The sequence below is a fragment of the Triticum urartu genome, chromosome 6A, assembly GCF_056163025.1.
Source record: "Triticum urartu cultivar PI428250 chromosome 6A, HENAU_Tu73, whole genome shotgun sequence".
In the NCBI taxonomy this organism is placed as follows: Eukaryota; Viridiplantae; Streptophyta; class Magnoliopsida; order Poales; family Poaceae; genus Triticum; species Triticum urartu.
The window spans coordinates 536,232,765-536,304,853 of NC_141878.1; the positions used below are offsets into that span (position 1 = coordinate 536,232,765).

At 46.3% G+C, this 72,089-nt stretch overlaps 2 long non-coding RNA genes across 9 annotated transcripts; both read left to right on the top strand.

Annotated features, from left to right (window-relative positions):
* Positions 1-29,098: 29,098 nt before the first annotated feature.
* Positions 29,099-29,934, top strand: LOC147966125 (uncharacterized). The gene is made up of 2 exons (XR_015607664.1): positions 29,099-29,365; positions 29,461-29,934. It is a non-coding gene; the product is annotated as an uncharacterized LOC147966125 (long non-coding RNA).
* A 172-nt stretch (positions 29,935-30,106) lies between these two features.
* Positions 30,107-36,043, top strand: LOC125529508 (uncharacterized). 8 transcript variants are annotated; one of them, XR_015608751.1, is made up of 8 exons: positions 31,379-31,900; positions 32,323-32,989; positions 33,227-33,281; positions 33,404-33,575; positions 33,970-34,292; positions 34,702-34,798; positions 34,907-35,692; positions 35,768-36,043. It is a non-coding gene; the product is annotated as an uncharacterized LOC125529508 (long non-coding RNA). The 8 variants fall into 8 exon arrangements; XR_015608755.1 differs by having other exon boundaries at positions 31,392-31,900; positions 32,323-32,476; positions 32,817-32,989; positions 34,907-36,043; XR_015608756.1 differs by having other exon boundaries at positions 31,393-31,900; positions 32,323-32,476; positions 32,846-32,989; positions 34,907-36,043.
* Positions 36,044-72,089: the final 36,046 nt, after the last annotated feature.

Here is a 72,089-nt window from a genome sequence, read left to right on the forward strand (position 1 = left end):
CCCGACGAATCCCTCTACGGCCTGTTCGATCTGTCGACTGGCTCCGCAGAGACCGCATCTGAGTGCGACAGCAGTGATCCGGCGGCGGAGGTTCTGATGGTCGATGGACCGCCCAGTCCTCCCGGTTTTCCCCGCACCGACGGAGGCGCAGGTGGAGGCGACCCGTTACGTCCCCATGAGGAATATCTCCCCGAGCCTCTCACGTTGCTGCAGAGAGAAGAACTTCATCGCCGGAACATGGATGCACTACACACTCCTATCGTCAGAGAAACCCCCGAGGCTCGTGCCTTGGAGGACGCGCGCCTGGCAAACTTGGCCGAGCGCACTCGACTGGAGAACCTCCAGCGAGCACTCGACGAGCGTGCGCAACAACGGGTTCCAGAATCCAGTCAACGTCAGCTCTTTCCGCCCCCGCAGGTATATCGAACTCCGATTCAGAATTTAGCAGTTGCAGCCCGTATAGCAGAGTCGATTCAGCCTTCCTAGTTTGAGGCTGGCAGAGGCTTGCTGCAGATCAGAGCGTTACTCCGGGTAGCAGGAGACCAGAATTCCGCTGTTTCTCAGTCGCGGAACAGGATTCATAGCAGATCCGTTGCTGCAGACACAGTCCAGTCGGCTCATAGCCCAAGATCGCCCCCGAGGTGTGAGAGACATGGGGACCGGCGTAATCAGTACAGGAACCGTGAACAATATGATCACCAATTCGATCGTAACGATCGACGTCGAGTGCCCACCCCTCCTCCGAGGAGCGGGTCGTATGTGCCTCGACAGCAGGATGACAGGCGCCCTCATAGTGTTGGGCGAAGGATTCAAGTCAACCCCAGGGAGCCAGGCTTTGATGCGAGATCCATTCTCGTTCAAGGTTTGGTCGACAGGAACAGAGCTCACCGAGAAGGTTACGACAGAGATGCACCTACCAGCAACAGAGTACATGTTTTGGGGCCAGAGTGCTTTAGTAGAGCCATCAGGGCCGCTGTGATTCCTCCCAACTTCAGGTTGGCGACTGGAGTCAGTAAGTTCACTGGTGAGTCCAAGCCCGATACTTGGCTTGAAGACTACCGAGTGGTCGTCCAGATTGGCGGCGGCAATGATGAAGTGGCCATGAAGCACCTGCCTCTCATGTTGGAGGGCTCGGCCAGAGCGTGGCTGAACCAGTTAGCACCCAACAGCATTTACACTTGGGAAGATCTCGCCCGAGTGTTTGTCACCACATTTGAAGGAACATGCAAGCGACCGGCAGGGCTGACAGAACTGCGGTCTTGCGTGCAGAAGCCGAATGAAACTTTGAGGGATTACATCCAGAGATGGATCACGTTACATCACACGGTAGAGAATGTGCCTGACCACCAAGCAGTCTGTGCCTTCAAAGAAGGCGTCAAGTACAAAGAACTGAATCTGAAATTCGGTCGAACCGGAGATATGTCTCTGAATCGGATGATGGAGATTGCCACCAAGTACGCTAATGGTGAAGATGAGGATCGACTCAGGAGTGGCAAGCTCAAGTCAGTCGCTCAAGAAACCGGAGGAAATTCCAACCGGAAACAGAAGCGGAAAGCCAAGCCAGCTGCTCCTGGGGAAGCCTTGGCTGTAACTCAAGGAAAGTTTAAGGGGAAACCCAAAGGACCTTGGAACCCCAAGAAGGTTAAAGACCGGGACAGAAATGATGTGTTGGATTTACCAGGTCACATCCACACCAAGAAAGATGAAGAGGGTAATTTCATTTACCCGAAACATACCACTCGACAGTGTCGACTCTTGATCCAGCAGTTCCAGGGCAAGCAGCCCAAAGATAAGGAAAAGGAGTCGGACAAAGTTGAGCGCAAGGAAGATAGTGACGATGGATACCCCCAGGTCAATTCCACCCTGATGATTTTTGCTGATGTTGAAAGCAAAAGTCGACTGCAAGTTATCAACCGAGAGGTGAATATGGTTGCTCCGGCGACACCCAGTTATCTGAAGTGGTCTCAGACTGCCATCACATTCGACCAGTCCGATCATCCAACGCACATTGCCACCCCTGGGAGGCAAGCTTTGGTGGTCGACCCAGTTGTTGAAGGCACTCGACTGACCAAAGTCTTGATGGATGGTGGCAGTGGTTTGAACATACTATATGCTGAGACGTTGAAAGGGATGGGCATTCCGATGTCCAGACTCAGTACCAGCAACATGAGTTTCCACGGAGTCATTCCTGGAAAGAAGGCTGAGTCACTCGGCCAGATTGCTCTTGATGTGGTTTTCGGTGATTCCAAGAATTACCGCAAAGAAAAGTTGACGTTCGAAGTTGTAGATTTCCAGAGTGCGTATCACGCTATTTTGGGCAGGCCGGCTTATGCACGCTTCATGGCTCGACCATGTTATGTGTATCTCAAATTGAAGATGCCTGGTCCCAAAGGTGTGATCACTATTACGGGCAATCAGAAGAAAGCAGAAGAGTGTTTTCAGAAAGGTTCAAAGATTGCTAATGCTCAGATGGCAGTGGTAGAGCTGCAAGAATACCAGAAGACTGCAGACCCGAGTGATTTGTTGCGAGCCAAGAAGCCCGCTACAGAATCAGCTTTTCAGTCGTCTGGCGAAACGAAGACAGCTCACATCCACCCGACCGATCCCAGCGCTGCTCCAACTCATATCTCAACAACACTCGACTCCAAATAGGAAGAAGCGCTCATCCAGTTCCTCCGTGAGAACTGGGACATTTTCGCATGGAAGCCTTCTGACATGCCAGGTGTTCCCAGGGAGCTGGCTAAGCATCGCCTACGAGTCGACTCAAAAATAAAACCTGTCAAAGAACATCTCCGACGGTCCGCTGTCCAGAAGAGAAAGGCTATTGGCGAGGAGGTGGCTCGGCTCTTAGCAGCGGAGTTCATCCGAGAGATCTACCACTCCGAGTGGCTCGCCAACGTTGTCATTGTCCCCAAGAAGGACAAGTCACTTCGCATGTGCATTGACTTTAAACATATCAATTGGGCCTGCCCGAAAGATCATTTTCCTCTCCCCCCGCATCGACCAGATAGTCGACTCGACTGCGGGATGTGAGCGACTATCTTTTTTAGACGCCTATTCTGGGTACCATCAGATCCGTCTGTATGGACCTGACGAGATGAAAACAGCTTTCATCACTCCATTCAGGTGCTTCTGTTATGTTACCATGCCGTTCGGCCTCAAGAATGTCGAAGCCACATTCATGAGGATGATTTAGAAGTGTTTGCTTACTCAAATCAGTCGGAATGTGGAAGCATATATGGATGATATTATGGTCAAGTCACGGAAGGGGTTCCGACCTGCTGACCGACCTTGCTGAAACCTTTGCCAACCTCAGGAGGTATGATATCAAGCTTAATCCATCAAAGTGCACATTCGGAGTTCCTGGCGGAAAATTACTCGGTTTTCTCATTTCCGAACGTGGAATCGACGCCAATCTAGAAAAAGTCGGTACTATACTCCAAATGAGAAGTCTTGTGCGAGTGCACGATGTCCAGAAGCTTACTAGTTGCTTGGCCGCTTTAAGTCGATTCATATCTCATCTCGGTGAAAAGGCATTCCTCTTTACCGATTGATGAAGAAGTCCGACAAGTTCGAGTGGACTCCCGAAGCTGATGCAGCATTTATAGAGCTCAAAGCTCTACTCTCCACCCAGCCGGTGCTTGCTGCCCCAATCAGCAAGGAGCCTTTGCTGCTTTACATCGCAGCCACGGGACAAGTCGTCAGTACGGTACTTACGGTCGAGCGGGAAGAAGAAGGAAAAGCCTTCAAAGTTCAGCGCCCAGTATATTATATTTCTGAAGTTTTGACCCCGTTGAAGCAAAGATATCCTCATTATCAGAAGCTTGTATATGGGATTTATATGACCACAAAGAAAGTTGCTCACTACTTCTCTGATCATTCCATTACAGTCGACAACGATGCTCCATTGTCAGAGATCCTGCATAACAGAGATGCAACTGGTCGAGTGGCAAAATGGGCGATTGAACTCCTTCCCCTAGATATCAAGTTTGAGGCAAAGAAAGCCATCAAGTCCTAGGCAATAGCAGATTTTGTCGTCGAGTGGATTGAACAGCAACTGCCGACTCAGGTTCACTCGGAGCATTGGACCATGTTCTTCGATGGTTCCAAAATGCTGAATGGTTCCGGTGCCAGGGTGGTGTTGGTCTCCCCCCGAGGAGATAAGCTCAGATATATTCTTCAAATCCACTTTGATTCCTCCAATAACGAGGCAGAATATGAAGCACTTTTATATGGGTTGCGCATGGCCATTTCACTCGGCGTCCGTCGCCTCATGGTCTATGGCGACTCAGATTTGGTGGTTAATCAGGTGATGAAGGAATGGGACGTCAGAAGTCCAGCCATGACTGGTTATTGCAATGCAGTGAGAAAGCTGGAGAAGAAATTCGAGGGGTTAGAGCTTCATCACATACCCCGACTGAAAAATCAAGCAGATGATGATTTGGCAAAAATAGGTTCCAAAAGAGAAGCCATTCCCAGCAATGTGTTTTTGGAACACATCCACACACCATCAGTACAGGGGGATCCCTTCACTGAAGAGGCACCGCAGCCAAAAAGTGCCACGGATCCGACTGAAGTTGAAGTTCCAGTTGTGGTCGACCTGATCATGGAAGTCTTGGTCATCACTCCCGACTGGACAATACCGTACATCGCATACATCCTAAGGAAAGAACTCCCAGAGGACGAAGAAGAGGCTCAACAGATCGTCCGTCGATCCAAGGCCTTTACAGTCATAAAGGGACAGTTGTATAGAGAAAGCGTGACTGGAGTCAGTCAGAAGTGTATAACACCAGAAGAAGGTCGGATCATCCTTGATGATATCCACTCGGCGACCTGTGGTCATCATGCGTCCTCTCGGACCATTGTGGCTAAAGCATACCGAGCGGGATTCTACTGGCCAAGGGCCAATGAAATGGCAAAAGAGATAGTCGACAAATGTGAAGGATGTCAGTATTACTCCAATATGTCGCACAAGCCCGCGTCAGCTCTGAAAACCATTCCACTCGTCTGGCCCTTCGCTGTTTGGGGGCTGGACATGGTTGGACCACTGAGAACGGGCAGGAGCGGCTTCACTCATGTGCTAGTAGCAGTCGACAAGTTCACCAAATGGATTGAAGCTAAGCCTATCAAGAATCTTGATGCTTGCACTGCTATCAGTTTCATCAGAGAGTTGATATTCAGATGTGGAGTTCCGCACAGCATCATCACTGACAATGGGTCAAACTTCGATTCTGACAAATTCAGGGCCTTTTGCGCCTCTCAGGGCACACGAGTCGACTATGCTTCGGTCGCTCACCCCCAGTCGAATGGACAAGCTTAAAAAGCAAATGGCCTAATTCTCAAAGGACTGAAACCTCGATTGATGCGCGATCTCAAGCACGCAGCAGGTGCATGGGTCGACGAGCTTCCATTAGTTCTTTGGGGATTGAGGACAACCCCGAACCGATCGACCGGAAGAACCCCATTCTTTATGGTCTACGGAGCCGAAGCAGTCTTGCCGAGTGACATGCTTCACAACGTCCCCCGAGTCGAGCTCTACTCTGAAGATGAAGTAGAACAAGCCCGGCAGGACACAGTCGACCTCCTGGAAGAAGAAAGAGAAATGGCCATGATCCGATCAACCATCTATCAGCAAGACTTGTGTCGATTCTATGCCAGAAATGTGAAGAGTCGAGCCTTCCAAGAAGGAGACTTAGTCCTCCGAGTGGATCAGCAGAAACCACACAAACTCGCTCCTACTTGGGAAGGCCCCTTCATAGTCACCAGAGTCCTCCACAATGGAGCGTACCACCTCTATAATGTTGATCGCCAGATTGATGAGCCACGAGCCTGGAATGCGGAGCTACTCCGCCCCTTTTATACTTGAATTCTCACTCGGATGAGATGTAATAAGAAAAACTCCTGTAGTTTATTTATCAAAGACAAGAGCGTTATAATTTTCCCAGTGATTGTATTGTTTTTTTTTGCATGAGAAATCCCCTAGTGGGTGGCTTAGCTGCGAATCCGTTTCGCCTAAGTTTGTAAAAATAATTTCCTACCGAGTGGTGAGCCAGCCTCCTACTCGGGGGCTTAGCTGCGAACCCGTTTCGCCTAAGTATTTGAAAATCCTACCGAGTGGTGAGCCAGTCTCCCGCTCGGGGGCTTAGCTGCAGTCCAGTACTCGCCTAAGTATGTGAAAATCCTACCGAGTGGTGAGCCAGCCTCCCACTCGGGGGCTTAGCTACAGTCCAGTACTTGCCTAAGTATTTGAAAATCCTACCGAGTGGTGAGCGACCCTCCCGCTCGGGGGCTTAGCTGCAGTCCAGTACTCGCCTAAGTATTTGAAAATTCTACCGAGTGGTGAGCCAGCCTCCCGCTCGGGGGCTTAGCTGCAGTCCAGTACTCGCCTAAGTATTTGAAAATCCTACCAAGTGGTGAGCGACCCTCCCGCTCGGGGGCTTAGCTGCAGTCCAGTACTCGCCTAAGTATTTGAAAATCCTACCGAGTGGTGAGCCAGCCTCCCGCTCGGGGGGCTTAGCTGCAGTCCAGTACTCGCCTAAGTATTTGAAAATCCTACCGAGTGGTGAGCGACCCTCCCGCTCGGGGGCTTAGCTGCAGTCCAGTACTCGCCTAAGTATTTGAAAATCCTACCGAGTGGTTAGTGACCCTCCCGCTCGGGGGCTTAGCTGCAGTCCAGTACTCGCCTAAGTATTTGAAAATCCTACCGAGTGGTGAGCCAGCCTCCCGCTCGGGGGCTTAGCTGCAGTCCAGTACTCGCCTAAGTATTTGAAAATCCTATCGAGTGGTGAGCGACCCTCACGCTCGGGGGCTTAGCTGCAGTCCAGTACTTGCCTAAGTATTTGAAAATCCTACCGAGTGGTGAGCCAGCCTCCCGCTCGGGGGCTTAGCTATAGTCCAGTACTCGCCTAAGTATTTGAAAATCCTACCGAGTGGTGAGCGACCCTCCCGCTCGGGAGCTTAGCTACAGTCAGTACTCGCCTAAGTACGAAACACATCTCAATCCTCAAGGACGACGAGGTGCAGGTCGACTGCCACCTTCTCCTTGGGAGCTTCGCCACAAATACAACGTGCGCTCCATCCCGCTCTGCAGTAACGAGGTGCAGGTCGAATGCCGCCTTCTCCTTGAGAGCTTCGCCACAAATACAACGTGCGCTCCATCCCACTCCGCAAGGACGACGAGGTGCACGACTACTGCCACCTTCTCCTGAGGAGCTTCGCCACAAATACAATGCGCGCTCCATCGCCGACCCACAAGGACAACGAGGTGCAGGTCGACTGCTTCCTTCTCCTTCGGAGCTGCGCCACAAATACAAAAGTTGTCTCGAATGAAGAACGAGTTCACTCGACGGGGGATTCATGAAGATATTCAACGATAAACCAAGTTCAGATAAATCCTAAAGGTTCCGGACCACAGATCGAAGTGCTCGGGCATTCAGCCCGAAAGAGTTTAACGATTACAAAAACCACTCGGCATTCCGAGGCAAATTTAAGGTGAGGCATAAAAGTTTGTTCACTCCGCGGGAGGAGGACTAGCAGGCTCGACGAACTCGTCTAGGTCGACGCCGTCGGTGATCCGAGTGGCTGCAGCGATGAAAGTCTCCATAAAAGATCGGAAGTCATGCTTCTCGGTGTTTGCGACCTTGATTGCTGCCAACTTATCTTGTTGCACCTCCTTGCAATGGACACGAACCAAAGACAGAGCCACATCAGCACCACACCGGGTAGAAGATTTCTTCCACTCCTGCACTCGGTCAGGGATCTCGTTAAGTCGAGTCATCAGGGACTCAAGATCATTCTGGAGCATGGCCTCTGGCCAAAGTGCCGGGTCGATCCGTGACGTGGCGACCTTCAGTCGAGCCAAGTAGTCCATGACACCATCGATGCAGGATTCCAGTCGGAGCAGATTCATGGCAGTTTCATCTTTCACGGGAGAATTGATTGGGTCCAAACCTGGCTCAATCTGCCCAGTCTCCTCCTCGAAGTTCTGGAAAAACTCTACATTCACGATCCAAGGATAAGTCAATTTTCGTACGCTGAGTCGACACAAAAAAAAAATCAGTCGGAACAAAATGTGCACCTTCAAGCTTGATGAACAACTTCTTGGCAAGGCTCCTCAGATAGCTCTCCAGATCGTCCCTCCTGTGAGCGATGCCTTCCATCTTCTCGCACAGGTTGAGATTGTCCTTCTTCCAGCGCGTGCACTCCTTGTTGGCTTCGTTCAGAGCAGATTTCATCTTGGTATTCTCTTCTTCCAACTGGCCGACCGAAGCCAGTTTCTGTTCAGCCAGAGCGGTTCTGTCATCAGCTTCCTTTCGAGCAGCAGCCAAATCCTGACCCTTCTTCGCCAGAGCTTCTCTCAGTTTTTCTGCAAAGAAATGATGCTTGATTCAGAAAGAGCAGAAGGGTACTCAAGCCTAAGACAAACCAGTCGACAAACTCGTCTTACCATTGGCGCCGTCCTTGGCCTTTTGCAGCTCTGTCTTGGCCAACTCCAAGTCAAGGTTCAGTTGGATCTGCTGTTTCTCCAAGTTAGCAAAGCGAGCTCCAAGATCACAAGATTTCTGAAATCAAAGAGGAGAAGTTATTTTACAGTGAAAAACGACAAAGACAATAAGTACTAAGACTACGGTCGACTGCCCGCAGTCCACCATAGTCTCGGGGACTACACCCAGTGGGTGCACTTTGCGTGCCCCCACCGGTTCTAATCCCACTCGACCGGCCCACCGGAGTCGAGTGCAGGGAGTAAAAAAAAGAGGAGAGAAAGTAGAACTCAGACCACAGTCGACTGCCAGCAGTCGACCACGGTCTCGGGGACTACACCCAGTGGGTGCACTTGGCGTGCCCCCACCGGTTCTGATCCCACTCGACCAGACTGAGTGGAAGAGACAAACTACCAGTTCGGTTTACACTCGACAAAATACAAAGACTACAGTCGACTGCTAGCAGTCCACCGTAGTCTCGGGGACTACACCCAGTGGGTGCACTCAGCGTGCCCCCACTAGTTCAAAAATTCAATCGACGCACCTAGTGGGTGTACAGATGCAAAGATTTTCAGAAAGAGTCTTCAGATAGCATATCCTAACAGAACAAGCGGTGACCAACTAACCTGAACGTTGCTTTGGAGAGCCGAGCTGGCGTCGTAGGCGGCCTGACTGGCGTCCCGCACCGTCTTCATCTTCTCCATCATGATGCCCCCCTGGCATATGGCTTCCTTGGCAGCATTCACTTCGTCCTCTGGGACATGATGGGTCGCAAAAACTGAAGGTGGGTTGACAGGGGCCTGAGCAGTCGACGAAGAAGGAAAGGCACTCGACAGTGGCACGACGAAGGTAACAGAACCCCGATTGGCGTCGCGAGTGTCCTGAACGACTGGTTCCGCCCTCGGCGTCGACTGTGACACCTTGCTCGCAGGAGCTTGCCTATTCTTCCTCGTCAAAGGCCTCCCGGGCTCTTCATCATCATCGGGGAGGTCGATAATGTTGGGAGTTGTGTAAAGTTCAATCGCCAAAATCACATCACCCAATGGTGCACATTGCAGTTGAGTCGACCAAATAAAGACAAAATGGCAGAAATCATACCCAGATTGGAAGTGACCACATCCTCCATTACCTCATCCTCGTCCCTGTAAGCTCAGGTCCCGGAAGTAGCAGCGTTGCCAGTTCCAAAGTTCGTTTGGTTAAAACAAGAAAAACAAACAGCACGGGGAGTCGAGTGAATACAAAGGGAGACACTCACGCAGAAGCGACAGGGATGTCAATCTTAATCTTTGGCTCTGCAACTTTGGGATGCTTTGGCGCTTTTTCGGTCGGGGTCGGTGAAGAGATCCGAGGATGCTTTGAAGACTGGACAGCCTGAGCAGTCGCCTTTTCGCGGGCGCTCGGTCGTTCTTGGTCAAGCTTGGATCGCCTCTCCCTGCGAGGAGGCGACTCGACTTCTTCTTCGTCACTTGGGTCGTCGCTTTCTCCGTCCCCTTCACCGTCAGAAGTCCATTCGCCACTGTCGCCGCCGCTCGCCTCTCCTTCCAGATCTTGCTCTTGCTCTCCGTTGGGCATTGAATACATTTCGATAAGGGCCTGAAAGAAAGCAGGAAGAATAAAGTCAGTCGATGCGGTATAGACAGCTGCACGAGTGAATTCAGATTACAATCAAAAGCTCGGAATCGGACCTTCTCTTGTACATGGGACTGGTCGAATGGAGGAACTCTCCTGGCTCCCCTGGGGTTGTCCTTGTTTCCGGTCACGCCCGACAGCCACTTCTCCAGTGTGTCGTCATCGACCTCCTCCGGGTGAATCCGAGTGGAGTCGTCAAGACCCGAATACATCCACATCGGATGGTCTCGGGCTTGAAGAGGCTGGATGCGCCGCTGGAGGAAGACCTCCAAGAGATCCATACCGGTGACCCTGTCACGGATAAGCTGGACCACTCGCTCGACCAGCACCCTCACCAGCGCCTTCTCCTCCGGGAGCACCTTCAAAGAGGAGGGTTTCCTCACTCGGTCCATGGTAAAAGGAGGGAGGCCAGTCGACTGCCCTGGCGTCGGCTGGTCTTTGCAGTAGAACCAGGTCGACTGCCATCCGCGAACCGAGTCGGGAAGAATCATGGCCGGAAAGGAACTTTTCCCTCTCATCTGAACACCAAGACCCCCACACATCTGAATCACTTGAGTTCTCTCGTCACTTGGATTGGCCTTTTTCACCGTTTGAGAGCGACAAGTGAAAATGTGCTTGAAAAGACCCAGTGAGGCCGACAACCCAGGAAATTCTCACACAAAGAAACGAAAGCGGCGAGATAAACGATTGTGTTGGGAGTGAAGTGGTGGAGTTGTGCCCCAAAGAAGTTCAGAAATCCCCGAAAGAAAGGGTGAGGAGGCAAGGAAAACCCACGGTCGACGTGGGTGGCAAGGAGAACGCGCTCACCCTCCCGAGGTTGCGGCTCGGATTCCTTCCCCGGAAGCCGCGCCGATTCATGGGGGATCAGCCCTCCTTCGGCTAGGTTGTCGAGGTCCTCTTGGGTGATCGTCGAGCGGATCCAGTCGCCCTGGATCCATCCCTTTGGCAGGCCGGTTCGCGAGGAAGATCCACCCTGACTGGTCACCTTCCCCTTAGCCTTTGCCGTCGCCTTCTTCGCCCGCTCCAGGGCCGCCGTCTTCTCCTTCCCCATCGTCGCCGGCGAGACGCGTACGGAGCGGTGGCGCTGGGGCGAGAGCGAGCGCGGTGAAGAAGCCTGAAGAGGAGAAGAGATAATGGAGACGCACTGTTCGAGAGACCCCGGTCCGACGCCTTATATGAGGCCGCTTCCGAGTGGCTGACTGGTAGGCCCGGGCGGTCCTGTCAAATCCCGTAACAATCGCGTGCGCGATACGTGGCGAAAAAGGTGGCGCAGGGATCGAGGCGGCTCCGCCCTATCCCATCCGATTACTGCGGCCCCCGTCCCGCGTGCTTCCCAAAATTCGGATCCCGCGAAATCTGCGGGCAGCAGAACAACTTGTCAGACCGAAGATCTCCTCCACACCGTCACTCGGAGCCTTTCAAGTAAAGAAACTCACTCGACAAAAAACTAAGAATGGATCAAGGCGACTGAAAAGGAAGTTGTTGTCATCACTCAGGTTCATTGATCCGAAACAAGATATGTTCATGACATGAAAAATGAGTCGGAGAAGTGCTCAACCCCTTCCCCACTCAAACCTCGATCCATTCGAGGGCTAATGATGAAGCTATGTACCTAGGGTAGGGTCATGGACCTGTCCAAACTGACCTACCCAAGGACATCTCTAGAAGAAATCACCTTTCAATCGACTTGGAGGTGTTCCACTCGACAGACTCGAAGACACTCGACCAAGACCAAACCACTCGACGGCCAGGAGATCTAAAGGCACTCCGCACGCTAACGGTCGGTTATTAAGTAGCTTTTATGGTCATCATAGCACTTTATTAGGGGCGTTACCAGTAACGCCCGGCCTTAATGTATTTAAAAACCCTGCACAACTGAGGGTCGGAGGGGTCCGGCGAACTCTATATAAGCCACCCCCCCTCCTTAGTGTAAAGGGTTCGCACCCCTGTAAACCATACACGCATAATCCAGTCGACCGCCTCTGGGCTCCGAGACGTAGGGCTATTACTTCCTCCGAGAAGGGCCTGAACTCGTAAACCTCGTGTGCTTACAACTTCTCCATAGCTAAGATCTTGCCTCTCCATACCTACCCCCCTACATTACTGTCAGACTTAGAACCACGACAGTATGCTCCTATAATACCACGGTTGAAACGTTTGTTCCAAAACAAAGAGCATGCCAAGGCGATGCGATGGCACAGAGAATACCGTAAGAGAAAGTTGAGAGCACCTGCTGACGGGTCGCAGTGGAGAAAAATCGAGAGAAAGTGCAGGAAGGAGTTTGCAGGTGACGCAATGAACATATGGTTTGGTCTAAGCGCAGATGGCATTAATCCTTTCGGGGAGCAGAGCAGCAACCATAGCACCTGGTCTGTGACTCTATGTTTGTATAACCTTCCTCCTTGGTTGTGCATGAAGCGGAAGTTCATTATGATGCCAATGCTCATCCAAGGCCCTAAGCAACCCGGCAACGACATTGATGTGTACCTAAGGCCATTAGTTGAACAACTCTTACAGCTGTGGAATGGAACAGATGTACGTGCGTGGGATGAGCATGGACATGAAGAATTTGACCTAAAGGCGTTGCTGTTCATGACCATCAATGATTGGCCTGCTCTCAGTAACCTTTCATGACAGACAAACAAGGGATAGCGCGCATGCACGCACTGTTTGGATGATACCGACAATATATATTTGGACAATTGTAGGAAGAATGTGTACCTGGGACATCGTCGATTTCTTCCGAGCAGGCATCCCGTAAGAAAGAAAGGCAAGCATTTCAAAGGTGAGGCGGATCACCGGACGAAGCCTCACCACCGTACTGGTGCTGATGTACATGATATGGTCAAGGATTTGAAGGTAGTCTTTGGAAAGGGTCCTGGCAGACAACCTATTCCGAATGACGCTGACGGACACGCACCCATGTGGAAGAAGAAATCTATATTCTGGGACCTGCCCTACTGGAAAGACCTAGAGGTCCACTCCGCAATCGACGTGATGCACGTGACGAAGAATCTTTGCGTGACCCTGCTTGGCTTCTTGGGCGTGTATGGGAAGACAAAAGATACACCTGAGGCACGGGAGGACCAGCAACATATGCACGTAAAAGATGGCATACATCAGGGTCATGCCAGCTACGCTCTTACCAAAGAAGAGAAGGAAATCTTCTTTGAATGCCTGCTCAGTATTAAGGTACCGTCTAGCTTCTCGTCAAATATAAAGGGAATAATAAACATGGCAGAGAAAAAGTTCCAGAACCTGAAGTCTCATGACTGCCACGTGATTACGACGTAACTACTTCCGGTTGCATTGAGGGGGCTTCTACAGGATAACGTTCGATTAGCCATTGTGAAGCTATGTGCATTCCTCAATGCAATCTCTCAGAAGGTAATTGATCCAGAAATCATACCAAGGTTAGAGAATGATTTGGTGCAATGTCTTGTCAGTTTCGAGTTGGTGTTCCCACCATCCTTCTTCAACATCATGACGCACGTCCTAGTTCACCTATGCGAAGAGATTAACGTTTTGGGTCCTGTATTTCTACACAATATGTTCCCCTTTGAGAGGTTCATGGGAGTCTTAAAGAAATATGTTAATAACTGTGCTAGGCTAGAAGGAAGCATCTTCAAGGGCCATGAAAATGAGGAGGTCATTGAGTTTTGTATTGACTTTATTCCTGACCTTAAACCGGTTGGTGTTCCTGAATCGCGGCATAAGGGAAGACTGGATGGAAAAGGCACGCTAGGAGGGAATCAAATAATATGTATGGACGGAAATTCTCTCACTGAAGCACACTACACAGTTCTATAGAATTCTTCCTTGGTGGCTCCGTATATGGACGAACACAAGAATTTTCTACGCTCCAAACACCCGGAGTGGTCTGATGACTGGATTACACATGAACAAACCAGGAGTTTCGCCGGCTGGTTGCAGACACGTACCATGCATGACGCCTCTATTGAAGACGACATGTACTCGCTATCCCAGTTACCATCTTTGAATATAATGACTTTCAAAGGGTACGAGATAAATGGTAATACATTTTACACGATCGCCCAAGATAAGAAGAGCACCATCCAAAATTGTGGTGTCCGCTTTGATGCAACAACCAAGACGGGAAAGGAAACATATTATGGTTACATAGAAGACATATGGGAACTTGACTATGGACGTGGTTTGAAGGTCTCATTGTTTTGGTGCAAATGGGTCAATATGACACGAGGCGGGGTAACGGAAGACCCGCAGTACGGAATGACAACAGTGGATCTCAACAATCTTGCGTATGCAGACGAACCATTCGTCCTAGCCAATGATGTGGCACAGGTTTTCTATGTGAAGGACATGTCTACCAAGCCGAGAAAAAGAAAAGATAAAGAAGCGAATGCATCATACGATGAGCCAAAGCGCCACACAGTTCTTTCTGGGAAGAGAAACATCGTGGGAGTGGATGACAAGACAGACATGTCAGAAGATTATGAAAATTTTGATGAAATTGCTCCATTCACAGTGAATATTGACCCGAGCATCCCGTTAAATGATGAAGATTTTCCATGGCTACGACGCAAAGGGACACACGCGAAGAAAAATTTTCACACCCAAAGATCTGGGATGTGATCGGCTTCACTATCATCAATTTCTTCTGTGTTTCACACCCAGGAGGGAATCTCTGTAATAGTTAGGGTAGTTATGTGTTTTGGCATTTGAAAAGCGAAGAAATTTTATGTGCAAACAAATTCTTTCATGCATTTACTAATTTTTTCAGCTAAATGGCCCTGAAATTGAAAATCACTTCAAATGAACTCAGAAAAGGTTGAAAGTTGGCATGGCATCATAATTTCACCCACATAGCATGCGCAAAAAAGTAGAGAGGGTTACCGCAAAAACTGGATGCACTTCGTGTACAAAATGGACAATCTCTTTCGAAGTATCAGAGTTTTGGACGAAAACTCATGTGTTACAAAGGCATTTCATTTTTTAAATAACCTAAGCACTATCAAATTGAATATAATGATAAAACACACTAATATTAAACATAAAAAAAGAATCACTGAAAAAACTATTTTCAAAGTTAAGTTATTCACAAACTAGTGAGTCACACAAATTTCAAATAATTCAAAATTTAAACTATTCAAATTTGAAAACTACTGGCACTAACAGAAAGTTTGTAATTTTTTGTACCTAAAGCAGAAAGAATCACAAAGAAACTCTAAATACAGCAAAAAAACTCAAAATAAATAAAACAAAAATAAAAAAAGCAAAAAATAAGAAAATAAAAAGCCCGCCTACTGGGCCAGAGCGGCCTACATACGACTAGAAACCCAACGTGTTATTGGGCCAGGATGCAGGCACGCAAAGGCCCAGTAGGCCCACAAGGCAACACACAACAAGTAGGCCTAGTAGGCCTACTTTGGAGAGGAGCTTGAGAGAGCTGCCGCACTGGGGCTTATAAACAAGTGCGGACGTCCCTCGGCTAGCGAGGTGGGAATAAACTTTCCGCACTGCACCTGCGCCAGCGCACACCCTTTAGTACCGGGTCGTAGCTCCAACCGGTACTAAAGGGGGGGTCTTTAGTACCGGTTGGTGCCACCACCCGGTACTAAAGGGGGTGCGCTTCCCGCCGCTTCGCCTGGCCAAAACAGACCTTTAGTACCGGTTGGTGGCTCCAACCGGTACTAAAGGGGTGTTCTATATAAGAAAACCCTTCAAAAAAATTCATCAATTCGTTCTCCCTCTGCTTCTTCTCCTCTGCCCCGTCGCCGCCGCCCCTCGTCGCCGCCCCCGTCGCCGCTGCTGCTGTCCCCTCTGCCTCGTCGTCCCGTCGCCCGCGCTGTGAGCCCCTCTCCTCCCTCCAATCGAAGCCGCTGCACCGCCGGCGCCATAGGTGCACACGGGCACGCACGCGCATGCACACACGCACACACACAAGATTTTGTTTTCTGTTTTTCTTTTTTTATACAAATGTTTTTGATGAATTAATTAATTAGATTAGATTAATGTCAAATAGTATATAGAAATGTTAGAAATGTTAGAAATTTTAGAAATGTTAGTTTTAGCTAGATGAATTAGATTAATTTCAAATTGTTATAGAAATGTTAGAAATGTTAGTTTTTAGTTTCTTATAATTTTAGTTATAGAAATTTAGAATTTCCATATAAGTCACAATCCAATAATTTAAATAATGTTACTTTTGCGGCGTATAGTATTTTTTATTGACGATGACCGGCCCGCATCCTCGCCGTCGACCCGTTTGTGATGACATCCTGCTTCACAGGACCCATGTCCGGGACTGGGCTCCGCCGGGCTGGCACTGAGAGGTGCTACCTTCAGGGGCTCGCCGCTTGGTGAGGAACCCAGGTCCCGTCGTCGACCTTGATCTCCTTTGGTGGCGTTCACGTGGGCCACATTCGGTGCAGAGGGAGCCAGCCCCGCCGGAGGTGGTGCGTCGTCGTGTCAGGGAGGAGGACGAGCACGTCCATCGCTACATGGCTGCTATGGACGTCAGGTTCTCCAATACCTAGCAGGTTCTTTGGGCAGATGACCGGAGATATGATCCTGTGATGGTTCCTTCTCTTTGGGTGTCCACCGCCCGCGCCCCAGGAACCGCGAGTGGCCTAGATTCTTCTGTAGTATTTGATCATTATTAGCTACCTAGCCAGTGATTATTTGAGACGATGTATTCGAGATTATATATTATTCGAGACGATGTATTCGAGATTATATATTATTCGAGACGATGCATATTATGTACTATATGGTTCAGTTTTTCCTTATTGATTGCATCAATGCATTGTAATTTGAATACTAAATTGTTTTATATTTCTTCTGGATTAGTTAAATAAAAGCTATGGTGGACAATACCGACAGAGAGGGAGAAGAGGCCCTGTTCGAGATCATACACAGCCCTCGCAGGCCAGATGATCTGAATGAAGCAGATGATGGCTCCCAATATCTGAACAATGCCGGGGAGGGTGATGATAAGATATTCGATCTCGACGACCGAGCTGATGAAGTCATGAACTATGATTATGATTATGATGACGCAGACAATGTTGATCTTGAAATAACAAAGACTACCAGCGAGGTATATTTATATAAGAAGGCATCTGGTGATCATCACATGTTTTTTTGATTTGAAGATATATTAACGAATCGATCTTTCTTCTTTCAGCCCTCCGGATCGAGCAAATCTGCTTCTACAGACAGCAGGACAAAGCGAGGCCCAGGCAAAAAGTTGAAGGAGGGTGTAAAGTACAACATCGATTCCATCAAAGCTAGTGGCGAACCCCTCACACCTAAGAACATTGCGAACAAGTTCGTTCGTCAGTGTGGAGTTCTTGTGCACGACCAACTCCCGATCTCCATTCAAGAATGGAAAGAGCCAAAAACTAAATGTCCAGATGTTACTTGGGTCGACGACAGAGCAAAAGAAAAGCTTTGGGAATCTCTAATGGAACATTTCACCCTACCAGATTATTTCACTGATGCAGATGTGCAAAAAGTCAAGGACGCCGCTCTTAAGAAGATGGCAATTGCATTCAACACCCACAAGAAAACTGTATGGGCCAACTACGTCGCTGTAGAAAGGAAGACTCCGGAATTCAAGGGAACACTGGAGAAGCAAAGAGAACACTGGCCCGCTTTCGTGAAATTCAAGGTATCAGAATTATCTAAGGAACGGTCGAGAAAAAACAAGGCCAATGCCGCAAAAGATGAAGTTCCATAGGCTGGGGCCAGGTGGCTACGCGGTGGCAATGCCTAAGTGGGATAAGTCTGAGCAAGAGATGGAGGATGCAGGGGTCACTCCGGTTACTAGGAGCTAGCCCCCCGGGTGCAGAACTTGGTTCTATGCGCATGGGGGGGCGTTGGACCCGAAGACAGGCCTGGTTTCGACGAAGGCAAGTCTAAAAGGAGCCGAACAAAAGTTACTTGACACAGTATAAGATGCTCGAAAGGGGGTGTTCACGCCCAACAGAGAGAACGACGAACTTACGCGCACCCTGGGAAATCCTGAACACCCGGGAAGAACACGAGGCAAGGGCGTTATTCCCTGGTGTGAGGGCTTTTCGGAATGGAACGACGACTACAGGTGTCGTGCAAGAAAGAAGATGGAAGAGGAGAAGAAGAGGAAGCTAGAGGAGGAGCACAGGAAGCAGGAAGCAGAACGCCTTCAAGGCCTAGAAGCCAGGCACACAGACTTGGCACTCAAATTTCAGTGGCAGCAGCAGATCGACTCACTTAGCCAGGAAAGGGGGTCTCAGCAGCGACAGCAGCAAGCGGATGATCCAGCATTGGATAGCACCATCCCATCCATGCCGAGAAGCAGCGTTGGTTCCGCCCCGGGCGATGCATTGCTGGATACATACCCTGTGGATGACATCATAGAGAACACTAACTGTGAGCTACACTTCAAAATGAAGAACATATCCATGAAGGTGGCAGACGTCGTTGCTTTTACAAATACCCCCGAAGCAACCTTCCATTGCACCCCGATTCCAGCGGGCTATACTCGTGTCTTGGTTGATGAGGTGGTGGACCAATATTCGGGGCTAGAGCTTGACATTCCTAGAGGTGACGACGAGCACACACTGGGAGAGGTCATACATCATATCATCCTATGGAGAAAGGATTGCATCATCTTTCGAAGGCCACCGACACCACGTCAGCCGAATCCTCCTCGAAGTCCGCCACCAAGTCAGCAGACTCCCGCTCCTCCAAGTCCACGAATGCGTGAGCTGACTCCTCCTCGAAGTCCTCCACCATGTCAGCAGACTCCCGCTCCTCCAAGTCCACGAACGCGTGAGCTGACTACTCCTCGAAGTCCGCCACCGTGTCAGCAGACTCCCGCTCCTCCAAGTCCACCAATGCGTGAGCAGACTTTGCTCCAACTCACCCACGTCATCCGTCTCCGCTGCCTCAGCAATCGCAGAAGAGACACGCCGCATCTATGGTGCATAGCGGTACGAGTCGAGGTAGTACAGGAGGTACAGGCGGAGGCAAGCAATACAAATATGGTCCAAGCCACACTCCTCTTCCTCGGAGGCCTTACGACATGACCGAGGAGCAAAACAAATCCATAGTGAAGGCCCAAGTGGACGCCCATTTTGGATCGAAACCGGCACCGCCGCCAAGGGAGAAAGTGCCTGAGGAAAAGATTGACCACTTCATTCGTATGGCTAAATCACCAGCTCCCAAGCCTGTTGACTCAGACTATGAGTGCCAAATCAGGAAGGCACATCGAGCACGACTACAGAAGGAAGCGAGCTCGAGCTTGAGCCAACAAGCAGCTGGCAAAAAATGCAGGAAAACCGTTCCCCAGCTGGGAGAACAGGAGGCGCAATCGAACCCCCCCCCCCCGCTTGTTGTGCCAACAACACATGAGAGTACGCGCGCCCTATATTATTGTGGGCAAACTGTTCCCTAGCTGAACAATCTGGTAATAACCGAGGAGCATATAAGCCAGGCTAAAATGCTCAATATCAGTGTTGGACAACTCCTCGAGATCGAGCCCATGTCTCCTCTTAGAGAGAAGGAAATAAGACCGAAATATGTCCGGGGCCAACCTTTGGTCAAGCCCGAGGAGGTCAAGAATCTCCCAACGAGAATGTATGAATTGCATCAGTGGTACATGAACATTACCAAGATTTCCAATCGAGAGTCCCTCATGGTGAATGTGAAGGAGGAGCATTACTTCCATGAGAAAGCTCTGTCCGTTGAGTATTCAGAACTATTTCAGTTATACAATCAAGACGCACTCGACAAATCTCTCGTCAGTTGCTATTGTCTGTAAGTGATTTCTTTCTATAATTTAAGTCTCAAGCTAGTTGTAGTGATCATTTTGATCAATCATTACCTGTAATTATCCTCACTATATTCTTTTCTGTGGTATTATGCAGGATGAAGATGTATGAAATGAAAAAATCTGGACGCTATGCCATTGGGTTCATTGACCCAAATACCGTTAATGAACACACATGGAATATTCCAAGTTGTCGAGCAAGTTTAGAGGAAAGCATGCTAGAGTTCTTCAAGCGCCTCAATACCAATGAAGATATAGTACTTCCTTACAACTTCCTGTGAGTCACACTGTCTTGTACTACAAATTCTGTTTTTGCTTACTAGCTAGCTATATGTTAATAATTAAGTGTATAGGATTTAGGGTAGTTGATTAGTGTTGTGCACATGCCCGCTTAATTAAGACATGCAAACGTGTGCGCATACAGTTACCACTGGATCTTGTTAGTCAATAAAGTTGATAAAGGAACAGTTGAAGTACTGGACTCACTACTTAAGGAAGAAAATGACTTCGCCATCTTGAAGGGGATACTCGACAGGTAATTTCAATCATTATTAACTATATCTCGGCCTATTTTCGTTATTTCCTGATATCAACTATTTAATAACCCCTTTATTATTTTTCTTTGCTGCCGGGCAGGGCTTCGGCAAAGTTCATCAAGGTGACTCCAGACAACTGGAAAAAAAGCTGTATTGGTGGCGACCCAAGGTAAGTAATTAAGTAGTACTAGCTAGCTAGCTACCATCTCTTTAATTCTTGTTTCAATACCATTAATTAATTAGCATGCTTGATTAATCATTATCTGATTAAATTCCATTCTCGTAAAGGCCCTGAAGCAGGCGCCGGGGACTGATCTATGTGCATACTACGTTTGTGAGAACAATCGCATGATGGCGTCCGAAAGGAGCAGATCTCAAAGACAGGACTGGGTACGTTTGTCAGAACACTAGTCATAAATTTTTACACCATTATCGATATCTAGTCACACAACTAATACACATGCATATTGATCTCCTTCCTAACAGTTCAGAGAGGTGCGGGAACAGCTCCTACCAACGGAGCGCATACTAGCACTTCAAGAGGAAATAGCGGGATTTTTGCTCAACCAGGTCATAGATCCCAAAGGAGAATACTATTACCCGCTACCGCCCCCATGAACACTTGTCATCGTGCTCCGAAGGCACCAAGGCAACATGTAGGAGAAATTGTATATATATATATATACATGTGTATGTGTGAATAATTAATGGTGGTTGTGAGACATTCGAATATATATATACCTGTTGTTGGCCCAGGATGCAGGCCCGCAAGGCCCAGTTGGACCACAGGGCAACACAGAACGGGTAAGCCCAGAAGGCCTGCTTTGGAGAGGAGCTCGAAGGAGCAGCCGCGGCTGGGTTTATAAACCAGTGCGGCTGCCCTTCGCTAGGCGAGGTGGGACTAAACTTTGCGCCCCTCACCTTGCAGCGCACCCACTTTAGTACCGGGTCGTGACTCCAACCAGTACTAAAGGGGGGGGGGGTCTTTTATACCAGTTGGAGCCACCACCTGGTACTAAAGGCCAGTACTAAAGGCCAGCCCTTCCCGCCGTTTGGCCTGGCCAAAACAGGCCTTTAGTACCGGTTGGTGGCTCCAACCGGTACTAAAGGTGCCTCCTATATAAGAAAGCACTTCAAAAATTTCAGTTTCTCATCTCCCACTTCTCTCTACCGCCGCCCCGTCCCGCGCCGTCGCCGTCCCCGTCCCGCACCGTCGCCGCCCCCGTCGCATCGTCCTACGCCGTCGTCGTCCCCGTCGCACCGCCGCCCCGTCCCGCGCCGTCGCCGTCCCCGTCCCCGTCGCGCCGTCGCCCCGTCCCGCGCCGTCGCCGTCACCTCGACCTCGCCCGCGCGCGCTGTGAGCCCCTCCCCCGGCCTCTCCTCCCTCCAATCCACCGCGCCGCCGCCGGCGCCAGCCGCGCGCGCGCACACACACACAAATTTTCTGTTTTTAGTTTTTAGTTTTTTCTATTTTTTCTGTTTTTCAGACAAAGTTTTAGATGAATTAATTAATTAGATTAGATTAATGTCAAATAGTATATAGAAATGTTAGTTATAATATAATGTCAAAGGTTTTTTCTGTTTTTTCTATTTTTTATACAAATGTTATAAATTTTAGTATATAGAAATGTTAGTTTTAGTTATAGAAATTTAGAATTTGTATATAAGATATCACCATCCAATAATTTTAAAAGTGTTACATTTGCATATAGTATTAGTTTTCGACGATGCCCGGCTCGCATCCTCGCCGTCGACCCGTTCGCGACGACGTCCTGGTTCAGAGGACCCATGTCCGGGACTGGGCTCCGCTGGGCTGGCACTGGGAGGTGCTACCTTCAGGGGCACGCCGCTTGGTGAGGAACCCGGCCCTAGGTCCCGTCGTCGACCCTGATCTTCTTTGGTGGCGTTTGCATGGGCCACGTTCGGTGCAGAGGGAGCCGGCCCCACCGAAGGTGGTGCGTCGTCGTGTCAGGGAGGAGGACGAGCACGCCCGTCGCTACATGGCTGCTATGGACGTCAGGTTCTCCAATACCTGACAGGTTCTTTGGGGAGATGACCGGAGCTATGATCCTGTGAGGAGGAAATAAACCAGAAATATGCCCGCGGCCAACCTTTGGTCGAGCCCGAGAAGGTCAAGAACCTCCCAACGAGAATGTATGAATTGCATGTTTGGTACATGAAAATTACCAAGAGTTCCAATCGAGAGTTCCTCATGGTGAAAGTCAAGGAAGAGCATTACTTCCATAAGCTAGCTCTGTCCGTTGAGTATTCAGAACTATTTCAGTTATTCAATCAAGATCCACTCGACAAATCTCTCGTCAGTTGCTATTGTCTGTAAGTGATTTCTTTCTGTAATTTAAGTCTCATGTTATAGCTTTAGTGCTCATTGATCGATCATTACCTGTAAATATCCTCACCATATTCTTTTTGTGGTATTATGCAGGATGAAGATGTATGAAATAAAAAAAGTTGGACGCTATGGCATTGGGTTCATTGACCCAAATACCATTAATGAACACACATGGAAATTGAAATGGTATAAACAAGATGTATAGAATAAAATGCTAGAGTTCTTGAAGCGCCTCAATAGCAATGAAGATATACTACTTCCTTACAACTTTCGGTGAGTCACACTGTCTTGTACTACAAATTCTATTTTTGCTTACTAGCTAGCTAGATGTTAATAATTAAGTGTATAGGGTTTAGGGTAGTTTACTAGTGTTATGCACATGCCCGCTTAATTAAGACATGCAAACGTGTGCGCATGCAGTTAGCACTGGATCTTGTTAGTCATTAGAGTTGAAGAAGGAAAAGTTGAAGTACTGGACTCACTACTTAAAAAAGAAAGTGACTTCACCATCGCGAAGGGGATAGTCGACAGGTAATTTCAATCATTATTAACTATATCTCGGCCTATTTTTGTTATTTCCTGATATCAACTATTTAATAACCCCTTTATTAATTTTCTTTGCCGGCGGGCAGGGCTTGGGCAAAGTTCATCAAGGTGACTCCAGGAAAATGGTGACAAAAACTGTTTTGGTATCGACCCAAGGTAAGTAATTAAGTAGTACTAGCTAGCTACCATCTCTTTAATTATTGTTTCAATACCATTAATTAATTATCATGCTTGATTAATTATTATTTGATTAAATTCTATTCTCGTAAAGGCCCTGAAACAGGCGTCGGGGACTGAAGTGTGTGTATACTACGTTTTTGAGAACATTCGGATGATGACGTCCGAAAAGAGCAAATCTGATAAACAACAATGGGTATGTTTGCCAGAACACTATTCACGAATTTTACATGATTATCGATATCTAGCCACACAACTAATACACATGCATATTGATCTCCTTCTTAACAGTTCAAAATACACATGCATATTGATCTCCTTCTTAACAGTTCAAAGACATGCGGGACCAGCTCCTACCAACGGAGCGCATACAAGCACTCCAAGAGGAAATAGCGGGATTTTTGCTCGACCAGGTCATAGATCCCAAAGGAGAATACTATTACCCGCTACCGCCCCCATGAACCACTCCCAATTATCATCATGCTCCGAAGGCACCAAGGCAACTGTAGAAGAAATTATATATATATATATGTGTGTGTGTGTGTGTGTGTGTGTGTGTGTGTGTGTGAATAATGGTGGTTGTGAGACATTCGATTTATATATCATCGAATGTCTCACAACCACCATTATTCACACATACATATGTACCATAACCCGATTACTTTTGTTACGAGAAAATCTATTTATATATATGCATAATGTGTACAATGTGTAGTATCGTAAAATACCAGCAAACAAAAAAGAATTAAATGGAAAACACAAAATTAATGGAAAAATTAAAAATAAAACCAAAACCCCCAAAAACATTTAGTACCGGTTGGTGTTACCAACTGGTACTAATGGTCTACCAGCACCCGGGCCTGGCTTGTGCCACGTGGTGGCACTTTAGCGCCGGTTCGTGCTGAACCGGTAGTAAAGGGGGGGCCTTTAGTCTCCACTCTTTAGTGCCGGTTGTAGAACCGGCACTAAAGGCCCTTACGAACCGGCGCTAAAGCCCGGTTCTGCACTAGCGTCAGGATGCAAAGTATGAGGAAGCAGGGGCAGAGTGGAAGAAAAGTGAATCAGAAGGGGATTTGAGTGGGTCGGGGGTGCCGGAGTCCTACGTGGTGGCGGTTTGAACTCCTAATCCCCCCAATCCATTTTGCTCCAATTTGCAGGAAAATGGAGTCCGGCTCGGTCTGCGAACCAATGGGGTGCCGCGTTGGATGATAAAATAGGTTCAAACAGCTCGATCCAAACGGATGCAGGTGATTTAAAGGTCAGCATTGGAGACACCCTAAGACACAAATAGAGACAGAACAGATCACAAACAGACGTCACACACACACATGTATGTATGTATGTATGTATGTAGACCATTCACATAGGGTTGTTTTCATCCTTATCTGCCAACAGATGAATCCAGTGACCATGTGTGCAATATGTAACAACGGGAGAAAGAATGCACGAGTATATGCCTACGTGCTTCATTATAACTTGGCAGCGCTCATATTCATAGGTTAGTAAAAAATGCAGTGTCTATTTGGCACTCGACACAAAAGTAGTCGGGCTTCAATCAAATTTTGTGAAAAATAGAGAGATGGCATGTGTTTTTCCTTTTTCCTTAGGGATGAAATTAGTTGGACCATTCAATCGTAGTAACTTTTTTTAACAGAGTATGGGTCTTTTGTGGACGGAGAGCACATGCTGACACAAGAACTCAAAGAAAAGAGAACTACAACTTGGCCCTGACCTTTTTATGGAGAGCCCCAACAGAGAAACTACATTACAATCGGGTGTAAAAACTACCTGAACGCAAAACCAATTGCACTGACACCGGAGGCAAACCACTAGGTTCGATGTAACCATCATTGCCTTCGAAGGAGATGCATAACTCATAAGAGAAGGACACCATGGACTATATCAAAGGACAATTACCTCCCTTTTGGCAATTATGGCTGCAGTGAAGACCCGAGCCGTAGCTTCAACCCAAAACCATCGGTGACGAACAACTGCCTAAACACTACACTTCAGTAATCCCTCCCTCCCCCTCTATCCTTCCACCACCACGATGAAGAGAAGAGAGGAGGAGGAGAGGCCGAGGCTCCTCCAGATCAGGGGTGACTAGGGCCTCTGGTTTGACCATCTCCCCAACTCGAACAACTTTTCCTCTGACCAACATGGTTGCGATGAAGACTGGAGTGGTAGCTTCAATGCAAACACCAGGGGTGACGAACTGTAGCCCAAACACTACACTCCGGTAATCCACCCCCTATCTTCCCACCACGACGAGTAGAAGAGAGGAGGAGGAGAGGCTAAAGCTACTCCAAATCAGGGATGACTCCCCAACTCGAACAATTTTTCCTAACAAGGAGAGAATAACCAAGATCAGGTTTATTTAGAGAAGCAAAAGGGGGTGGGTTAGTGAGGGCGTTGGCGGTGAAAACAACTTGTTGTCATATGGATCTGGCCAAGAGGTGCCAACTTAGGAGCGTAATCTTGTTTGACCCTCTACCTCGCCTACATCACCATGAATGACAGGGAGAGGAGATAGAGGAATCATTCCGAATCAGGGTGGATCTAGATCTGACTGCCTCTTTATTTGGCAGGAGAAGCAAAGCAAAGGAAAACCTACTACTACACACGGGTACGGCCTCTTCCCCCCATTCCGGCTAACAACGCGAGTGGAAGAGGGAGGAATAATGTTGATCGGAGTCTACGACATGAGCCTGACTTCACTCAGAGCTCAGTTTACATGAATGAGATAAAGGAAGAAAGAAAGTGTCATTGATGAACACCACATAAGCTTACAAATTCCTTATTGCTTTGATGGTCTAATAATATAGAGTACGTAACTAATTTGCTATCAGGAACTCCATTTACGAAAAGGTATGGTAGCACCCGGGAGTCCCGACCCTCGGTTATCCTGTGCGTCGAGCATCGTCAAGATTCGTGCTCTGTTCTGACAAACCACAGAGCATTTGCAGTGGAAGCATGCGTATCCAGGCCATTTCACGATTTTAATATAGGTACTCAGCTCCGACAGCGGTGCAGGCTGGTGTCTGTTGATAAGACAAGTCACATCTCTTTTCATCTTTCTCCCGCACGCCATGTCTCGCATGCAGATTCTGCATGCATCTCTGCGCATGCACCAGCGAAACTCTCTCACAGTGTAACAAAGTATCTCTCACTTGCAGACAAAAGTATATTTTACCAACAAATAACCTCTCCCTCTCCCACAGGTTCTCTTTCCCACTTGAGTAAAAACATTCTTTCTCCCACTTCTCTCAAAAGGATGAGTTCTCTCTCACAGTCACATCCTATCTCTCTCTTTAGATTTTCAAAGAAACATTTTTCTTTCTCTAAATATCACATGCAACTTCTCTCTTGGATTTCGATCTTTGTCTTTCTCTCGTGTCAACAGCTGCAGTGGCCGGGCAAGGCTCGTTGTACGAGAAATTTCTGCTTGCAAAATTACTGCTCACACAGGCCTGCTAATGCAACTGGCAGCCAAGACAGGGCACAAATCTCAAAATTTAGTTTCTTGGTGGACGCTCAGATAAGCGGGAGTCTAGGCCCTCGGGCCCTGAAAATTCATTCTCATCTATTTATAGTTCGGTACTTCGGGTGATTGCTTTTGTTACTATACACAGTTTCAAACATACTTGATCCGTGACATGAAATTTTTAGGTCAAATACTTTTTAGTGTTATGTCCATGAGGATATGCTTAACAAAATTGATCATGAAAAATAATGACTTCAAATGGGACCGTGAAACAATCCACATCATTTGTTTTCGAAAAGAGGATAACTCCCGGCCTTTACATCAAAAGATGCATATAACCATATATTATTCAAGAAAGAAAATCACGCAACGGAACAAATTCGACCCGAAAAAGAAAACCCGAGGCCATGCCTCGCGAGAGTAGTGCCGCCAGGCAACCACTAACCATATGGTAAAAGTCCACAACAAACAAAAAGTATAAAACTCCTAGGCTAAGCCTTTAAGAGGGAAATACCGCACGTGTGCTAATTGTGACAAGTCTAAACATAGGTCAGTCATGGGATTTTCATCCTCAAAGTTGAGATTTAATCCACCACCTTCAACAAGGACACAACGCATACGTCCGTCGCTCATCATCGGTCAACTCAAAATAAATAAATAAATAAATAAATAACACATCAATAATGGCTTCTCCATGACAATGATATTGTAACTAGAAAAATAAATAAAACATCGGTAATAGCTTGACAAACCTAGACTAGTTCGCTTCATGTGATCGTGGTCATCATCAAAGCATATATGTTTGACAAGTCATCAAGATATGAACTAATAACAGAGTGAACAAGCCTTTGCCTTTTCTTAGGGACCCTTTGCTTCTTTGAGAAAAAGGGTTTCCCCCCGCTTTATATTATAAAGCACACAACCGAACATCCAGCTCGCTAGGGCCGCAGCACAGATAAGCCTAAAAGAAAACAAAAGAAAATGAAAGGGAAATAAATGCCGACACCGGCAGATCAACGGAGAAAGGAAGACCGGCAACCGCTGCACCTTCCGACGAAGTACCACCGCGCTCCCAGTATCTCGAAGCGCCTCGCACCAAGTAGCACCTTCAAGAAGGAATGCGAGCCACACTATTGTGGCCCGCTCTGAACGACTATACCTTGCCATACATTTTGCAATTATGTTTTGAGTTCTATTTAGCTTATGTGGAATAAACTCTCTATCGATCATTAAAGACTTAATCTCAACAACAAAATGACCATAAGCCGAATGATCCAAACTTTACCCAGAGAGACAAGACAGGGCAGTCGAAGAGTCAGACTGCACCAGAACAAATCCCTTCTTGCTTCGATGGTCTAATAATATAGAGTATGTAATTAATTTGCTATCAAATTACAACTCTATTTAGAGTTTGGTACTTCGGATGATTGCTTTTGTAATTGTACACAGTTTCAAGCATAATTCTTGATCCATTGCATGATATTTTTAAGTCAAATATCTTTTAGTGTTATGTCCATGATGATATGGTTAATAAATGTTTAAAGTAAACAAAAATGATCAGCAAAAGCTATGACTTCAAAAGTTATAGTTTGAGTGTCCCACCTCAACTTGTTACTCACTCTTATACCAAAATTTAATTTTCAATAGCTAAGCTGGGCTAAAATATCCTAGGATATAGAATTCAGAAATCTGAACTAGACAACAAATAGCACTAGTGCTATGGAATAGCCATAATCAACAGAAACTAATAAGTAAAGGAGAACTTAACCTAGTTCATACATTTAATAGCATTTTTTGTAAAAAAGCCAAAGGCCATATATTAGATAAAATGAGCGAAAATACTCATGTGAGCCCGAGCTCACAGGAGCCCGGTATCTGTGCCACTTATTTCCGTCGTGATCTGGGCCAGAATGGGTATAGCGGTAGGTATTTTGACGGTGTTGCTATTTCCCGAATTAGGAGTTGGCCCACCACACAGGTAACTCCGTCAGTTAGCTTGGTGGCAGATCAGACGGGACTGGACGGGGTGTGCCGTTTGGTCGCACATTCTGGTCTAACAGAGCCGTTTAGCTCATTTATGAGTACTAGCGGTGGCAGAAACCAATCTTCTCCAGCAATACTCCTCCCATCCCTCCCCTCTTTATAGTTCTAGATCCATCGCCCCATCGGATGATATTGCGAGCGAGCCAACCCAGTCCAGTAGAACTTGTCCTTCCGGAGAGCATGTCTGCATCATCATCCTCCAGCGGCTTCGAACAACTCCCACCACTCATCAGCTGCCCTCAATGCGGCGACCGGGTATTCACCTGGATTGCTCAGGCGGGTCAGAATGCAGGCGTTCGTTTCTACAAGTGCGTCAACAAGGACGTGAGTATGGCCCATTTTTGCAGTTCTCAATCTGCTCGTGTTTTCCAAACATCTAATACATTCTTCTTCCTTTGTCGATTCGATTTGTTTTTCAGTCCGGGGTCTGCAACTACATGAGAACCAAGGACGAGTACCTTGCCGAGCTGAGCTATCATCTGGGGGTGGCGCAGCAGCCAGTGCACGGAAGCAGCCAGGCGGGATCTTATCTGAACCGCAGGGTTCGTGCCGGAGAGCAGCTGCGAAGTGCTCCAGCCGTTACACAAGTTTTCAGGGCCCAGCCATGGGTTAATCAAGGAGGCACATCCGCCGCCGCCCTCTGTGTTCTTGTGTTCTTAGACGGAGCCATACTGTTTGTCGGAGTGCTGATCCTGCTGGAGCTGGTCAAAGTAGTATTCCTGCTCAGCAGGTAGATGGTGGGCATGTTGACGGAGTACTTGGAATAATTATGAAGATGTGTCCGTAGTATGCAAAGTGCTGTTTAGGGGAGATGTGCCAGGTGCTATTAGTGTAAGTCCGTTGTAATATGTCATGAACCGAGTAATGAATGTATGGTCAGTTATTTTCTGTTATGCAAACGTATGGTTTACTACCCGGCAGTATCAATTGTTCATCTTTTTTTTTATTCAGCACTTTTACGTTTCTGATATAATTAGGTGTATGAACAGTGTTTTTAATTAGCGCGGCGTGCGACCGGCATGGTTGGCGGACGCAATAAAGTCCACCTACTAGCTTCAGCAGCTAACTCCAGTCCTTATCTCAAGCCGCCCACGCATACCCACCCAGTGCCCCTCGTTTGTATCGCCTCCCCGGTTCCCTGTTGCTACCGAGCAGTTGCGGCGGCTACTTTGGCCGACGGCGAACCCACTGTATCGTCGGAAGATTTGCAGGTATGCGTGCGATCTATTCAAATCCATCCCCCTCCCCTGCCCTCTCCCCCACCTTAACTATCCATGTGTTTAGCCCATCATATTAGTTCAAATGGGAAGATCCCCAAATCTGGATCTGTCGAATGGGTCAAGCTCCCATAGGATATCTTGTTTCGTTTTTCCGGGTTCTTAAACCAGAAGATAACAGTTTTGAGCATTCATAGATCTTTCTTTCCAAGTTCCTCCAAGGGAATGAATGACGTTTGTACTAACAAGTGGCAAATGCTGCTGTAGCAACTTGAGCCAAGGGGAAACGAGGTCACTGCTTTTATACGTTGTGGCTTTTTGTGGCTAGTTTGTTATTGGCCCTTTGGCTTTTTGTGAACTTTGCTTTATTTTTGTTTGAGACTTTAAGACCTTGTTGAACCTATTTGCTTATTTAATAAGGTGGCCATATGCATCGTTCTGATGCAGAGGCCGAGAAGTTCCCCCCTTTTCAAAAAAAAACTCCAAATTTCACATCTTCTTCTTCTGAACGGGCCTAGATATTAATACCTAATTAGGATATAACTTTAATATGGTGAGTGGTATCTCTTGCAATATATCACAGCGAACAACAAAATTATAATATTATGAAAGTATTTCCAGACACAAATCTTTGTATATGACTTTAAAGTTTCAACCAAAATAGTTATACAATATTGTTGCTCAAAGTTTTCAAAGTTTGACTTGAAACGAAAGTAAACATTGTAACTTACTAGTCATCCCCCTTTATTTACTAGACAACACTACGCAGTATGAATTGTGCCCCTCCTCTGTCATTTCTCTCTCTTCCTTACCGGTTCCAAGCTCCTCCTCTTCAGTCTTCACTAATACATCGACACCATCCAGCATCCCATATACATCCTTCCACCGCCGCTCCAGCCATCTTGTGTTATCTTTGTCCGGCTGCTACCTCCTACCTCGCTCGACATATATGTTGCACTGTTGTCGATGGAGCGGCGTCAAACTGGGGCACCCACATTGCCTCGGTCATGCTTTGGGAGAGGGGGGGGGCTCTACTATAATGGTCCCCGTATTTTTTATGGTGCTCCAACAATAGCCTCAAAAGCCCCCTCCCAGCTGTGCATCAAGGGCGAGCCCTCGCGATGTCCACGTCGGCAACGGTACAGGACAAAAAGGTTCCCTTCGCCGAGAAGAAAGAGAGAAAGAGATTGGCCAGCAGCGTAGCCCCCAGTCCCCATCCCCAATTCCTCTCCCTCTCCCTTTCCCTCGTCTGCCGCCGCCAGCCCCACCGCCGCCCTCCCCGCAGCCGCCGCCACCACCGGCGCCCAGGTGTGGCGCTGCTCTTCCCCACGGTCCTGACGGCAAGGCGGCGACAAGAGTTAGAAGGCGGACGCGGACAGCCCCGTCAGATCTCGTCCCAATGAAGTCAAGGACGAGCTCCACCCGGACGATGTCGATCCGCCCCCCTGCCACACTTCTCCATCGCGTCACCATATTCGGAGGAGCCGCGACTTCTGCTCGCGCATCTGCTCCTCCCGAAGTTGTCGCCATCGGCAGGAGGAGTGCCGGACCGCGCGCCAACTCGAGGACCGCCGCTCCGGCGGACCGTTGTTTCTGGCCGCCGTCCGCCTCTGGTGCCCGGCACAGGAGCTTCCCGGCGCAGGTCATCTTCCTCTCCTTTGTCCTCCCCCATTCCCCTCCTAGATACTCGTTGATTAAGAGGTACAAGTGGGTGGCCAGCTGCAATTTCTAGATGGAAGACATCTGGTTAAGATTTACTTTGGGTTCTTGATTCCATTTTCTCAATGGTTATTACTTATATGTAATTAGTACGTAAAATAGCAATTTTTGTATACCATGTTTGTGGCTGAATGCATTGAGTTGCTGGAATTGTTGTATTAGATCACAGGCATTATTCAGTGCACTCTTGATTGTCTTACCAATGGTCCAAATAAATGCACAACCGGTGAAATTGACCGTGGTTTTGATTTACTTTTCTTACAATAGAGTAAATTTCATTATTTTTCAGTTTGGACATACTTCTATCGGTTTGCTTCTAATTGCAGCTTAATCTGTAATTTGTAGGCTTTGCACTACAGAGCAGTTGGTGGTAGGAAGGACAGAGGACGCGAAGAACTCATGGTTAGGTGTACGGCGAGGGGAGGAGGAGGAAGCACTTCTCTGACAAGATCCATAGCCACCGCTTCATCATCGGCGGCAACCCTCTGTATTTCCAATGGTAAGGATACTGGACAGTGCCAATTTTAGGTGTGGTATACTCAAAATTTTGCTGTATCTTTTTTCACAAGTATTTGCAACGGTAAGGATAGTGGATAGTGCCAATTTTAGGTTGTGGTATACTCAAGATGAATTGGTTCTCTTAGGAGAAAAATAAGGAAGTCAGAGTTTTTGTGTTCTCATTTATAAGCTTGATTTTTTTCCTAACTCATGATGCAGTGTAGTAATGTTATTCCGGACGCATGCGATTTACAAAATAAAAGGAGTAGCAAATATCATATACCTGGTTAAGGGACTGGCTGGTTTCTGATCCACTGCAAATTGAGCATTCTTTTGTGAAGGAATATTACACTAAAAAAGTTGTCATCAGTATATATCTCAAGATGAATTGTGTCACGGGAGCCGATACGGCGGCAGACACAAGCAGAGCAAAGCGAAGCCGGCGCGACGGCCGGGCCCTCCAAGCACACAACCACTGCCTCCTCGCCAAAATACGCTAGCCTGCATCTACAAGGTGAGTCCCCAACTGCAATTTTGTGAGCCCTCAACTACAATTTGTTTTTAAAGATTTTTGAACAACATGACTATACATCTACTCTAGCAATTTGTTATATTGGTCATATGTGTCCTATGGATGGTTTGGATTCCTATAATTAGGAAGATGTCGTATTTGGCTGTTTTTTGTGCAATAACCAATTAGTTGTGCCATTTGCTTACCAGATTTTCATGCTATGGTGTTATTGCAATCCAGGAAAAAAAGGAACTTGCCCGCATGGTGTTCACTAAAAAGAAGAATCTGCTAAAAGGTTGGTCCATGCTTATCTTCACTGATTACATCTTCTTCGTGGTTAACTGTGGTCACAATCATTGATTACCGCTAAAGAAATTTATAAGTGAATTGTTTCTTTCTATCTATGTTTGTGTATAGGTTGGATGTGGGCTGTACGTGGACATGAACTTGTTCCTGGGATTCAGAAGGGAGCACGTGCCATGGAACTTCAAGAAGACGGAGAACCATGTGTACCTCCATGTCGTGCTTTGGCAGAAGCTGGATGCCGACGAGTCAGAACCTGCTGAAGAAGCCACTCTGCTCACCATTGGTATGACAGAATTGTCGCTCCTTATATCATGTATGTATCATCTGCATCTATGGAGATCCTATGGTCTATGTGAATAAATGCTTTGATTGGCATTGTAATATCTTCTGTTTGGCTCTATTTGTTAATAATGATGGCAAGCAAAAAAAGACATTTTAATGGATTCACATGGGTGTGTTATTCTGGAGCAGGTTGATCACGCTTCCCTGTTTGAACTGATATTATTCAGTCTCATCAACTATGAATATGGTGTATGGTGTACTCACATCCATGCCATCTATTGCCACATTTGCAGACTGACAGTTTTGGTGTTGCACCTATATGTAACCCTGAAAAAATATTCCAAGAATCTTCTTTGATATTATTTATGATATTTTCATAATACATATGTTCTCAGGCGCTTTCCGTGGGAAGTGATAGCAATGGAAGCGGAGTTGTAGCTCTTCTGAAAATTGCAAGGATCTTTTCACACATCTATACAAGCCCTAAGACCAGAAGCAAGTTTAATCTTCTCTTTGGATTAACATCTGGCGGACCCTACAATTAAAATGGAACTAGCAAGGTTATCAATTTTTGTTAGTGGCTTGAAATTTTGACCAACATGTGTGTGATATTATTGACTATGCAATTTACTTGAATATCATTGGTTCCTGGAGCAATGATCTCTGGATGCATGTATCAAAGCCTCCAGAGAAGCCTTACATCAAGCAAATCTTTGAGGTACAGTAGCCGTTTCAATTTTTTGGTTCATAACTTTGATTACCTGCAATTATAAAGTCTTCTATAACTTGAAGTGTGTTTCCTTCAGAATTTTTCGCATGTCTCCAAGGAAATGGGCATTTCAGTCGCACAGAACATTAATGTGTCAAATTCTAGAGTGTGTTCTTGCCTTTTGAAGGATTGTATACCATCATTAGGTTTGAATCCGATTAGGATTTCAGATAATCTGTCTTACATGGACCTACTGTCAGTAGTAGCACAATGGCATTATCATATCATGTGCTGCCCAGCGTGACAAACTAGCGGAGCGGTTCCCAGCCGAGCACGAAAAATAATAAACTTACACCAATCTTCGGTTTTCATGCTACAGAATTTGTGTGCTCATATAGTTGTATCTATGAAATCGCAGACTACATGCTGAACAAGTTTCAGATTGAGGAGAGCCTGGTCCCAAGATGTGCCTAAATTTGTACAGGGAATAAGGAACTACAATGGCCGGTCTGAAGGTATATATGTCCCACAATGCTTAGATTAACAAGTTTCTGTTAGTTTCATAGTATTTAAACTACAGGTTTTGTTTCTAACTTTTTTTCATAATCCTGTTGATGTGCCAGCTTATGGGCTACGATTTCGACTACGAGGATTCCACGCCAGCGTGCACGGTAAATTGCCATATGAGAAATTGAAGCCGGACCCTGTCCTGAGGAACCTACTGCTTTCGATGCCTCAAAATCCCTCTGATGTTTTTTGCTAATCGCATCAGCAAGGGGTCTGTGACAGTTAAATGCTTCAGCAGTTACAGTTTGTTGTTGCACTGTAGATATTCACCAACTCTGACGAGGCTCACGCGGCCGCCCTCCTCTTGGTTAACTCTGACATTCATTGTGCCATTTATATCAAAATATTGCATGAGTTTTTGTTGGTTGTTCAGGACTAAGCTTATCTTGGTTAATGTCAATTTTAATTGTACTCTGGCTCAAGTGATTTTTTGATATGGTAACTAATTTCTGGTTCTTTTTGCTAAATTCTAATTTAAAAACAAAGCAGTAAGAAATCATGCATGATGTTTCAAGTAAAAAAATAAATAAATGCAGCCTCGAGTGCTGATCTATGAAATAGATACCATCAGGAAGGTCGTGCCTTCAATTCATCATGTTCTTTGCATGCCTAATTTTCCTCTCATCCTCTTTTGTTGTATTCAGTGTTTTTTTTTCTGGACAATGGTTCTGCATCTTTGCAGGAGGATTATCAGGCCTGAGTGACATTTGTGGGAAAAAAATCGTTCAAAGCTTGGTGTTCATTGCTGTTATTGTTCCTAATTTGAAGGGGACTGAGATTTCTACCTAGGAAATTCAAGTTGTGTTACCTTCAAATGATCGGACATCTGAAATAAATTATATGTTAGTAAGTCTATTACTAAGACAAAGACATTGTGTTCTTTTTCATAATTTTTCTGAATTGTCTTGGAGAAGCAGGTAGGCAATACTGATGAAGCCCAGTCGTATGAGCTGAGGGCTCAGACCGTCTCGCCGCGTTGGATCTGATCTTACATGCAAAGCTGTTGAGCAGATGCTGATCATTTAGTGTTGTGACAGTAATAAGAGTTGTCCGTATTTCTTCTTTCATGTACTATAAATACAAGAGACATGTGCTACACTACTTTTGGACAAACTGTAATGGGTTGTCCTCGTTACATGTACAACCAGTGTAATGGATCTGAGCTCATATTTTCTCTGCCGCTTTTGTGTTTATATACATGCTTGCTTTTCAAACAAATATAATCCGCACAACAGTACAATCACTTTGATGGACATCAGCTCATATAATCTTAGTATTTCTGGGCTTATCCGTCTGACTTGCTGATACATATAAATAGCATCACTACGAATGCTCATGTCCATGCGCAGATGTGCAAATGTCAAAATGCGGACCAAATGAGCTAGCTCAATGGCATCAACAACCCTTGCACTGCAGATAAACTTTGCTACAACATTTTTTCATTGGTTTGCTCTATGTTCATACGCTAGGCTGTACATACTCAAATTGTCAATTGGACACCAGAAATATTGACTTCTTCTTGTTCTTTCATCAACCATTTTATTTGAGCATTCATAAATATGGGTCCTCAAGACGTGTAGTCAATAACAGTACTTTACTATCATCATTAATATCCATAGAACACGCTCTTATCTTTCATATCACACAATAGTTTATGTCCATGCAAATATCTTGCTTTCTTCTACCAGTATTTTCAGGTTAACTATACTGAAGAGAATCTGCTGGGCTACATTGATCTAAACAATGATACACTCGTGGTCATACTTGCAGACGGCCATCTGCTCGCCGAATGTCGGATCATGCTAGGAACACTATAACCACCAACTGGTCCGAGTTTCGTCGCCGCGCCAATATTCGTGAAGGAGACATTTGTGCATTTCGTTTCAGGATTACTTCAAAGCGCCGCCTGGTTCTCACCGTGCACCGCCTCTAGATGCACCATCGAAGACACTGCAGCCCCTGTGTCAATATAATCTAATATAATGTAGCACTAAGTACTCCTCATTATGCTCTATCCTGTGATAACCTATGGTTTGCTTTTGGGCCCTCTTATTACATGCTTTTCAAGACGCTAAACCTATGCTGCTGCTTATGTTAAATGCACTATTCTGAGTCAAATGTTTCATGTTCAGATCCATAATGGGCTTTCTCTGTATATATATTTCTATTTCTACTGCTAAGTTTCTTAATAAGCAATCATCTCAAACACTAATTAGAATAAAAAACAATGTTAAAGGGGCGACTACAACCAGGCACCGCCCAGCTCCCCCTCAAGAGGCGCGCCATGGGCGTGCCCCAACACCTAGTAGTCTCAGCATGTAGTGCATCTGAAAGATCAAATGAGGACCAAGCAGCCGCAAACTGTATATCCGACGCTGTATCTCTGCAAATTAGGCCCCAACCCCCACTTCCCGAGCTCGCCGAAAAGGCAGCATCAACATTGATCTTAACACAGTCCTGTGGGGGTGGTTTCCAATTGCGGCAGGGTTGCACTTGTTCCCTCGGTTTCTTTGCGAGGAAATCCTGCCATTCTTTGACATGGTGTTGGACAGTGTAGCGGAAAGTCTCAGTTTCCATTCTTTTCTCACCATGATTTCCCCGATTACGTTCAGACCACCAAGTCCAGAGCAAGGCAACTGACAGAAGTTTCCTTTCTTCTGGCAACCTGAAAATGGCTTGTGTAACCTCCTTAGCTGAGCCTATATTGGCAAGTTGTGTCCTAACATCCTCAAGAGACAAGGCCCTCCACCGTTGTTTAACCAACTTACAGTTCAGAAACAAATGGCCACCATCTTCGAATAATCTCCCGTAGACAGCACGTCTGGTGTCTAGCTCAACCCCTCTCCTACTGATATTCATAAATAGCGGATGAATGTTACTCCCTCCGTTCGGAATTACTTGTATCGGAAATGGATGTATCTAGAACTAAAATATGTCTAGATACATCCATTTCCGCGACAAGTAATTCCGAACGGAGGGAGTATGTGCTAGTCGCCAGAGAAAATGATGCACTTTGGGTGGACACTTATCTTCCAAATAGAGGAAAACAAATCTGTTCGTACAGCTGTAGTTTCAGAACATTGACAAGCTGTCTGGTAGCTGTCAGATGGATTGAAGCGTCTTACCCTTGTTCGAGGGGACGCGTGCGTGTTATATGGCAGGGGCATATCTCTGGATGCATACATAGTTTGGAGTACAAGTCAAGGCAAGAAGAGATAGAAAGAAATACAATAAGGTTTGAATAACAGATTTCCTATTCTATCTCTAGTCTAACTATAACTTGTAGGACTCTCCATGTGCGCCTCTACCATATCTCAATGATTGTTAACACCCTCCCTTAATCATAGCCGTGATATGTTGAGATTATGCTTGAATGCTTCAAAGCTTCGTGTGGGCAATGCATTTGTAAATCCATCCGCAACCTGGTCTTTAGAATGGACAAATCTGATTTCAAGTTGTTTATTTGCAACTCGTTCTCTAACAAAATGAAAGTCTATCTCAAAGTGTTTAGTTCTTGCATGAAAGACTGGATTGGCAGAAAGGTATGTCGCACCAAGATTATCACACTATAAAATTGGAGCATGTTCATTACGTACTCCAAGTTCCTTAAGCATAGACTGCACCCAAATAATCTCTGCTGTAGCATTTGCTAGGGCCTTGTATTCTGCTTCTGTACTTGACCTGAAAACTGTAGCTTGTTTCTTTGCATACCAAGAGATCAAATTTGAACCATAAAATATTGCAAAACCACCAGTAGACTGTAACATCCCAAATTTTCAATTTGGAATGTTATACACTAGATCATCATTACATATCATATTTATTGCATTTTGGTTGATCCTAAAAATTTCACGCAACTCAAGGACCCTCGGAGAGAGTTGGGGATTTCGTTATTTTCATATTTGAGTTGTCTCAAATTTTGAAAATAGGATCATTTGATTCAATTATTTCTATTATAAAAATTATGAGAGAGTGAATAAAATGACTTTCCCAAAATAAAGAAATATTGAGGATTTAATAAAAAAATCAAATAAGATTTTATCTGGCTTTATTTGCTATTTTATTTGAATTTAGGAAAAATGCGCGTTTTTCAAAATTGCATTTAGGCCCCAAATAAATGTTCATCCTGTGCGGCTTGATTTTAGAAGCCGGGGAAAATTTATTTCGGGATTTTTGGAGTCGGTTTAGTATTCCTTTTGTTTTTTTTTCCAGCGTAATTATTAAAAAAAAGTCCGAACCGACCTTGGGCCGTAACCGGACAGGACTCCGCCTGGCCGGGCCTTCTTATAAGCGCCCCGAGGCCCCAGGCCAAGCCCAAGCCACGCCCCGCCCCAACCCTAGTCCGCCGCCGCCACGTCGCGCCGCCCCGCGCCGCTGCCGCCCCGCCCGCCGGAGCGCCGCCGCCCGCCGGTTTTGTTCGTTTTTTTAGTTTCGTTTTTTTAAATAGATCGGTTTTTCCGGTTTATTTAATTAGCGAGCGTTCGTCCGTTCGTTCGTTTTAACGAACGTTCATCGTTTTTCTTTTTCTCGGATTAAATCCGCGGTTTTTTTAATCGCGATTCCTGATCCGATTTTCGTTCCAGTATAACTTTTCGCTCGTTTATCGGAATCAGGCGATTCAAGCGCCAGGAGTTTCGTCTCGAAACCCTCTTTCCGTTTAACCAACTCAAACAAGTTTTTGCCACTGTAACAATTGCCTTAGATTCAGAATAGTAAACGAAGCCTGTTTCTTTTGCCGTTTGTCTTTCGTTGCTTCGTTCGATTTGATTCTTTTTGCCAACCAGAGTTCTTAAGTTGAACTTTCTGGTTAGATCTCTTATTTGAGTTTTACCTGTGCATTAGTTGAATACTTATTGTATGCTTGTTTGTTTGCGATAGAGTACCCGGAGTGCGCCGCTTGCTACTTCGAATCGCTAGGTTTCCCGGATCATCAGCAATGCAAGTAACACTTTGATCATGCTTTTCCCTCTACCCAGTTTTATTGCATTAGATCAATCCTCACACATTGCATGATTAGGATCTAATTAAATTGTGGGTTTGGGGAATAGTTGAGGTAGTACCTATTTAGATACATTAAAATCGAGCACTCTCCCAGCCCTCTCAGGCCATCAACATTTCTAATCGTTGGATCGTCACTTTTAGTCTTCTTTAACCGTCAGATTTGCTCTTAATTGCCCTCAAATCGAGCGTAAAGGCTTCATGAGGAGCGCTAGCCTTCTCGGGCCGCTGCTCCCGTGGTTTTTTTGGGCATTACAGGTTCAATTGGGCCTATTGGGCCTGTACTCTGATCCCGTCCAGCGCAGAAGTGGAGAACCCAAAACACTGGACGCTCGGGACCCTGATCTCTTTCGCTTCCAGCCCTGGCGGCGCCTCTGAACTGGGTGCCGACCGATGCGGGGGCTTGGACTGCCATGGCGACTGCGCCAGGTTTCGACCGACGCGGCAGATATCGCCTACTCGGTTCATTCAGTTGCATGGATGTGACGGACAGCGGCTCCTCGATCCGTTCGGTTCCATAGCGCGGCTGGATGGTGTGTGGCGACGAACAACCATGAAGTTCAATCGCCAAGGACGATTTATTCAGAGTTTAATACCAGTAATGCCATTCGATGCTCCGGGCAGGTCAGTTTCCATTGGCGGTTCATATTTTTCATTCAATTCATGCAACCCATATAATCCCAACCTTGCCGCCGCTCCTTCCCCACTCTGCTCATTGGCAAACCATTCTCCAGCACAGCTGCGCTGGATGATGCTAAGGTTTCCAGTTGTTCCAATTCTCCCTCTTTGCTGCATCTCTTCTTCCCCCAATTCCTCCTCTATTTTTAGTGATACTATTCTTTATATTAAAAGAAACGCAGGGCAGCCTGCTTCGGTTGGGTTAGAAGGTGATGCGCTGGTTCCAGTTCTCGATTTTTATCTACATATACAAATGTGTTCTCTGTCTAATTTAGAATCTCTAATGATTGCAGGTTCTCTACAAGGACGAATTCGAGCTAAGTACTGATTGGTTTCTTTCGTTCTTCCAGTTGAATCTGCCGGTATCCAGTGTGCTCTTATGCCTCCTTTAATTACGCCTCATCTCAATATTTGTGTGTTCTACTATGTACCTTTTATTCGTATGATATGATTTCAGTCTCTGTGATTGTTTGAAATAATCAAACTACACATTGCAGGTCAGTTACCATGTCGATCCTTGCTCTTCATTTACTCCACATGCGTTGTCGATGTTCGATCCGTGTTCTTCAATTAGTTCTTCTCTGTTCTTCCCCCAATTCTTTCTCCATCAAGTATATATTTTTTATTAATTGATGATGCTTTCCACTCCCAACTGAAGACATGTGCTCTTAGTTGATGAGTTTGACCTTTTTGCTGGGCTGGGTTCTTCGAGCCATGCTTACTGAATTTGAAATAATTTTTAAGCAGGTACTTGTGCAAGTGCGTTTTAGAAGCCTCTGTCAAGAGGCGTATGATGTAGCAACGTCAAAGCAAGTCGAGGACCTGATGGTCTAGATCAATACCCATCCTGACCATGAACCAATATTCTCTCAAATGCTTGGTAATTAGGTTGAATGGCAGAGTACTTGAAAAACAAACACTGATTTGGTTTGAGATTTTTATTTGACCATGTATTGTTGTCACAATAGGGATCCCCTTCCTTCTAAACTAATGTGCTGCATCAAGATAGTCTTAAAATACAGTGGATGTGAGTACACATAACACTTAGCATTTTAAGATGATTGTGAAGCTCAAGGAAGATACACATCTCGGTACTATATGTAAGCAATTTGTGCTCTTCACATTGGTACAGTTTCACCTCAGGCAACTTCTTGGGATAAAAAAAGTTGCCTGAAGCCATGTAACAACATACAAATGTGGCGTTTTTCAACCAGTTTTGCAAAACAGTATAGATTTCATCCTACTATAGTACCTCATGGCCTAAGATATGGTCTACTGCAAGCACTCTCGTTGGGATGTACTGCACAACATTCTTCAACATGATGCTCAGACAGATTTCTCTATATTTAATTTCAGTTGTATGATTCCATCTTGCACCAAACAATTACATTGTTGTGATATCCTCTCATTCCAAAATTTGTACATACAGGTAATGTTCATGCTGGTTGTGGTCGACTGAGGATTTTTGAGATCGGGAGATTGCCGCTGCCCTCCCCTTCGCGCACATGACTACCTTTGTTGTGCTGCATGGATGCCGGCCGTTTCCATCCATCTCAGAACTCCTAATTACCCAGAATTCATCTAATGGACATCTAAGTTGAAACTTGGAGAGCATCTAATATCCTCATGTTCATTTTTTTCCTTTTTATTTTTTTCCCACTGTCATTCAAGTACAAGTTCAGTTTCGATGTCTCAAGATAGATCCAATTTAACTTATAGTTGTTTCAGAAACCCTTGCATCAGAGGGCATAACTCTCCATGATGCATGGAAACAAAAATAGAGCTCTCAAATAACTGTACCACGAACAAATTCCTAACCATTTCTACGGATTAATTGTTCATTTCTAAATGTATTGAACTGGTGTGATCTTCCCAAGCAATGTAAAATTTGATTATGTGCTACTTGTTCAGTGTGACTAAATGTGGATTCATTTTTCTCCATGCTTATTTTTACTCATAGCTTGGTTAAAATTCCTGTCATGTTATTTCTTCACATCATTCCCACATCTAATATATTCAAATGGTCCTAAGATTCTTCTCCATGCTTTTTTTACTCATAGCTTGGTTAAAATTCCTGCCATGTTATTTTAATCACAGCATTCCCATATCTAATATATTCAAATGGTCGTAACATATTTGCAATAATTTCCTGGACTACCCCGGTAAGGGACCAATTTCTTGCTTTAGAAAACATCTCCTGGATGTGCGTGTGGATTTATACTTGCCTACGATTATTATTGCAACCACAACTATGATCGAGCCTGGCACTCTCATCAATCATACCTAGCATGCACTGTGACACTGGAGTGTGAACAGCTCTGCACAACAATGTGGGCTTTAATGTTCAATTCTATGCCCATAGGACCCGAGAACAACAGTCCTTCCCTACTATTTGCTACTTTTCTTTTTTCATGTATCTACATATTTGAAGTATCCTTTTATCGTAAAAATAGACGGGCGCAGCAACGCGCGCCATCAATGATCTAGTTACTTGTTATTATCAAACCTTTGGGAGTTACTTCTACGTTTGCTTATTATGCCATGCTATGCTAGTAGACGTGGATTGGGTGAGTGTATCCATGACAGATGTGAGATTGTTAATTAATGGTTTATTTAAGGTGGCAACTTAAACACACATCTGGGTGGATTGAGGCACCTGGGTATTCCAGCGATTGCCTGTTTTCTTTATGGACCGCCACCCAGGCTCAAAGGGATCATGAGATTATTCATGCTAGAAACTTCCGTGTGCAGCCACAAGCTATTATGGGATCTAGCGTAGTTGATTAAGTTGTGCGAACTCTTACAGTGGTAGACTAGCAGATGTAGGGGAAAGTAGGTGTAACGGTCTACCCGATCGTAAGGTGCTAGCGCTTCTGAAAGACTATGTTTCGGTCATCCGTCTTCTCAAACACCTTGTAGTGTGAGAAACCAAACGGAGGCGATCGAGCCTTGTGGGGAAAAGTGCGCAAACCTCTGCAGAGTGTAAAAACTAATCATGATTAGCCGTGTCCCCGGTTATGGACATCTTGAGTATCTAGTACCTAGATTATCATGTGAATCTCAACATGTTACTCTAAAATTTAATTTTGTTGGGTTTTGTTTAATGATGATGCTTAATTGGGATTGAGAATGCTGTCAACCATTCTCAATGTTTAACAACTACCATGATAGTTAAATAAAATTTATTCCTTTGCAGTAGGGAAAAATTGGCTTTACGCAAAACTGTAACCATAGAGCTTTCCACCAGCCAAATATGCATATAGAATAGCCTATTTCATTCCATTACTCTCTATGTGTTATTTTGCCAGCATATTCCATGTGCTGACCCGTTTCGGGCTGCAACGTTAATGTTGCAGACTTTTTAGACGACGATTAAGGTGTTTTTAGGTCGTGGTTCTATACTCAGTGATGCCGTTGGAGTTGATGGACTCACTTATCTTCTAAGCCTTCCGCTGTTATCATTATTAGATGGCCTTAAGCCATATTTATTGTAATAAGTTCTCTTTTGAGACACTCGATGTAATAAGTGTGTGATTGCTACTCTATTATAAATCCTTCAAGTACTGTGTGGTGTCAGCATTACTGATCCAGGGATGACACCTGAGCACAAAGATTGGACCGTTTGAGGTCTGGTCGCTACATAGACCTTCTGTCATCTACACACCCTGCCCAGTCAGAATTAGAAAAGGCACTAACAAGAGTGGATGATGACTTCTTGAATGTCAACCCAGTATCTGGAGCACCTTTAATGTATCTCAATATGCGTTTTGCAGATGTCCAATGAGTGGTAGTGGGTGCATGAAGAAACTGGCATACCTTGTTTACGGCAAATGAGACGTCAGGTCTAGTAAGGGTCAAGTACTGAAGTGCACCTACTATGCTTCTGTATCTTGTACCATCCTCTTGATTCAAGAGTTCTCCATCTATAATAGACAATTTTTCTGTACTGGACAAAGGTGTTGGTGCCGACTTACAATTCTGCATGTTAACCTTTCTGAGAAGATCAGTTGCATATTTTTCCTGTGAGAGGTGGAGACCATCATGATCTCTCTTTACTTCAATACCAAGAAAGAAATGCAAGTCTCCAAGATCCTTCAAAGCAAATTCCTTCCCTAAGTCCTTCAGTAATGTTGTCACTGCTTCATTGGATGAACTAGTAACAATGATGTCATCAACATATATGAGTACAAATATGCATGTATTTGACTTGTTATAAATAAACAGTGAGGTGTCAGACTTAGAAGGAACAAAACCAAGTGCTTGCAATTTCTGACTTAGACGAGAATACATGCTCTTGGAGCTTGCTTCAGTCCATATAGTGCTTTATCAAGCTTGCAAACATGGAAGGGTGCATCTTTGTTTTCAAACCCAGGAGGTTGTTTCATGTAGACTTCCTCTTCTAGAACACCATGAAGAAACGCGTTCTGTACATCTAGATGTCTTAGGCACCATCCTTTTGACACATCAATGGACAAAAAAGACGGATGGTAGCAGCTTTCACAACTGGACTAAACGTATCCTCATAGTCTATGACATACCTTTGTTTGAAACCTTTAGCAACAAGCCTTGCTTTATAGCGATCTATAGTTCCATCAGACTTTCTTTTGATTCTAAATACCCATTTGCAATCAATCAAAATTTTACCTTTAGCCCAAGGAACTAAGTGCCACATTTTATTTTTCTCAAGTGCCAAAAATTCTTCTTCCATAGCTTTCCTCCAACGTGTATCACTGAGTGCATCCTCAAGATTATTGGGTTCACCTGCCGAGCATGTCAAACCATATTTAAGAACATTCTTATAATTAACTGGTTGAATAACCCCCTTTTGTAGGCGTGTACGTCCAGGTCTGCTGGGCGCTACAGGGGTGCTGGGCGCAGAAGATCCAGGATCCTGATCGGAAGCTTCTGTAGAGCCGGGCACATCAAATCTCGAAGCAGACTCGGGATGATCTTCTGTGGCAGAGGTAGAACACATAGGTGAAGCAGCTGGTGCAGAAGATCCCGGCCTGGCTGGATTACCGCCAAGACCAACGCGCGCATGCCGCCGCACGTAAACTTGTGGATCGACAGTAAAGCGGGTGCTGCTACCTCTTGAGCACTGCGTTGGTTTTCCCCGAAGAGGAAGGGATGATGCAGCAAAGTAGTGTAAGTACTTCCCTCAGTTTTTGAGAACCAAGGTATCAATCTAGTAGGAGGCTACGCGCGAGTCCCTTGTACCTGCACAAAACAAATAAATCCTCGCAACCAACGCAAATAGGGGTTGTCAATCCCTATAAGGCCACTTACGAGAGTGAGATCTGATAGATATGATAAGATAATATTTTTGGTGTTTTTATGATAAAGATGCAAAGTAAAATAAAGGCAAAGTAAATAGCAAAGGAAATAACTAAGTAGTAGGAGATTAATATGATGAAGATAGACCCAGGGGCCATAGGTTTCACTAGTGGCTTCTCTCGAGAGCATAAGTATTCTACGGTGGGTGAACAAATTACTGTTGAGCAATTGACAGAATTGAGCATAGTTATGAGAATATCTAGGTATGATCATGTATATAGGCATCACGTCCGAGACAAGTAGACCGACTGCTGCCTGCATCTACTACTATTACTCCACTCATCGACCGCTATCTAGCATGCATCTAGAGTATTAAGTTAAAAACATAGTAACGCCTTAAGCAAGATGACATGATGTAGAGGGACAGACTCATTGTAACGCCCCAAGACTGGAGCTTCAGATGCCTTCCAGGGTTCCGGGTTTCGCCGTGTGAATTGTTTGGTTCTTTGCATTCATCTTTGCATCATGTGCATTGCATCATGTCTCGTGCAACCCGTTCTAAAACTCAACCAAATAAACCGTATGGATCTTCGATCCATTTAAACCGAGGGGACTCACATGGTGATTGCTCTTTATAACATACTCTCCCAATATTTTAGGGAGCTATTATAAATATTCCATTCTGTTGGAATTAACCATAACACACTTACAGTTAAGCTCCATGCCTTTTCCTTCTCAATTCTTGGCCTCCAACTTTGCCGTAAATTCTTTCAACTTTCCCGAGCTCCACCAAAATTCCCAACATTTTTGGACTCTTCAAAACCTTGTACTTACTCAAAACATTTGAATTAAATTCAAATGGATTTGAATCCAGATATTTCTATCTTGCCACTTCTATTTTTCTGTGAACATGCACATTTTTATGAGTCCAGGAAAATTGTCCTCCTGCTCAAATTCTTTTCCCTAACCCCCCTTCTTTTTCCTTTCCCTCTATTTTCTTTTCGGTTAAAGAAGAAAGAGAGGAGAGAGGAGCCCAACAGCCGAGCAGACTCCTGGCTTGTTTTTTTCTTTCCTCTAACCACCTATTTGGCACCAAGGCCCCGCTGCTGACTTACCTAGGCCCATCTCCCATAGCCCACTGCTCTAACCCTAGCCGATCGCTGCCTCTCCCTCTCGATCCCTCCTCCTCGTTCCCTCGTGCCGCCAGGGACCCTTCGTCCCGACCCCTCGCTCTTCTCTCCCTCGATCCCCTGCATCTTCCTGTCGCCCGCACGCATAGAGCCGAGGGAGAGGAGCTCCTTTGCCCGATCCATGGCCTCTCCCTTCCTCCCCTCATCGCTTCTCTTCAGTGCCGCCGCGCCTTCCCTCTCCTCTGTGCCCGCGTGCTGCCCGGCGCGTCATCCCTCCTCGAGTTCGTATGGCGAACAATGGCCACCTCCCGTGCATCGCCGTCGTCCGATGTGACTCCTCCGTCGCTCCCCTGCACCATGCCTCGGCCTCCGTGAGAACTGGATGCTCCGGCGAGCCCTTCGGCAGCCTTCAACCTCTGCTGCTACCCGTCTTCCACCAGCCACATCACAGCCTCTCCTACCGGCGACCTTGTCGTCCGATGCAACTCCTGCCCGAACCGTCCTCTTCAGCCAAGTCCACGGCCGCCGCTTCGCCAGGGACGTCGAGCGCCACCAGCAGCAGTTCTGGCCGGGTCCATCTTCCTGCACCCGTTCCCCGTCTCAGGCCCTACGCTAGACCTCCCCCATGCCTCGCTAGCTGCTGCTGCGCCACCGTGTTCCTGCTTCAAGCAGGCAGAGGGTCGATCCACCACCAGCGCTCGCCTCTGCCGTGGACCCCCAGCGAGGCCCATCTGCGACATCCGCCCCGACTCCTGCACTCGTGCCGGACCACGACGCACCGCTGTCAACATGCTCCTCCAATTGTCATTGCTATTGACGCCAAGTCCAACGACCACTGAACAGGGAACAACGCCAAGTACCCTGACTATAGCTGGTGTGCATTTTGTCAAGTCTGACTACGACAAACGACTACACGATGAAACGCCAAGTACCACTACGTCGGAGTCCTCGGATTCGTCAAGTTCCACTATGAGATGTACAACTACCGTCGACCTCGAAGACCTCGGATTCACCAAGTTCCCACGACGACAAGTGTGACCCTTCGGATGCATCAAGTTCGTTTGCACAAAAACGCCAAGTACCCCTCATGTCGGCAAGACCCGCAAGTCGGACCCCGAACGATCGACGTCTCGTGGACCGTGTACAACTACCGTTGCCCCGAGGACGTTGGATTCGTTAAGTACCTCTCCGAAAACGAAACGTATACCGCTACCGTCGCAAGAATCGAGACCGACAAGTCCGAAGATGCAAGTACCACTCCGGACCATGTACGACGACCGTCGTCGAAGACCCGTGTAACGCGAACGTCAAGTTCAACTACCGTCGCGAGAAACGCCTACTTCCCTCTATGAACTCGTTCCGCCCGAAACACATGCTTCGAAGGTATACCACCGAGACGACGCCTGTGGATGAATGCTTGCGATGTATGAGTTGGACCGTGTGTTGCTCCGTGTCCGAGTTGTTCATTGCATGAAGCCCCTCTTTTTCCTTGCCACCGTCATGTGGGAACCCGGAATCCGGGAGCACCCCATCTTCTTGCATGACACACTCGCACCCACTTCCTTTTGCACCGGTATCCCCGTGAGTTACAGGATCATCGGAATGTTGTCGCGGCATCATTTCCGTTTTGTCGTCGTGGCACCCCTTTCTTTCTACCACGGTGACACAAATGCTCTCATCACGCTCTTGTCAACTTTTAATAAAAATTGCAGGGTTTTGAACTTTCGAAAGCCGTGCCCGTAGTTATGGGCAGATGGGAATTTGTTAATATCCGGTTGTACAGAACTTGACACTTAACTTAATTAAAATGCATCAACCGCGTGTGTAGCCGTGATGGTCTCTTTCCGACGGAGTCCGGGAAGTGAACACGGTGTTGGAGTTATGCTTGAACGTAAGTAGTTTCAGGACCACTTCTTGATCACTTCTAGTTAACGACCGTGCTTTGCTTCTCTTCTTGCTCTCATTTGCGTAAGTTAGCCACCATATATGCTAGTGCTTGTTGCAACTCCACCTCACTACCTTTTCCTACCCATAAGCTTAAATAGTCTTGATCGCGAGGGTGTGAGATTGCTGAGTCCCCGTGACTCACAGTTTACTTCCAAAACCAGTTTGTAGGTGCCGATGATACCGTGCAGGTGACACAACCGAGCTCAAGGAGGAGATCGATGAAGATCGTGTTCGTTGTGTTGTTTTGTTTCCAGTTGATCAGTAGTGGACCCAGTCGGGGCGATCGGCGATCTGTTGCACTAGGGGTGGTCTTCTTTTATTTGGTTCCGTAGTCGGACCTTGGTTGTATTTTGGATGATGTAATGCTATATTCATGTATTGTGTGAAGTGGCGATTGTAAGCCAACCCTTTATCCCTTTCTTATTTAGTACATGGGATGTGTAAAGATTACCCCTCTTGTGACATGCCTACTACGCGGTTATGCCTCTAAGTCGTGCTCCGACACGTGGGAGATATAGTCGCATCGTGGGTGTTACAAGTTGGTAATCAGAGCCATTCCTGGACTTAGGAGCCCCTTGCTTGATCGAATCACTGGAGTTGTTGAGTCTAGAAAAATGTTTTGAGTCTTATAGGATTATATATATCGGAGAGTTAGGATTATTTTTACTCCTCAGTCCCTTCGTCACTCTGGTGAGGCTCCTGACGTAGAGTTTTGACTCTTCTCTTCTCAAATTTCACTATAAAAATTTAGGATCACGCGGGTATCTTGGAATCGTTCCGATGGTTTTGTGACGAGAACATTGTTCTTGGTGCCTCCTGACATTTAGGGGTTGTGGCAGTGTCCCGGGGAGTTGAGCTTCGAGGTATTGTCATCACAATTTTATCGTTGCAGTTCTGGAATACCTGAGTTTCGCCGACATCGAAAATCTCCTTTATGCAGTTGTTGGTGAGATAACCTCGACGCTACCTAGTACTGGGGCGGGAGTTCGGGAGTATTTCCATAACTCGTATAATGGATGCTTTTCGAAGGTTGAGGTAAACGATTTCCGAAGGTTTCTTGGTTATGTGTTGAAGGATGGATACAGCTGGATGTAGGATTTGCTAGTTTTGGGTGAGATATTATGCTTTCCCTGTATCCCCAACACCTGATTGCATAACCAGAAAGTTTCGGGAGTTTATAAGTGGGAATTCAAGTAGCTCCTAGGATATCTTTCCGACAGATGTATGATATGAAATTGGGGTTCGACGTCTAGTGGTCTGCCTACCCACGGTTGGTTTTACAGTGGTCTTGTTGTGTCTTAAAGAGTCCTTGGCTACGCTGACTCGGGGACGCTTCGTATGTCATGTGCACTACCTTGTACATGAAGGTGCTGTACGATCGAGCCCGTGTGGGCCCCACCATGAAAACTTTGGACGAAATCTCTATCATATGTTTGTTCCGGCTTATTTTGCAAGCCAATCCTTTGTTTTGTTTTGAGTTGTGGTATTCGAGTTGCTTCAATGTCAAATGTTGATTCCATACCTTTTCTAAGCGATGTTCTCATACTCCTATGTGAATACCAATCCTTCATGATAATTGAGATTGTTATGCCAATTCATTCCAACTGATGTGTTTCTCTTCAAGATGATCCTATCATTTTCCCTTCCGTTAGATCCATTCTAAGCTTTCTCAACGATGTTCGTTTCATCCGCTCCCAAGTTGCCTTTGTTTTCCCGCCCTCCCATCCCTTTTTCTTCAAGGAATCAGATTTCTAAATCAACTATCCATTTTTATTCATGTGAAGTCTCTTCATCCTTTTCTTTCAAGTTTCGATCCGGTGATTTATCGTGGAGATTCTAACGGAGCTTCAAGTTCATCATTCGTCATCCTTTTTCTTCTCCGGTGGATTCAATTCAAGCTTTGTTGATCATATCTTTTGCTCGGTTCTAATGCTTTATCATGCCGGTGCACCTCCTAATGATTCACCTCTCACTATTCATTTGTTCCAGAGTGCGAAGATATCTCAGAAGATTCGTTCCATTTTCATTCGTTCAAGCTATTTCGAGGTCTTACCTTTTGCAAGCCATTTAATTCAACCGGTGCAATCTCCCTTTCAAGTAATTGTTCAATGGTGTATCTTTTGAGTGGGCCCTAACCCACAGGTCTTTTCCCAGGATCTTACCTGACTCTTCTTATTTTACCAGAGCTATTCTCAAATCTTTCAAAGTTTGACGTAAGAATGAATTACCATCAGTCAAATGTCCTTCTCTAAGATCTTTCAAATTCTTTTCATCGTTGGTTCAACCTTTCTAATTTTCATCCCGGAGTATCTCAACAATTCATGGTGGTGTTTCTCATCACCATTCTCTGCATTTGAAGACCTAAGAAGAGTTTCTCTCAAATCTTGGTTCGTTATCTCAGAGAATCGTGATTCTAGCTTATTGCCATCCTCTCATAATTGTTTTCGAACGTGAGAATTCTTTTCACCCTTCCGGAGTAATTCAAGATTCTTTTCAATTTGATTCTCCGGAGCCCATCATTTCAGAAGACTTATTCATTCTCAGCCTTCAGCTATCATTCTCCAAATCTTACCGGTGCATCATTCAAGTTTTCTCTAATCAGTTTGGGATCTCTTCATCCACTTGCATCTAAATTATCTCAAGTATCTTCATTCGTTCTATAATTCTTCCCGGTGTTTCTTTATCTTTTCTTCAATCGTTTTCAATTCTTACGGTGGTTCTTCCAAGATTCTTCTTCCTTCGTTTATCATATCAATTCATTCGTTGTTTTCAAATCCTACCGGTGGTTCGTTGAAGACCTTCTCAAGTTTGATTTATATCTCCCTTAATCCTTTCTACCGGAATAAGTTGTATGCTATCCGTTGCTTGTCATAAATTTAATTGATGAAGGTTAAGCATAATGTAATTCTTATTATTGTTTCATCCAAGGGATCTAATTCTTCTTTCCGAAGTGGTTCATCATATCACATTCTCGGTTCGAGATGCTTATCTTTAATCTGGAGTTCCAAATTTTCACTTATCTCGTCGCAAAGCTCCATCTAAATCATCGCAAGGCATCACCTTGTGTTTTCAACTTCTCTTTCCTTTCGTTGATCATCCTTTTGTTACCGGAGTTCTTCATGGAGGCTCTACATGATGGCTCATCAAAGATTCAACTCCTTCTCGAAGTGTTCATCGAGATTCTTTTCAGAGGAGCTCAAACATTCTTCATCTTCCATTTCTAAGTGCAGTTCTTCCTATTTTATCTTTTGAGGTGGTGTTATGTCATTCTTGATAATTTTCATTCGTGTTTCATGATTCACAAGTTATCAAGAATGAGGTATTTTAAATGGGCAAATTGATTTTATACCCTTAGTTGTGTCCCCCTCGGCAGATTTGCCCCTAGTTTCGGAAAACACTCGTTCTTGTACAACTCACTTTGGTTTTCTTATGCTTTTGCCCTTCCGGCACGGTTCCGTCTAGTCAGCGCCGTTTGACCGCTACCGGCGCTAGTTTTTGGACATTTTTACCCCTCTTGTGGATAACCCTCAGTACCCCTTCGTCCTCAGCCAGCTCGCGTGAAAAACACAGGGAGGGAAGGCACGGCAAGTTTGGAGGGGGAAGCGGGAAGAGGGAGAGAAAGGAGCGGTGCACATGGCGAGCTTGGGCTCGTCCAACTTCTCACCGGCGACCGGAGAGGTAAGTAGTCCCTTGAATCTATGAATTTGGTGCTCCTCCACCCCATCCCACTTGAATCTAGGGATTTCTAGGGTTTGTGACATTTGGAGGAAATTTTACCTTTGTTTTAGGTCGATGGGGTCGGGATTGTGCAACATTCGTCAGAATTTTATCTTCCCGACGAGTCCTATTCCAGCTTGGAGTTTTTGTCGAAGCATCGCTACCCTGGCCATGGCCTTGTCCCTGCCCGCCATGTATCATGGGGAGGAGCTAGCAGTGGCCGCCGTTTTTAGGTTGTCCATTAGATGTAAGTTTTTGTGAATTTGTGATAGATTTAGTTTTTGTTGATTTGTACTCTCTAATGTTGATTACTCTGACTTGCAGTTAGTTACTAGAAGAGTGTGAATGGGTGGTGTGGGTTGACCCAGCTCCTCCATTGCGTGTTGCCCTTTCTTTTGAAGACTTGCACGCAGAGGTTGAAGGCAGTTGGACCAAATGTCACCATCTGTAGAAGGAAAACATGGAGCTGGCAAGGAAGAACATGGCTTTGAAGAAGAAACTTAGAGAGAGAGATGAGATGTTGCTGGTGTGGGCATTGCTGTTAATTGGAATTGTTATGTTTGTTGTACTGGTATGGTAGATGTAGTTTATCGATGTATCTGAAGTGAAGATGTTGATGGAACCCTACTTTGTTTGATGTAACTTTGCAGTTGCAGTTGAATTGATGTCACTTTATCTGATGTAACCCTAGTTGAAGACAAATCTTATGTGATGTCCAAATGTGGATGGTAGATGAAGATTTGTCGTCGACGTCATGTGATGAGTCCAAATGTGGATGGTAGATGAAGATTTGTTGTCGACGACGTCGACGACAAATCTTATGTGATGAGTCCAAATGTGGATGGTAGATGAAGATTTGTCATCGACGACAAATCTAAATGAGACCAAATGTGGATGGTGTAGAAACACATCAACATGAAGTTGAACAACAAAATAGTGATGGACAAAGGAGATAACATCAAGCAGAAAACAGTAAATTGCCTTACAAACATTAAGCAAGTGCATAATAGCCAGTGCATTAAGCACTCAGAAGTTCACATAGTCAAGTGCACAGATCAACATCTAGTTCATAACAGCATCAAAACAAATAGATCACAATACTTAAACATCTAGAACTTTAATTTTTTGCTCCTGGTGTTCTTGGATGGGTTTGGAGCTTCCCTTGCCTTGCTTCTAGTGTTCTTAGCTGGGTTAGGGGCAGTGGGTGGAGCTTCAAATGCTACTGGTGCTTTCTTTGAAGGAGAAATAACCTTGCTGTCAACACTGCTTCCAGTAGCTGAGCAGAATGTATTTGCTGGTTGCACCCCTCCACCTCTCTTCTCTTTCACACAATTTGGAGAAGCTCCTCTATCTGCTGCTCTTTTGTAGTTTTTCCTAGGGCTAAAACAATTGCAAACATGTCACAATTTGTAAGGATGGTATCCATTCAGATAAGATTTATGGATTTGGGAATTGGACATACCTTACTACACTTGCCTGTGTAGATGCTTCATGTGATGGTTCCTTTGGTGGTGGCATTTGCTGCTGGACAACATCAGGTATTGGCTCATCCTCATCCTCATCTTGCACTTCTGCTTCTGCTGGCTCATTAGCTGTAGGATGATCATCCGCATTTTCAGCATCCCAATGTTCTTCTTCTCCAAATGCTGGATCTATAGATTGTGTGCATCCCTTGTCTTGGTGTCCATATCTTCCACACCTCTTGCACTTCTTCTTCCTAGGCCCAAGGCCCTTTCCTTCACTGCTAGCTCTAATCCTCTGCTTTCTGGGCCTGCCTGGTGCTTGCTTCTGAACATGAGCACATAATTTGAAACCAGGATCTACAGTGTCCCACTGTTGCTTGCCTTCCAAAGCAGGTAGGTTTTCAGCATATGTAGCTTTGAACATCTCAACAGAGTAGTACTTATGGACATACTTGTCAATAGCACTAGCATCACCTCTTAGAGCAGTGATAAAGAAAAGAGCATGGATGCATGGCTTACCAGTGACCTGCCACTGTCTACAACCGCAAGTCCATTTTTCTAGGTCTACTGGGTACCTCCATTCTCTCTTCTCTCTATCTGTTGCAGTTACCTCAGCTTCTGTTGGGCTTCTCCTAACAATAGTCATCTCCAAACCTTTAGTTTTCTCCATTAATGTCTTCATTACTGCTGGTAAGATGTAGTGGCCAATGAAATGGTCAATGCAAATTCTTTTTCTTAAGTCAAACTTCTCCATAATATATTGCCTAATCTTGTCCAGCAGGTCCACTAGGTGTAGGCCCTTGTATTTTTTGATTCTGGAGTTGAATGATTCAGCAAGGTTGTTGTTAACATAGTCAACTTTGCTAAACTCAGTGAAACTTGCTCTAGCCCAGATTTTTGTGTGGTGCTGCTCAAGATATTCCTTTACTTTTGGTCTGCTCTTCAGCTGGTTCAGATGAAAGTTGTGCTTCTTAATGCTGTAAGTTAGTGAGCAAGGCCATAGATTTTCATCATAAAATTTTCCTTTGAATTTCTTGCTGAAATTTTGGGTAAGATGCCTCATACACTCTCTGTGCTCCACTCCTGGGTAAACATCATCAACAACACTCTCCAGTCCTTTGCAAGCATCAGTATGTATGACTAAATCTTCAGGGTGTCCTATTGCTTCCTTCAGGTTTTTGAAAAACCAAGTCCAGCTCTCATTTGACTCCACCTCAAGAACACCATATGCAACAGGAAATAACCAGTTATGAGCATCTAGAGCACATGCTGCTACAAGTTGGCCCCTAAACCTACCATGCAATGCAGTTGCATCTACAGCCAAGTATGGCCTGCAACCCTCCAAGAACCCTTTCCGACAAGCTTTGAAGCATACAAAAACCCTTCTAAAACACTCCTTGTAGAATTTCTTTCCTTTTAACTTGTACTCCACTGTGTGCTTGTCTATGTCAACAACACTTCCTGGTGATGCCCTCTCTACTTCAGCTTTGAATGCATAAAGTAACTGGAAACTATCACTGTACTTACCATAGATCTTGTCAAGTGCCATCTCCTTACCATAGTAACATCTGCTGTATGGCACCTCAAGACCATACTTATCTAACAACCTACCCTGAATTTCCTTTGTTCCAATCCCTGGATTTTTTCTAATCCAAGCCATAGAAGCATCTGCAATCCACCTTCTTTTTGCGGCTCTCAATTTCTGAGATCTATTCACACTAGGACATGTGTGAGGGTGGGGATTCACTTTGATCTGAAAATAAAGGGAAACAAATAGTCAGTCAGGATAATATTAGTAAAACAAATAGGCACATTTTAGTAAAAAAAACACATTACTAAAACAGTACCTGACACAGAGTGTTCCTCCTCATCAGAGATGCATGCAGCCTCCACTTACACCTCTCATAGGCACATTTCATAGTAAACCTAGTTGGGTCACTCTTAAGTGTAATGTACTCAGTTTCAGACTTGATTGAGAATGTTCCAACTGCATTCTTGCAATCAACTGCATTAGGAAAGACCACACCTTCCTCAATGGATGGATTATCTCTATCATACATCATTACAGGTCTATCCTCATCTGCATCCTCAAAAGCTCCCATGTCATTATCCTCTTGCCTCTCATCATCATCAGTATCTGAAAATTCTGCAGGAATGTACTCTTCATGTGTTGTATGCTCATCATTGTTGTGTTGGACATAACCTGGGTAAAGTTTCTCATCCTCATCATCAGATAAAATAGGTGCATCAGGCAGTGCCTCTTCCACAACTGGATCAGGCTGATTCTCTGGTCTATTAGTGCCACATTCAGCAGTAGTTGGAGTGGTACTTGCACTTGCTGCACTAGTTCTAGGAGCACTAGGAGTACTAGCAGCAGCTGTCCTGGATCCACATGGCCTACCCCTTTTTCTACCCCCTATCCCTCCAGCAGTTTTTTCACACCTTTGTCCTCTCTTTCTCTGAATTACTGTTATTTCCAGATTGCATGACCTTGTCTCTGCATTACTTGCAAACATCGCACCTAACTCATCATCACACTGTAGAGGGTTCCAACACTCCTTTAAACTATCCCAATATCTAATTTCAACAGCATCAAACAATCCCCACGGATACTTGGCACAAATAGCAGCCCTAAAGTCATTAAATGACCTACTACTGCTATCCACAACTAATGGAAATGTGAATCCGCTCTCCTTTCCTTCCGTACCAGCAGAAACTATAACTGTCGTCTCCATTCTAACAGACAGAAAGAATGCAACATCTGGATCCATCCTACAGTAATGAGCATACCATCTCCCATGAGCAATTGAACCAAATCTAGCCTAAAACTTATCTGAATCCACTAAGCATGAGTAGATCTGAGACTGAAACTTACCCCGCCGGGATCTGACGTGCAGATGTGGTGCCCTCGCCGCCCTGACTGCCACTAAAGCCGCCTTGAACGCCCTCCCGTGCTGATGCGGTGCTCTTGCCACCATCGACGACGCCACCACCGCCATTTCCGCCATCCAATGGTGATGGGGACACCGTCTGGCCATGCGCGCAGCCACGGCCCTTGCGTTGCGATGTGCCGCCCTCCCGTGCTGATGCAGTGCCCTTCTTGCGGCGGCCGCGGCCACCACCTAGGGTTTCTCCATCCTCCCCCATCGCCTGGCCTAGAAATGGATGTGGTGCGAGGATTGGTTTGTGGATCTGGTGGTGATCCGCCAATGGCGACTAGGGTTTCTGACGGGGGAAAGAGAGTGAGAATGGGGAATGATAGAGTGAGAGTGGGAATGAGTTGGTTAGGTCGGCCGAGGGGCAAGCCTTGTCCAAAAACTAGCGGCGGTAGTGGTCAAACGGCGATGACTGGATGAAACCATCATGGAAGGGCAAAAGCATAAGAAAACCAAACTGGTTCGGGCAAGAACGATGGTTTTCGGAAACTAGGGGCAAACCTGCCGAGGGGGACACAACTAAGGGCACCAAATTAATTATCCCATTTTAAATCCATCAATCTCGTCATTGGAGTTATCTTGGGTTATATTTCCCCTAAAGCTTTCCCTAAGGATTGTTGCTATTTATGGTGTTTATAAATGACCCAAGTTCTTCTTTTATCCTCACGGTGAAATAGTTTCTCATCTCCTTGGTGATATCAATCCAATCTATTGTTTTCGTTAGTGGCAGATTTTCACCTCATAATTTCGAGATGTTTTCCATAAGCCCACAACAAGCTTACTCTTTTTGTTGTTGGTTTTCCAACAATTCCGTTCGACCCTTCTCCTAAAGATGCTTTTCAAGCTCATTGGAGGTAGAAGATGTTGTTTTCTTCTCCGTTCTTTTGTCCCGACGATCCAACTTCTATTCTTTCATTCCGGAGGCATTGTGATATAGATTTCTTCAACCATCATCTCATTTTATCAAACATCATGCTCTTTCCTTTGCTTATCCATTTAACCGGAGTGTTGTGTCATCTCTTCTAGTTCTTTTCATCTTATCAAGTCTTGCATCTCTTTTCAACCGGAGTGTTGTCTGAATTTGTTCTTCCTTGTTCCTCTTTCCTAATGGAGTGTTTTCGAATTCGTTCATCTTCGTTGTTTTCTTTCTTTCAATTTGTTCAACCTCTCAAGGTTCATTGGTTTCACTCGTTTGTCAAAGAAGAAACTTAGTTTTACCTCTTCTCTTTCTCTTCCGTTTTTTCCTCCGTTGCCATCCTAGATCTCAGGGCGAGATCCTCTCGTAGTGGTGGAGTGTTGTAATGCCCCAAGACTGGAGCTTCAGATGCCTTCCAGGGTTTCCGGGTTTCGTCGTGTGAATTGTTTGGTTCTTTGCATTCATCTTTGCATCATGTGCATTGCATCATGTCTCGTGCAACCCGTTCTAAAACTCAACCAAATAAACCGTATGGATCTTTGATCCATTTAAACCGAGGGGACTCACATGGTGATTGCTCTTTATAACATACTCTCCCAATATTTTAGGGAGCTATTATAAATATTCCATTCTTTTGGAATTAACCATAACACACTTACAGTTAAGCTCCATGCCTTTTCCTTCTCAATTCTTGGCCTCCAACTTTGCCGCAAATTCTTTCAACTTTCCCAAGCTCCACCAAAATTCCCAACATTTTAGGACTCTTCAAAACCTTGTACTTACTCAAAACATTTGAATTAAATTCAAATGGATTTGAATTCAGATCTTTCTATCTTGCCACTTCTATTTTTCTGTGAACATGCACATTTTTATGAGTCCAGGAAAATTGTCCTCCTGCTCAAATTCTTTTCCCTAACCCCCCTTATTTCTCCTTTCCCTCTATTTTCTTTTCAGTTAAAGAAGAAAGAGAGGAGAGGGGAGCCCAACAGCCGAGCAGACTCCTGGCTTGTTTTTTTCCTTTCCTCTCCCCACCTATTTGGCACCAAGGCCCCGCCGCTGACTTACCTAGGCCCATCTCCCGCAGCCCACTGCTCTAACCCTAGCTGATCGCTACCTCTCCCTCTCGATCCCTCCTCCTCGTTCCCTCGCTCCGCCAGAGACCCTTCGTCCCGACCCCTCGCTCTTCTCTCCCTCGATCCCCTGCATCTTCCTGTCGCCCGCACGCATAGAGCCGATGGAGAGGAGCTCCTTCGCCCGATCCATGGCCTCTCCCTTCCTCCCCTCATCGCTTCTTAAGTGCTGCCACGCCTTCCCTCTCCTCTGTGTCCGCGCGCTGCCCGGCGTGTCATCCCTCCTCGAGTTCGTATGGCGAACGACGGCCACCTCCTGTGCATCACCGTCGTCCGATGTGACGCCTCCGTCGCTCCCCTGCACCATGCCTCGGCCTCCGTGAGCACTGGATGCTCCGGTGAGCCCTTCGCCAGCCTTCAACCTCCGCTGCTACCCTTCTTCCACCAGCCACGTCGCAGCCTCTCCTACCGGCGACCTCGCCGTCCGATGCAGCTCCTGCCCGAACCGTCCTCTTCAGCCAAGTCCACGGCCGCCGCTTCGCCAAGGACGTTGAGCGCCACCAGCAGAAGTTCTGGCCGGGTCCATCTTCCTGCACCCGTTCCCCGTCTCATGCGCCGTGCTAGACCTCCCCCACGCCTCGCTAGTTGCTGCTGCGCCGCCGTGTTCCTGCTTCAAGCAGGCAAAGGGTCGATCCACCACCAGCGCTCGCCTCTGCCGTGGACCCCCAGCGAGGCCCATCTGCGTCATCCGCCCCGGCTCCTGCACTCATGTCGGACCACGACGCACCGCTGTCAACATGCTCCTCCAATTGTTGTTGCTATTGACGCCAAGTCCAACGACCACTGAACAGGGAACAACGCCAAGTACCACAACTATAGCCGGTGTGCATTTTGTCAAGTCTGACTACGACAAACGACTACACAATGAGACGCCAAGTACCACTACGTCGGAGTCCTCGGATCCATCAAGTTCCACTATGAGATGTACAACTACCGTCGACCTCGAAGACCTCGGATTCACCAAGTTCCCATGACAACAAGTGTGACCCTTCGGATGCGCCAAGTTCGTCTACACAAAAACGCCAAGTACCCCTCATGTCGGCAAGACGCGCAAGTCGGACCCCGAACGATCGATGTCTCATGGACCGTGTACAACTACCGTTGCCCCGAGGACGTTGGATTCGTTAAGTACCTCTCTGAAAATGAAACGTATAACGCTACCATCGCAAGAATCGAGACCGACAAGTCCGAAGATGCAAGTAACACTTCGGACCATGTACGACGACTGTCGCCGAAGACCCGTGTAACGCGAACGTCAAGTTCAACTACCGTCGCGAGAAACGCCTACTTCCCTCTACGAACTCGTTCCGCCCGAAACGCATGCTTCGAAGGTATACCACCGAGACGATGCCTGTGGATGAATGCTTGTGATGTATGAGTTGGACCATGTGTTGCTCCGTGTCCGAGTTGTCCGTTGCACGAAGCCCCTCTTTTGCCTTGCCACCGTCATGTGGGAACCCGGAATCCGGGAGCACCCCATCTTCTTGCATGACACACTCGCACCCACTTTCTTTTGCACCGGTATCCCCATGAGCTACAGGATCATCGGAATGTTGTCGCGGCATCATTTCCGTTTCATCGCCGTGGCACCCCTTTCTTTCTACCACGGTGACACAAATGCTCTCATCACGCTCTTGTCAACTTTTAATAAAAATTGCATTAAACTTGCACATGTCATCCGCATCATGATAATAACATTTAAATGTTTAAATTTGTTGTTGCACCAAATTGATAAATGCATATGAGGTTTTACCAGAATTGTTGCTTGTTGTTCCGGCCTCATTTAAACTTGCCTAGATAGGTAGTTTACCATGCTTCACCTCTTGCCATGCTAACCAACATTTAATATTGTTGAGTACCTAAACGAGAGAGAACTAAATAAGTCATGTGGTGTTTTCTTCAATATGCAACTCCGCGGCATATTGAGCTCCACTTAATTTGTAGTGTTGTTTGTTGCACTTCGCCATGCCATGCCTCTTTAAATCGGACATGCATCATACTTGTTTGCGCATCGTGCCATGCTTATGTGATGATTGTTTACTATGTTGCTTGCTTCTTTCCGGGTTGCCTCTCCCGTTAGCTTCGGATTCGTTCCGGAGTTGTGAGGATCTGTTCGGCTACGTCCGTTTGTCTTCTTCATGGACTCGTTCTTCTTCCTTGTGGGATCTCAGGCAAGATGACCATACCCTCGAAATCACTTCTATCTTTGCTTGCTAGTTGCTCGCTCTTTTGCTTTGCCTATGCCGCGATACCTACCACATGCTTTATCATGCCTCCCATATTGCCATGTCAATCCTCTAACCCACCTTGTCCTAGCAAACCGTTGTTTGGCTATGTTACCGCTTTGCTCAGCCCCTCTTATAGCGTTGCTAGTTGCAGGTGAAGATTGGAGTTTGTTCCTTGTTGGAACATGTTTATTGTTAGGATATCACAGTATATCTTGTTTAATTAATGCATCTTATATACTTAGTAAAGGGTGGAAGGCTCGGCCTTATGCCTGGTGTTTTATTCCACTCTTTCCGTCCTAGTTTCCGTTATACCGGTGTTATGTTCCTTGATTTTGCGTTCCTTACACGGTTGGGGGAATGGGACCCCCTTGACAGTTTGCTTTGAATAAAACTCCTCCAGCAAGGCCCAACCTTGGTTTTACCACTTGCCACCTAAGCCTTTTTCCCTTGGGTTCTGCAGACTCAAGGGTCATCTTTATTTTAAACCCCCAGGCCAGTGCTCCTCTGAGTGTTGGTCCAACCTGTCAGTAGCCGGTGACCACCAGGGGCAACTTTGGGTTGGCCTACCGGAACCTTGGACAATCTGGTGTGCCCTGAGAACGAGATATGTGCAACTCCTATCGGGATTTGTCGGCACATTCGGGCGGCTTTGCTGGTCTTGTTTTACCATTGTCGAAATGTCTTGTAACCTGGATTCCGAGTCTGATCGGGTCGTCCTGGGAGAAGGAATATCCTTCGTTGACCGTGAGAGCTTGTGATGGGCTAAGTTGGGAGACCCCTGCAGAGTTTTGAACTTTTAAAAGCCGTGCCCGCGGTTATGGGCATATGGGAATTTGTTAATATCCGGTTGTAGAGAACTTGACACTTAACTTAATTAAAATGCATCAACCGCGTGTGTAGCCGTGATGGTCTCTTTCCGTCGGAGACCGGGAAGTGAACACGGTGTTGGAGTTATGCTTGAACGTAAGTAGTTTCAGGACCACTTCTTGGTCACTTCTAGTTCACGACCGTGCTTTGCTTCTCTTCTCGCTCTCATTTGCGTAAGTTAGCCACCATATATGCTAGTGCTTGCTGCAGCTCCACCTCACTACCTTTTCCTACCCATAAGCTTAAATAGTCTTGATCGTGAGGGTGTGAGATTGCTGAGTCGCCGTGACTCACAATTTACTTCCAAAACCAGCTTGCAGGTGCCGATGATATTGTGCAGGTGACGCAACCGAGCTCAAGGAGGAGCTCGATGAAGATCGTGTTCGTTGTGTTGTTTCATTTCCAGTTGATCAGTAGTGGAGCCCAGCTGGGGCGATCGGGGATCTGTTGCATTAGGGGTGGTCTTCTTTTATTTGGTTCCGTAGTCGGACCTTGATTGTATTCTGGATGATGTAATGCTATATTCATGTATTGTGTGAAGTGGCGATTGTAAGCCAACTCTTTATCCCTTTCTTATTCAGTACATGGGATGTGTAAAGATTACCTCTCTTGCGACATGCCTACTATGCGGTTATGCCTCTAAGTCGTGCTCCGACACGTGGGAGATATAGTCGCATCGTGGGTGCTACACTCATGCAATATGAAGAAAACCCCATCTTGTTATCCTCGATGGCAACAATACAATACGTGCCTTGCTGCCCCTACTGTCACTGAGAAAGGACACCGCAAGATTGAACCCAAAGCTAAGCACTTCTCCCATTAAAAGAAAGATCAATCTAGTAGGCCAAACCAAACTGATAATTCGAAGAGACTTGCAAAGATAACCAATCATACATAAAAGAATTCAGAGAAGATTCAAATATTATTCATAGATAGACTTGATCATAAACCCACAATTCATCGATCTCAACAAACACACCGCAAAAATAAGATTACATCGAATAGTTCTCCACAAGAGAGGGGGAGAACATTGTATTGAGATCCAAAAAGAGAGAAGAAGCCATCTAACTACTAACTATGGACCCGTAGGTCTGAGGTAAACTACTCACACTTCATCGGAGGGGCTATGGTGTTGATCTAGAAGCCCTCCGTGATCGATGCCCCCTCCGACGGAGCTCCGGAACAGGCCCCAAGATGGGATCTCGTGGATACAAAAAGTTGCAGCGGTGGAATTAGGTTTTTGGCTCCATATCTGATCGTTCGGGGGTACGTAGGTATATATAGGAGGAAGGAGTACGTCGGTGGAGCAACAAGGGGCCCACGAGGGTGGAGGGAGCGCCTGGTGGGGGTAGGCGCGCCCCCTACCTCGTGGCCTCCTCTTTTCTTTCTTGATGTAGGGTCCAAGTCTCCCGGGTCTTGTTCGTTGAGAAAATCACGTTCCCGAAGGTTTCATTCCGTTTGGACTCCGTTTGATATTCCTTTTCTTCAAAACCCTAAAACAGGCAAAAAACAACAATTCTAGGCTGGGCCTCCGGTTAATAGCTTAGTCCCAAAAATAATATAAAAGTAGATAATAAAGCCCAATAATGTCCAAAAGAGTAGATAATATAGCATGGAGCAATCAAAAATTATAGATACGTTGGAGACGTATCAGGTGCCGAGCCGCGTCTCACCCTGCCACGTGGGCGAAGATGATTGGTGCGGGCCGGTCTCCTCCTCTGATTGGTCTCGGGCCGCCTCGTGGCCACGTGTGGACCGCACGTGGGCGAGACAAACGCATCTGCCTGACGCGCCTCTGGGTCCGCCTGTCACGCCTCCGATCCCGAGGAGGATGATACGTCTCCAACGTATCTATAATTTTTGATTGCTCCATGCTATATTATCTACTATTTTGAATGTTTATGGGCTTTATTATACACTTATATATCATTTTTGGGACTAACCTATTAACGCAGAGCCCAGTGCCAGTTTCTGTTTTTACCCTGTTTTAGGGTTTCAAAGAAAAGGAAAATCTAACGGAGTCCAATTGACCCGAAACTTCACGGAACTCATTTTGGAAGGAAAGAAGCCCAGAAGACTTGGAGTGCACGTTGGGGGATCTACGAGGAGGTCACGAGACAGGGGGCGCGCCCTCCACCCTCGTGGGCTCCTCGTGCCCCCCCTGACGTACTTCTTCCGCCTATATATCTCCATATACCCTAAAACATCCGAGAGCACAATAGATCGGGAGTTCCGCCGCCAGAAGCCTCCGTAGCCACCGAAAACCAATCTAGACCCGTTCCAGCACCCTGCCGGAGGGGGCAATCCTTCTCCGGTGGCCATCTTCATCATCCCGGTGCTCTCCATGACGAGGAGGGAGTAGTTCTCCCTCGGAGCTGAGGGTATGTACCAGTAGCTATGTGTTTGATCTCTCTCTCTCTCGTGTTCTTGAGATGATACGATCTTGATGTATCGCGAGCTTTTCTATTATATTTGGATCCTATGATGTTTCTTCCCCCCTCTACTCTCTTGTAATGAATTGAGTTTTCCCCTTGAAGTAATCTTATCGGATTGAGTCTTTAAAGATTTGAGAACTCTTGATGTATGTCTTGCCGTGCGTATCTATGGTGACAATGGGATACCACGTGACGTGATTCACTCGATGTATGTTTTGGTGATGAACTTGCGGGTTCCACCCATGAACCTATGCATAGGGGTTGGCACACATTTTTGCCGTGATTCTCTGGTAGAACTTTGGGGCACTCTTTGAGGTCCTTTGTGTTGGTTGAATAGATGAATCTGAGATTGTGTGATGCATATCGTATAATCATACCCACGGATACTTGAGGTGACATTGGAGTATCTAGGTGACATTAGGGCTTTGGTTGATGTGTCTCTTAAGGTGTTATTCTAGTACGAACTCTAGGGCTGTTTGTGACACTTATAGGAATAGCCCAACGGATTGATTGGAAAGAATAACTTTGAGGTGGTTTCGAACCCTACCATAATCTCTTCGTTCGTTCTCCGCTACTAGTGACTTTGGAGTGACTCTTTGTTGCATGTTGAGGGATAGTTATATGATCCAATTATGTTATTATTGTTGAGAGGACTTGCACTAGTGAAAGTATGAACCCTAGGCCTTGTTTCAACGCATTGCAATACCATTTATGCTCGCTTTTATCATTTGTTACCTTGTTGTTTTTATATTTTCAGATTACAAAAACTATTATCTACTATCCATATTGCACTTGTATCACCATCTCTTCTGTCACATCCCTGCTTTTAGTCATGCATTAGGATTGGATGAACATGTGCATCATGTTTAAATTTCTTTTAAACTTGAAATGGGGCCTAATCAACCCCAACACCCCCCCTGAAAATGCTAATTTCCAACAATTGGAATTTCAATGAACCCAAAATGCCCTTCATAAAAGCCCACCATTTTTGGTCTTGACTAAAACCTCTGCCAAAAATGGTCTTGCAATTTATGGAGCCATTCTGGATTTTTGAACAAGCCATAAGTATTTGAATTTGGGCATTTTAAATGCTATAAATATTTTAAAGTGCTCAAATAATCTTAGAAGCATTTTTTAGGCAGTTGAGAATATTCCCAAATGTGCCTCTGAATATTTCCAGAGTTTTTGGAAATGAAATAGTATTTATTCTATTTCAATACACATAACAGGAAATAAATAAAAGCAAAACAGAAAAAAGAGAGAGAGAGTTAGAGCTTACCTGGAAGCCAACCAGACAGCCCACCTAGCTGGCCCGGCCCAGCAGCCGCTCCACGCAGTTGCTTCGCCTAGCCAGCAAGGCGAGCAGGTGCTTGACAGCGAGCATAGGAGCTCGCCACGCCACCTCTCTGCCTGCCTGCCGTCGCCCGCGCCAGCGTGATGCCTCGGCACGCCTCCACGTCGCGCACCGAACCCCCTGGACATGCCCATTCCCCCTGCCTCTCTCCCTCGCTCCCCTCCGCCATGGACGATGCACCCGCCGCCGTTCCGCCGCCGTAACCGTGCCCACCATCGTCAACGCGCCGCTCCACCGTGTCCTGAAGCTCCGCCACTCCCTCCTCGACCGTCCCACCGAGCCACGCCCCGCCGGAGGCCCCCTACCGTCTTCACCGAGCTCGTCTTCGACCTCGGTCGCCGGAGACCCCCCTCGCCGCTCCGCTCGCTCCGATGCTTCCCCGAGCACGCCGAGGCCACTCCTGCACTCCCTGTGAGCTTATCTTCCTTCTCCCCCTAGCCACGTCACCCTAGCTGCCCCTACCCCCGTTGGCCATCACGGCCGGGAGCTTGGCTCCGCCGGCCATGTCGCCGCCGTGGCCACCGTCACCTATAGCCGCAGCTGAGCGTGTCACCATGCACAGTGCACCCCCAGGAGGCCGTAGCACCCCTCTGCACCCCCTGCCGTGCCTCCTAACGCCGTTTACGTGCACGCCCGAACTCCGGCCGCCGCCTGGCTCGTCGCCGGCGTTGTTTCCGGCCTCCCCGAGCTCCACTTCCACCACCAAACGCCGCGGTTTGCCCCCAGCTACGCGTAGGACCAAACCGCAGTCGATTTGGTCGACTGTGGGCGAAACCTGAGCCCCTCCGCCGCGTCTGTCGTCGCCGGCGTCAAGCCGCCGGTGAGTTGACCATGTTTTGACCATGGACTGACGTGTGGGCCCAAGTTGACCTCCCCCCCTGAGCCTATGACAGGTGGGGCCGTCCTGTTAATTAGTTTAGGATTAGTGTTAATTAATTTTAGTTAGTTTAGGTCACTGACATGTGGGCCCAGGCCCCACTAACAGTTAATTAGTACTAACTTAATCATGTTAGTTAGCTGAGTCACTGACAGGCAGGGCCCACCAGTCAGGTTTGACTGGCCCTGGCGCCTTTGACTCGCTGACGTCATAGTGACGCAGTGCTGACGCAATTATTCATTTTCTGGATTTATTTTTATATAGGAAATTCCAAAAAATAGCCAAAACTTCTAAAAATCATAGAAAATCAACCATAGCTCCAAATCAAACAAATTATATATGAAAAATGATTACAAAAATTCAATCTATCCATCTGTAATGGTTTCATGCATGACAAACAACTTTAACCTTGATGTTTAGATGAAACAGGCTAATACACTTTTTATGCATAAGAACTTTAACTTCCATTTGAATCTTTGGTTCAAATGGACCCATTTCAACTTGTTTCACATTGCATTAGGCAGGACACATCATTTTGCCATGTCATAGCATGCATCATATTGTTGCATATTGTCATGTGTTGATTATGTTCTGTGTGTCCTTCGTGGTAGGTTCTGCCTTCGAGGATATCTCTGAGTATCCAACTGAAGGGCAGTACCCTACTACCACTCCATCAGGCAAGCAGCCCCATTGATCATATCGATACAATCCCATGTTCTCGCCTCTGCTCTCATTTACTGCATTAAGACAACATCGTTTCAAACTGTTGTGTGCTACGGTAGTTGAACCCTTATCCTTTGCATGACCTGTCATTGCCACAGTACCTAGATGAAACCCACTAGCATGTGTAGGAGTTGATTGAGCCATGTTTGAGTTCCTACCTTGCTATGCCTGCTATGCTTAGAGTTGTGTCAGGTCTGGTTCATCTGGGTGATGGGCTAGAGTGAAATGATTATGTCGGTAATGTGAGGGATGTGTTGAACATGTTTTGGTAAAGGTATTGATGAGAGGCCATGTAGGAGTACATGGTGGGTTGTTTCATTGAGGCTGTCCCTAAGAACTGAGATCTGTATGTGTGATTTAAGATTCAGTTACTACCATACATTGGGCCTGAAACCAATGGACCCTCTCGGCTTCTTAATCACCCTAGTACTCTGTCCAGGAGTTGTAATTAGTTTCTGGTGTTTGTAGGTTATGTGTTGGCGGCCGTGCGTAGCGCTGACCCTAGGGGTGGGCTATGTTGCGGTAGATACACCGTGGCCGGGTATGCCGGGCGCCCGTTTGGCGTCTCGGGACCCTGTTCACATCGTTCGGGGCCGTATGTGGAAACCTCGGTCGGACTCCCTGCGGATGGAACCTGGATAGGCGATAAACCTGGACTAGAGACTTGAGTGTTTAGGTAGGCCGTGGCCGACACCCTCGTTGGGCTTCCGCTTGAAGGTTGCCGAGTACATGTCGTGTAAACGGCGGTAAGTGGTGGAAGCGTGTATGAAGAAGTACACCCCTGCAGGGTTAACATCATCTATTTGAATAGCCGCGTCCGCGGTAAAGGACTACTTGGTTGCCTATACAGTTCATAGACAAGTTAATGGATACTACTAAAAGAATCAAGATAAGTGTGAGTACCGAGGATGGCCCTCTCGTAGGATGACGAGGGAGGATCCCCGATGGACTATTGTGTTGGTGATTAGCGGACTCGTGTGCGAAAACTATTTTACTAGTGGAGTCTCGTAGGATAGCTTAGCCAAGAGTTAAAGCTGGCTTGCTGCAATAACTCAACCAGCTTCTTGAGAATGAGCATGTATAGTAGGTTCTGATGTAAGACTTGCTGAGTACCTTTGTACTCATGTTTTCTTAATTACTGTTTTCAGACGACAACACCGCCCCCTCCGATGGGTTCTACGTAGACCTTGATGTCGACGAGTGACTAGCCACCCAGGTGGTGATCCTGGCCATGGAGGGCCCTATGTAGATAGACAGGCTTCGAGAAGCCTTCTTTCTTTCTAGTGTCTGAACTCAGACTATTTGCTTCCGCATGTGCTTGTATGCTTGTATGACTTGAGTGTCAGGTCATGTGACCCCTACCTATATGAACATGTTATGTATGGCTCTCTGGAGCCTTTAAATAAAGTACTTGAGTTGTAGAGTTTTGTTGTGATGCCATGTTGTATTTACACATACCGAGCATATTGTGTGTATGATTGAAATGCTTGGTATGTGTGGGATCCGACAATCTAGTTGTTTATCCTTGGCAGCCTTTCTTATGGGGAAATGTAGTCTAGTGTTCCTCGAGCCATAGTAGTCCGCTACAGCCCGGTTCACCGGAGTCCTGCTAGCCCAGCACTACTGCTCAGGACACTTGACTGGCCGGCATGTGTTTCACTTCGTTCCTATGTCTGTCCCTTCGGGGAAATGTCACGCGGTGACTTCTGGAGTCTTGCCTAGCCTGCTACAGCCCGGGTTCCCCGGAGTCCTGTTAGCCCAGTGCTACAGCCCGTTCACTCGCTGATGACCGACATGCTCGTTGTGATTCATGTATGTCTGTCTCCATAGGTCTGTGCTGCTTTGGGTTCACGATTAGCCATGTCGGCCCGGGTTCTCTGTCATATGGATGCTAGCGACACTATCATATACGTGAGCCAAAAGGCGCAAACGGTCCCGGGCCATGGTAAGGTGACACCCGTGGGGATACCGTGCGTGAGGCCACAATGTGATATGAGGTGTTACCGGCTAGATCGATGTGATTTGGAATCGGGGTCCTGACAGCGTTGGCATCAAAGCCGGACTGCCTGTAGGTTCGTTGAGCCAAACTGGTCGATGTTGAGTCTAGAAATGCTTTAGTTATATGTAGGGGAATTGATTGTGGAAGGGAACGTAAGGCTCTTTTTACTCCTTTACCTTATGCCCTCTGATCTGAGTCATTCTCTTCTCATTCAACATGGGTTAAGGACTAGGCTCGCTTCTTCTATCAGGTTCACGTGTTACTAATCCGTAGTAGCTTATAGGGTTGTTGTTACAAGCCTCAGTACAGTTTCTACTACTTTTAGTATGTTGCCAGTTGAATCAGAACCTTGATATGATGTTGCTGAGTGGTATTGCAAACTGTTGTGGATGTCTCAAATCTTTTTTTGAGCATTTACAGCTGTTATGCTGTCCAATTTTCCCTAGAAATTCTAATGTCTTTGCATTGTGGTTGTGCTTTCAGATGGCCACTCGTGCTCAAAACCAAGTGGTTCGCCTGACCCGGTGCCTCGATGTGCCCGGTCATACTGCTATGTTAGTCCGGGTAATGATCGAGACGGGTTACCGTTGGTATCCCCAATACACTATCGAAGAGCAATTCTGAGACTTTAATCAAAGCCAATATTTCTGCACCGCCAGGATATTTCCTTCCTATCCTGGATCTACCGAGCCCCTCCACTGTTCCTATGGACTCGGGGTTACTGTTGAGATGGCTGTGCAGGATGCTGCCTATTCCATGATGACCATCATGCGAGTCTGGACTGGCCTGCTTCGGAACACCGACTTCCGTTATATGCCAGCTTCACTCCCGGGAGCGCAAGGGTATCTCCAGGCTATCTATGCTGACTCCACTCAGGAGGACTCACTAACTCGTACCACTGCCGAGATGCTCGAGGATAAGGACCGAGAGAATCGGGCCTTGAGACTGGAGCTTTTCAACACCCGTGCTGATCATTGGGCCACTTTGACTCGGTTTGCACCGGCTGTGCAAGCTAGATGTATGGATATGAGGGATCTGTATCCTGTGAGATCTGCTCTGCCAGACATGGTGGATTGGCGTGATGTGGGAGGCATCACACCACCCCGTGGTCCCCGCGGGCCACCATTTGTTGGTCCAAGACCTCACCCTAGCCCCTTTGGTCCACAGGCTCCTCAGGACCGTCTGTTCTCGGATGATCACGTTGAACTTCCAGGCTATGGAGGTGACTTCTATGAGGAATACTACGGAGCTGTATGAGTTAGTAGTAGTATCACTAGTATTGTAATAGTTGTATCTCCACTGTCCTGCGCGACTTGTGGAATATGACTTAGTGTGTAATCAATTCCGGAGGTGTAGACAAATAATGTATAGGAGCTTGGAATGCCTCCGATGAGATGTAACGTCTTTCATCATAGTTGTACTGTAGCCTGGGCTTGTACTAAACTATGTATGGTGTGTATGACCGTTGGTATATATATGGCAGTTCTATATTACCATGACATATGGATGAACATCTCTGCATTCCGTGTTATCCATTACATTCTGCACTTCCTTGCTAAGTTGTGCCATCCTTATCTAAACCGTTGTCTTGTTTTCTCCTAGGATGGTCAACACCCGCAGCAACCCTGCTGCCCCAGAGCAGGGGGAAGCCAATGCAGTTAGGGGTGAAAATCTGCCTCACCCGCCTTCTCTGGCCGAAGTGATGCTGGAGGCGGAAAGAAACAAGCGTGAGACTAACCGCTTGCTGGAGCGGATTGAGCAGAACACTGCACGCCATCAGCGAAATGACTTGGTGTCAATCAATGACTTCATCAAGTTGTACCCACCAAAGTTTAACCATTCCGTCGAGCCCCTCGACGCGGATGACTGGCTTCGCAGCATCACCCACAAGCTATGTTCTGCCAACGTAGCCGAAGCTGATAAGGTTACTTATGCTGCCTATCACCTCGAAGGCCCTGCTAGTCTTTGGTGGGAAAATTTTGAAGCTATGCGCCCGGTCGGCCAAATCACTACTTGGGCTGAATTCAGTGAGGCTTTCCGTGAGCATCACATCCCGGAAGGTCTCACAGATCGCAAGAGGGAAGAGTTCTGCAATTTCACCCAAGGAAGACTGATTGTGGACCCCCTAATCCAGGACTCCCTTAGTAGCCCCTGAACCAAGCTTCAATGACAATGAGTCCGGCTCGCAGTATTGTCTTCGGCATTGCAAGGCGGGTTCCTCCTCCAAATGCATCACAGAAGAATTTGAATACGAGGATAGTGTCCGACCCTGCAACATAAGTTCCACATACTTCCGTAGAGAGAATAATATTTTCGCAAATCTAATTTGCTGACTTGTTTTGACAGTATGACGTTATGTCATGGCCCGGTGATTATTCGAACCGTTTCCTTTAACTAGCCCCGCACATAACGCGAGGCAATTTTTTGACACGTCTTGTCAAAGCAGAGATCGTGTCCCCTTATTACGGGATTCTCATCAATACGGGCGTGGGTAACCCAACCGTGCCATTGATTACGGTGCTTGGGGATGAGCGAGTTTTACCAGGCAAGTGGGGACGCTTAGTTTC